Genomic DNA, 70909 nt, shown 5'->3' on the forward strand with positions numbered 1-70909 from the left:
TTTTTTTTTTTAAATTCGTCCAAAATATATATATATATATATATATATATATATATCAAATTTCAAAGGTAACCTGATGTCAGCTACCTGGCGTCATGCTGACGCCAGGTAGCCATTGGAGGGTAAGTGGGTTGGGCTGGAGGGTTGGCTGGTTGACCTGATTTGGGTGTTTTGGCACGTGGGGTCCACAAACCCTTGGCCTAATCCTCGGTTGGAGACGATTTTCGTGTCATTTCGACCTATTTTTAGTCCTATTGTCCTTTGACTGGGTTGGTTGGAGATGGCCTAACATCTTACCCAAGAAAAAGTAGTAGTATTTTTCAAAAATAAAAGAATTACCAAGGTGAAAGCACCTCATGACTTAACTTTAAGGATTGAAGATGGTGTATAATTCAGAAATACACCTAACAATTAGGAAAATAATTGACCAAAAAAAAAAAAAACAACAATTAGGAAAAGAAGCTCAAAACAGTTTAAAGTGTCAAACTCAACTTATGTTGCACTTGACATTAACGGTTAGCAAGTGAGAAATTTTCTTTTGTATTTTGATAATCAAAGTGTTTCTCGCTAACATTAACCACTGTACGGGTACTATCTCGAATTGAGTAAAAAGGGAAAAAGGAATGTAAATCATAGCTTTGTTTAAACAAATGAGCTTGCTTGGGACAAAAGCCTGCCCAATAGAACCAACCGTAAAGGCTCAGTATTGTAGAAAAAAAAAATCCTACCACTTCACTTGAAAGCAACCTAATCACAAGTATCAAACACTATATAAATCCACTCCCTCCCCTCCCTCCCTCACATTCATCCATCTCTTCCTCTCTTTACCTCTCTCATTCTCTCGTCGAAAAAATGGCATTTTCGAAGATTTCCCTTCTCGCCTTCCTTGTGCCTCTCTTTCTCGGTTCTGCTCTGGCTCATGAGTTCTCGATCGTGGGATATTCTCCGGAGGACTTGACCTGCATGGACAAGTTCATCATGCTTTTCGAGAAGTGGATATCGAAGCATGGCAAGATTTATGAAAGCATGGAGGAGAAGCTGCATAGGTTTGAGATTTTCAGAGACAACGTGAAGCACATTGATGAGAGGAATAAGAACCTCGATGTCGATAGCTACTGGCTTGGTGTGAATGAGTTTGCTGACTTGAGCCATGAGGAGTTCAAGAGCAAGTACTTGGGTCTCAAGTCTGAGTTCCCCAGAAGGAGAGAGTCCACCGGAGATTTCAATTACCGGGATTTTGATGTAGAGGCATTGCCCAAATCCGTGGACTGGCGAAAGAAGGGAGCTGTAACCTCCATCAAGAACCAAGGTTCATGTGGTATGTGAAATCTCTCTCTCTCTCTCTCTTCTTTTTTATATGAGCCTAAGAGGATTAGGCGAAATTAGCTCCTCAGTAACAGTCGATGTAGAGTGCCAATTACCCTCTCTCTCTCTCTCTCTCTCTCTCTCTCTCTCTAAAAAAAATGAGTTATGATGATAAAAATGCAGGTAGCTGTTGGGCATTTTCCACTGTTGCTGCAGTTGAGGGCATAAACCAGATAGTCACAGGAAACCTAACATCCCTGTCTGAGCAGCAGCTGATAGATTGCGACAAAGCATTCAACAATGGCTGCAACGGAGGCTTGATGGACTATGCATTTGAGTTCATAATCTCCAACGGTGGGCTCCACAAGGAGGATGATTACCCCTACATTATGGAGGAAGGAACTTGTGAGGGAAAGAAGGTAAAACATATATTTTCAGATCAAAATTTAGCTATCAGCGGATCATCACTGCTCTTAATCTTACGTTTGATTGTGTTATCTTCAGGCGGAGTCAGACGTAGTGACTATCACCGGGTACCAAGATGTGCCGGAAAACAACGAACAGGCTCTCCTCAAGGCACTGGCAAACCAGCCTCTCAGCGTGGGCATTGAGGCCTCTGGCAGAGATTTCCAGTTCTATAGCGGGGTGAGCTAGTGTCCATATACAGTTCTATTAATGCCTAAAATGCATTAATTATTTACTAATCGAAGGACGAACTGTTGGTTTTTCAGGGGGTTTTCAACGGGCGTTGTGGAACCGAGCTAGATCACGGTGTAGCAGCGGTCGGGTATGGAACTCAGAAGGGGTTAGATTACATCATTGTGAAGAACTCATGGGGGCCAAAGTGGGGAGAAAAGGGATACATAAGGATGAAGAGGAACACAGGGAAACCAGAAGGAATCTGTGGTATTAACAAGATGGCTTCATATCCTACCAAAAAGAAATGATATGTTGAATTGGATGTCCCCTGATGACCGAAAACCATTGTTTTTCCTTGTCTTTCCTTCTATGTTCTACTTCCACAAGTGATGAATTTTCAATAAAATGGCAAAGAAATTCATGAGAAAATACTACATTTTCCATTGGCCAGTAGAAAGTAGAAAAACTGGATGCATTCGGCAGAAAAAAGTTAAAAAGTGCTAGTGCGTTGTTTGGCCCAAAAAAAAAAAAAAAAAGCGCTTCTGAGTAACGGAAGAATTTCCACATATTCATAGTGAAAGCACTTCTATCATGTATATTTTACTCTTTCATGTATCAAATTAAACACAAAATGTTATCAGGTCGACTGAATAAGAACAGAAATTTCTTATTTCATATTGAAACTACAGTACAGAGGTTGATTTTGTGTCACCTGGACACAATACCATGTATGGGAGAATAATCGTAACCACGCCTAATAGTCGCTAGGGTTATTCAACAGGAGGGCTGACTTTTAAAGTTCAAACATATAAGCTCTTGCAGTAGCTAAGACCTATTACTTCATGTACTGAATGACTTGGAATAAATTTGGTTACGAGCACAGACAACAACAATCAACATAATCAACTCAACAAAACTTCGTTGTATTTGAATACGCAATCATAAAGCCTTCCTCCTAGAAACTGGGCGACCTCCGAATGTTTCACCTGGAACAAAGAAGAGAAGCAAACAGAAGTTGCATAATATTAGTATACTGCAGAAAGAAATGCTTATTAAGTAGTCATTAGAAGCAAACAACATTTGGAATCGAAGCATTACCATCCCAATCTTTAGGGAATCACACTTAAATTGCGCATAAAGATTTGTCTCTATCCCACGACCCTGTCAAAAGCAATTAAGTTATATTAAAACAATGAAGAGTCAAGCTGCATCATCTCAAAATATTCAACAAATCTAATAGAACTTCCAATTATACGTCATTCATGACTTCATCTACAACGATAAGTAATCAGTTCAACATTTAATTTACGAGCCAATGAAAGTAATAATTCAAGAAAGTTTTTAGATTTTTACCATTCCTTCCAAAATAACAAGGTCTGCATCACTTGCCAAGTAGGCTAGCTCTTGTGGCACTCTTGAAAGATCAATAACCTACAAGGAATTGAGAAGCCAATGAGGCTAATGTTATACAACTATAACAATATTCATAGTCCAGCAACGGACTCATAAATTCAATCTGATGACAAACTAAGAATTTCCACCCCCTTACTGGCAAATCATTGCCTGAATTAGCAATCAGAAGCTTTGAAGTATCAACACCTTTGAGCGTTCCGTTCTTGTCCTTCAACTGGTAAATGCCACTCATAATATCAATTTCAAGTGTCAACCAAGATTTTTTTATTTTTGAAAAAGATGACATGTCAACCAGGTCTGTTACCTTTGATATAATCTCAATCAGTTCAGTGTAAGTTACATCATTGATAGAAGGCAAGTCATTAGCTGCCAACACAACCTGCATAAAAAGAGGTAGTCATGTGAAAATGCTCAGCAAGGCAACTCATTCACAAAGCATTCATAATAAATTTCATGCCTTTTGTTATTTGGCAGGAAGAAACAAGTTCGGAAAATACATGCTAAAGAATGCAACTATTTTTCTAGAGAAAGAGAGGATACTAGAAAAACTTCTGGGGTTTCTACATAAGAACCAGATGCATTGAATATGAACAAGATTTGACAGCAAACCTGTGTCCCACGCCGGAGTAATTCTCTTGCAAATGGTAAAATACCCAAAATAATATCAGCACCAGAATTGTCGACAAATATAACAGCCTGTGAAGTTAAAGAGATAAATGGTTAATACATAAGAAGCATCTACAATGGCATAAATTCTTACAGACTTACAGAAATATTTACTAAAACTTAGAAATGCAACTTGCCTTTTTCCAAGATTTCTTGGTCCATTTTAATTTGAAGGAGTCCAAGTCATCGATAACCCAAGGTCGAGGGACAAGGTTTTGACAACTAGCTAAAAAGGACATCCCATCCTTTGAGAAAACTTCTGCAAGCTTCAGGAACATAAAAAAAAAGATAAATGTCAAGTAGTTTCCAACGAAGTACTATGAAGATTAGCTTTAGCAACAGGAAGGAGTGTTACAAAAACAATGTATCATGCATATCCTTAAGAATTAGTTGACGCATGTTAAGTTTACCGTCACCAAAACCCAAGTAGTCAAATTTCCTATATTTACTAGTTCTACAACAAGAAAATCACATACCTGTGCAGAACCAAGATCGAATATGTTTCCGGCAAATATTCCTCTAACCAGATTCTCTACCCGCTTGACTTCATCTTCAATAGCATCATTAAGATCCACTACATTCTCAAACAGGGATATGGCCTTGGCATTCTCTTCATCCTGATGTGTTTAATCGCAATCGCAATTCCAAATTCCAAGTCAATCAATTATCTACACAGATGGACTAATAAAGCGTCCAATAACAGTTAGAAAGCACCCACCTTGACTTTCTTGAATATGTCTTGGAATCCCAATTCCCTAAGAACTTGCTCACGAAGTCTGCAAAGAAGCTAGATTTCCCAAACAAATCACAAAAAGTTCAATGCTAAGAACACAACGGCGTTATATCATCACTACTACAACACAACAGAAAGTGAAGAATCAAATCAAATCAAAACTTGGAGCTTACAATGCAATCCGGCGGGCCGCCGTGACTTTCAGGATCCTTCTTCAAGTCCTCAAGTATTTCAGTGTACCTTTCAGGCAAAAACACAAACAGATTGCACCGCTTCCAAAAACCCAATTCACTCCATCGCAAAACAATCAATAAAATGTGTACCTTTGAGCAAATTTCTCAGCTCTGGCCGTAGCATCAGGGACCGAAGCGTCGGACTCAGCTCGTTTCCTGCCGAAAACCAGTCAAACCATTAACGAAAACCGAAGAAATAGGGTTTACGATGGAGGTTGCGAGGTTGGGGAGAGGATGAGGATGATTACTTGAAGGAGGGGGTGGAGTTGTAGAAGAGGTCGATCCAGGAGAGCTCAGTCGGCGTGGGCTTGCGGGGGTTGTCGGAGGGGAATCTGTAGGGAATGGTGCAGGCTCTGTAGTTGGATTCGATCGGCGTCATCAGCAGTGGAAATGGCACCATTTCTGATGCGCTCTCCATCTTCTTCTTCTTCTCTTCGAATTTCAACTTCTCGTGATGATTGAAGAGAGCCCCTTTTATGCAAACTGGGCAAAAAGCGACAATTCGTGCGTCGGTGGGGATACGAAGCCAAGGGAAAATAACGCACGAGGATATTATAAGGAATCTCCTACTCTTTTCTCTTTTATTTTTCGAGAAAATTGTAATAATGATCTCTCAATTTTAATTTAATTAGAGTAATAGTTTATCAATTAAAAATTTATGATAATTGGTTTCTTAACTTATCAAAATGTGTAGCTATGATTCTTTTAGTCAACTCTGTCAGAATTCTATCAAAACGAGTCATGTTGAAAGAATCATTGCTCCAATTGTTTTAAAGTTGATAAAGTTGAGAGACTATTTTTCCAATTGTGTTAAAGTTGAGGGACCGTTGCTACAATTTTTCTGATTTGATCTTTCATATTTGCCCCTTGATTCAACTTCACATGCATGACACGTGACTTATTCTGATAAAAATTCTAACAAAGTTGACAAAAAGGACCATAGCTGTGCATTTTTATGAGTTAATAGAACAATAGTCATAAATTTTTAATTGAGAATCATTGCTTCAATTTCTATAAACTTTTTTTTCAAAATATGATTTTCGCTATCATGTTTTTTTTTTACTACACACCTTGATTTATTTTTATACATTTTTATTTTTGATCTATTACGTTCAAATGTAAAAAATAATTGAATACATATGGAAAGAAAAAGGTGCGTAAATAATTTATCTGTTTATTAGTCACTTTACATAATTATTTGTTCATTCAAACCAGCCAACTCAAATTAATTCGAGCCATCTTGTTCGATTTTTACATTGATAAAGTATAATTCCGAATGAAATCGGACACAAGTTGCAACTAGTACGGCTTGATTTGATTTGATTTATTTGAACTCTGTTTGAATCCAACTAAATCATCTATATCTATTTTTTTGTAGTGCATGTTTTAAGAAAATAAAAATAACAACATTAAGAAAGAAAAATTTACAAATAACGTGTGACTTTTTTTTTAAACGGAAAATAGATGTAACGTGGTAAATACAACATTAGGTGTCAAATCGACAATAGAGTGAAAATCAAGCAAAAAATAGGCAAAATACTCGTTTGTTTTTGTCATATTTTTTTGTATAACTTGCTGGTTCTTGTGCCATTGGTGAAATAAAAGTATTTTTGAATAGGATTTTGCTCTCCTAAATGATCCCAAATCTGTTAATATTGCGTGCTTGAAGGATTAGCTTCAGAGGAATATAGTTTCGTCCACAAAGTGGAATATGATTCTGCACTTGCAGATGCAGTACAATTAGTTTTAAATGCAAAATTGGACAATCACTCTCTGAGAATTTGGTATTGAATTGTCGTGCTCTTATGCATTAAAATTGGTCTTGTGAAATTCAATATATTTTACCGTGAAAAGAATTTTGTTATTGATGAATTGACTCGTTTGGGTTTGTCATGCAGTTTATGTTTAGTCTTCTTTTAGCAACCTCCTCCTTCTTGTCATCAATTGCTAATTGCAAATAGCTTGAGTCACGTAGTCTCGTGATATTCTTATGTCATATTTCTTTTTCTTTCAGGCTTAAGGCTCGTTGTCAACAAAAACAAAATGTCTTAATCCGAGCTCACATAATGAAATATGCAATTTGAAGCCTAAGGTTGAACCAAAATGAAACGTACAGATGAACTAATACAAGGCACGCATTTAATCATGTTGATTTCCTCGTGCGAACAACGCAATTAGTGATGTTAAGACATGTGTAATTCACGATTAATATTGTATTTGATTATATAAGATTTTGTTGGTATGCCGTTGACGTGATCATAATGTCGATACTTGATGATATAAAATGTTTGTTTTTTCAACTTGCCAGTCTGTTTCCAATTGAAAAGCTTTTTCTGTTTCTATTTTCCAATTTTATTCAACCAATTCATTGAATTCAAGGAAGCCAATTACATCATCTCATCAAGAATTGCTTCCACAATTGGTGGATGCTTTCATAGCCGTATGCACCTTGAGTGTACCCAAACATTTCCTTTTATCCACAAGTATACTCAAACCGAACAAAGTTAGCTTCACGATGATGTGGTTAGGTTAGTTGACCGGAACAACTGCATCTATAAACTAGACTACTCAAGTCCCTGCATTTATACGTTCACCAAACACGAGACAGGACATAACATCGCATACGCAACACAAGTCCTGTCTCGTGCTTCATGTTCTCATTCTGTCATTCATTATCCGTGAACGAACTTCTAAACAGAATCGTAAATTCTCTTCTTCAATCCGAGACATTTACTAAACATAAACAAAATCACCACGAACGATGAGACCAAAATAGATCCAAACGACGTTTACCAACAAAAACTTGAGCGACGCAATTTGTCTTACACTATCTTAATCCGAAACAATGTAGGTTGCAACATGTTACAATAAATTACAGAAGAAGTAATTAAACAATCATGCAGCTCAGAACTTTCCAAGTTTACTAAATCATCAGATATGGAGATAGTTTTGAGGTTAAGAAGCAGTCATATCAACACTAGCTTGTTTTCAAGAACTGGAACCCTGCTTACTTGGTTAAATCGCAGCAAACGACAAGTCATGGGGAGTTCATTGCAATGAGATGTCAGGATATACAGAATTGGAGCGTTCGTACAAAGAATGAAGTTTGCAAAATGAAGCAAGTAGAAGATCAGATGTAATCGAGGCTATACCGAGCTGCTTCTTTTTTTTTTCTGCACCCTTCAAATGCCTCATTTCTTTGCCTTTGCAAACCTGAGACACCGATACTTTTCACCACTGACAGTGATTTCAAGTGCTCCATCTTGGTTATCCTTGATTCGACGCGGTTCCCATAAGAACGCTCTTCTCTTTCTCAAGGTTTTCTTTCTCTATTTTCAGCCGTGCTTCTTGTCTGGCAATCTCTGCCTGAAACCGAACAACGTTCATGAGGCTAAAACACAAAGCACTGGTAAATCACCTCCATTGAGACTTAAAAGTAAATGTTTGACAGATTAGCAACTACAAATCATACAATTTGGCATAAAGTAGTGATTAAATAGCTCTCCTTAACTAATCACAGAAAAGCTTATGGTCATATGAAAACTGCATAATAAATCAGATATTAACAGGACAAATTGCTGCCCTGCTGCCTCTGCATTTCTGCTGCTAAAAGGGGAAAATTGAACATTACATCCAATTGGGTTCTCAAATCAAACCAACAATATGGGAAATTGATAATATAAACAGAAAAAAGAAACCCATGATATAAAAATTGAATTCAAACGAGAAAATGGAATTGCACTCGAGGTGTTCGACAAAAAGACTGAACTGAAAAAATTGGATTGAAGAGAACAAGAATATACTAGGAATAAGAACCTCGCGGCGAGAGAGCTCGGCCTTCCAAGCAGCTTCGCGCTCGGCGACCTCGCGTTCCCGCTCTTCGATGTAGCTCTGCATCTCCCGCTCCTTCATGATTCTGTCTTGGATATCGGCATCCAGAGCTTCCTTGAGCTCCTGGACGAACTTGTCCACCACCACTTTGATTCTCAGAGACATCCCCAATCTCGAATACGCACGAATCTCTGATTTCTAAAACCCTAACACGCTCACTGAATCATCGACGCGGTCTCTTCCTCGGTTTAGGGACGGAGGACGACGGTCCGGCTGGGCGGCGATTGCCGAAGAAGGAGACAAACAATGATTTGGAATTTCTTTGGCAGTGAGTGACTGAGTCATGAGGCACTCTCCTAGTCTCCTTCCCTTCGCAACTTAAACGGTGCGTTTTTCATAAGGAAAAAATTATTATTATTAGTATTCTAAAAATCTTATTTTGTACTTCGAACTTTGTATAATTAGAAAGAAAAATACACTTGTGTTGAGTGCAGAATGCAATTTTTGAATGCTAATAAAATTTTCAAAAAAATAAAAATAAATATTAAACCTGTTTACTTATCCAGGACATGTTTGAATGCTTCTTCTAGGACATTTTTGACTTGTTCGGGACTATTGGATAGTTCAAGAAATGAACGGTAAAGGTTGATTTTAAGAAATTTTTTTCTTCCGATTTTTACGATTTATTTTTTGGACTGCTTAATAGGAATAAGTCAAGATTGAGTCCTTTTATAGCATGTTTACTTATGCGAGGAGAGCTTTAATTCTTTAATTTTTATGCATTAATATGGGTTGTAATATGAATGTCACATACATGTATTTATTGCTATACACAAGAAAAATCATAAATTAGAGTTAAATACTCATTTCAACATATTCCAAGTAAATAAGCATATCGTTACTTTCGAGTTTGTTCTGAAGTGTTATTGTGTGAATTTTTTGTCTGGTAGCGTTTTATTATAAACATGTAGAAAATCTATGCCGACTCTAGCGCTTTTATCGAGTTCACATATAGAATGATAGAGCTTTAGACAATTTGAGATGGAATGCCAAAAGTTTGTATCTTTCAATACCATGTAAGTTAAACGGCCTGCTTGAATGCCGAGTTCAATCACACATTGAATTGAAGTGGAAGCGTGAAGATACCCTTCAACGGACAAAAAATAACATATATTGGTGGGGCCCGCATATGCCACATCATGACCTAACAGGGTTATTGACGGTCAAACTAACGACAACACCTGAATGAGCAAATTTTATAAAGTCAAAGTTTACATCCAGTATCAAGGATGATACACCAACACATTGTTACATCCAGTATCAAGGCATTTCGTATCTCTCATTATATATTTCAACAACGCAAAAACACTAGGCATCCCTCTGTGAGAAAAGGAATGAAACATACGTGTTGTGGTATTACAACTCATCTCTGGAAACCGCGCTTCTCCCACCATCAACGTAAGATGCATACGCCTTGATAATCGATTCGTAAACATCAATTCCTTTCAAGTATTCGTCTTTGTTTAGAAACTACGATAAGGTGAAAAATTGTGAGGGTCAGACTGCGTAGTTGCAGACTAGCTTATAAACAAAAACCACAGAAAGATAAGATTCATAAACACTTAAGGATGCATATGTAACAGAAACATATCAGCCTGTCCATTTACCTCGTTATGGTCATGAAGAAGAATAGGAGTGTTAGCCATCGGAGAGAATCCAATTGCTGGCAAGCCCAGATTCCGGAAGTAGCGAGCATCTGTTGAAGCAGGAAAAATTTCTGGCTTACCAAGTTTCCCATTAGCTTTTTTGACAGCATCTTCAAGAAGAGCCCACCAGGGGTTTGAACTATCAGTTGCTGTAAGGATTGGCCTCCCCGCCTTATCAAGCACAGAAACCTTCTGCTTGAACTGCCCACGCTATGAAGTTATTTAAGCAATTCATATTTCGCTAAAATACATGTGTGCATGAAAATGCGTGCACAAGCTTTCAAAATTTTAAACATTAGGACTTGCGTAGAGATAGTAGTCCATACTAGGTAAAGGCAGAAGCTTGAACATTTTAAGAGCTTGAGGGCAAGTTTGGCAGGACAACATATCATAAACAGTTCAAAATTCAACTAGGTAAACCAGTAAAGACCACTGACGATTTTTCCTGGCAATGCAAGGAGTGACAACACTGGTACGGTTGTAGCTTTGTACCACATACGTGATTGGAAAGGAGGAAAGCTACATCAATTATTTGATCAACCAACGAGGCTATGAATCACTTATTAGTGAACTGTAACCATTGTATACACTACATCTGTTTCTCAGTACTGCCTATTTATTATTGTATTTAATCGTTAATAGAGGTAGTACTAGTTTGAAGTGTTTATCATACTGATTTATCACATATTACTTAATGTTCTTCAGTATTCAATAATTGTGTATTTCATAAGATAAGATCAATGTGCTAATTACCCTGAATGTCATGTTTCGTGAAGCAGGGGCCCATTCTTCAGCTATCCGTTTCTCCAAAGACTCCTGATCAGCAGTTGGTGGGACCCTAATATCAAAGCCTGCTTCTGCTTCAGATGGCTGCAAATTCATGACAAAACCCTGGACGAGAAAGAGGGAAAGCATTTATCATCAGAAATTTATTATTATTATAATTATTATTATGACTGGATGACAAAGGAAAAGAATAGTCCCAACATGATCCCAAGTTATAACATAGAAGATAATTTCCACTGCCAACTTTTGGAAATGTATGTCAGTGCTTGCCAAATCAAGCTTAACACTTTACATCCTAAATCTTTCAAGTCAAGCGAGACATGTGCTCATTTCATCACACGCTTATGTCTTAAGTGGTAACTTAACACCTCCTACTACTAAAATGTGTCCCGAATGGAACTTCTACAGCCATTTATGTTTCGTCATGTGCATGGTGAATCCACAATGCAGTATTACAATCGTAACATAAATTCCTTTGGTCCCTCCAAAGTCTAAGAATCCAATCTTTAAATGAATATTCACCACTCACGTATAAGATCAAGTTCCCAAACTTAATTTGATTTTTACCAACCAAACATTAAGGGTGTTGTGCTCAACTAACCCAAGTAGCATAGAGCGTGCTCAATACGACTTCAAAAGCGAAAGAGATTGCAACACCTTTACCCACCCGATTTAGTTCCATCGAGAACTCAACCACTTTAATGTCCCACTTGGTTACAAGCCCACGCTTCTAGATTAGGCAAACTTAATTTGATTCATTGTAAAAAAAAAAAAAAAAAAAAAAAAATCAATAAATAAACTCGATTGCACTGATTAAGAGCTTCATGTAAGCATGTAAGTCAACATCAAATAATGAAGAAGCAAGCACCAGAGTGCGTCAACATACTGTTGGAGTTGGAGTGCCAGCTTTCAAAAACACCATATTAACAGAGACGACCTCGCCTTCAGCCTTCAAACCTGCCTTCACCAAATCGAACTGTGAAGCTCGGAACCGCCTCACACTCTCAATGCTTTTCAAGAGATTCTCCATGGCAGTGTTGTCATAGAGCTTAGCCCCATGACCAGGAGCCCCAGTAGCCTTGATCACCAGCCACATGGGACACCTCTCTGCATAGAACGCCCTGTAATTCTCAGTCGGCGAGGCCAACCCTGTTTTTTTTTTTTTTTTTTTTTTTTCCAAGAACACCCATTTACCAAATAGAAAAATCATTAGAAAACAGCAAACCAACACAAATACTTGAAAAGCACTAGTACACCCAATTAACCAAATGAATAACCAGTAACAAATACTTAAAAATCACAGGTAAAATCAGTTGCCCAAATGACATAAACACTAGCAATTAGCAACACAATAACAGATACTGAACAGCACTGATACTGCACAGCACTAGCATGCCCAATTACCGAACCCTATACAATCACTAGAAAATAGCAATCCAGTAACAAAGACTTAAAAAAAAGCAATTGTATTTACAATTACCCATATGATAAAATCACTAGCAAATAGCAATCCAGTTACAAAACCTTTGACAGAACTAATATTTTCAATTACCCAGATAACAAAGCCACTAGCAAATAGCAATTCAATGACAAAAACTTAAAAAGCACTAGTGCTTTCAATTACCCAGATGATAAAATCCCTTGTAAGTACTAAATAGCAATCTAACAACAAAATCTAGAAAAATACGATTACCCAGATGTTAAAATCTCTAGAAAATAGCAATCCAATAATAAAAACCTTCAAAAGCACTAGTATTTTCAATTACCCGGATGATAATATCACTAGCAAATAGCAAGCAAACGACAAATAATTAACAAGAACTAGTAACAGTGAGCAGAGCAGAATGATACGGTCTGATTAGCGCACCTTCATCAAGCACAATTCCTACGTTCAATCCCTTGAAAACATCAGATTCAGCCAGCTTCTCAGCGCCGTCGTGCCCCCCAATCTCCTCATCAGGCACAAACGACAAGTAAACAGACCTTTTGGGCTTAAACCCAGAAGCCTTGAGCCGCCGAATGGCCTCCAGGTACTGAATCCCAACGCACTTCATGTCCTGGGATCCCCTGGCGTAAACGTCGCCGTTCGGATCCAAGTTGGCCGAGAAAGGTGGGTGGACCCACTTGTCGTGCTCGGCCGGGACGACGTCGGTGTGGGAGTTGAGGAGAACGGAGGGCAAAGAAGGGTCGGAGCCTGGCCATTTGAGGAGGACGAGCGGTTTGCCGGGGACGAACTCGAGAGTCTGGGACTGGAGGGAGAGGGACTCGGCCTCGGAGAGAATGAAATCGGCTGCTTCGCGGTACTGGGGATTAGGGTGGGCTGTGTTGATTTGGAGGTATCGTTGAAACCGTGAGATTATCGGGTGGTCGGATTGTATGGCCGTTGATTTTGATGAGAGCAGTAGCAGAGAGATTATGCAGAGACGAAGACGAAGCTCCATTTTTTTTTTTCTTTTGTTTTTGTTCGAATGATTGTTTCAGTGACTCGGAGTGGATGATGGGTGAGAGAGAGATTAGAATTTGTCGATTTTTGATGTGCGAGTAGTAAGAAAAAGAGTGCGTGGATATTACACCTTAAACAATTTTTGGTTGACACGTTTGTTTGATGTTCGCAGGCGCCAAAATGCATGAAGGTGTAGATGGACCAAAAATAAAGTCACAGTAGTACTAGTTTATAGGGAAAATTAGAATCTTTATCACTTTTTTAATCCTCTTTAGATTAAACATTGGTTTTAATACAAAATTTAATTAGGATGCCTAAACAATAATCGTATTTTTATATTTATTTAAATTACAAGTCATTATTGTATTTTTTTAATTTAATATATTAATTATTAAATTTCATATATATTCTTTTATGTAGATATATTTATGTACGTGCTTATTCTTTAAGAAGCCGGTTCTCCCACGCTTTTTTAATTCAATCCCATCTATAAAAGTCTCTTACACGTGAAACAAAACTTGCCATTGGATGTGCTGCCTCATTACATTCGTGAGGAGCAAAACGAAAATCTATTGACCTTGGTAGTGTTAAACATTTGATATCACATACCAAGCCTTCAATCAAACCCTCACGTTCTTTTCTTTTCTTTTCAAAATCAAATCCTCCGAAAAGAGAACTACATTTCTTAGTTGGCCTACTATATATATCGATACTAGCCCAATGGCGTCGTCCATTTCTAGCTTTTAGTCTAATTTCTTTGTATAATCTCGTTTTGATAAGAGCTAATGACCAGTGAGTATAAATTTGCCCCTATGCAATTAACTTTACGTACCAAATGCCTTGAATGATCTAATTTAATATTATATCATGAACCAAACTGATCATTATGAGTTAGTGTAACATTAAGTAACGTACCAAACTCCTGGTACATTACAAACACACTGTATAACGTTTTTTTTTTTTTTTTTTTTTCAGACAAATACGTTTCAAAAATGAAAAAACTTTACGTACCAAATGCCTGGACTGATCTAATTTAATATTATATCATGAACCAAACGATCATTATGAGTCCGTGTAACATTAAGTAATGTACCAAACTCCTGATTACATTACAAACACACTGTACAACGTTTTTCCAGACAAATACATTTCAAAAATTACTGAAACTTTTACGTACCAAATGCCTGGAATGGTCTAATTTAATATTATATCATGAACCAAACGATCGTTATGAGTCAGTGTAAGCATTAAGTAACGTACCAAACTCTTGGTAAATTACAAATACACATTGTATAACGTTTTTCCAGACAGATAAGTTTCAAAAATAAGAAAAACTATACGTACCAAATGCCTTGAATGATCTAATTTAACATTCTATCATGAACCAAATGATAATATAAGTCAGTGTAACATTAAGTAACGTACCAAACTCCTGGTACATTACAAACACACACTGTATAACGTTTTTCCAGACAAATACGTTTCAAAAATAAAAACTTTATGTACCAAACAATTAATATGAGTCAGTATAACATTAAATAATATACCAAACTCTTGGTACATTACAAAGTTGCAGTCCAATAATGTACCAACTTAAAATTGTTAACTGGTACATTACAAAGTTGCAGTCCAATATGAGTCAGCATAACATTAATAATGTACTAATCAGAGCCTTGCTCAGGACCCTCAACTTCTTATACTAGCTACGTACGTTGCAATGTAACTCCTAGCAAGTTGGATGGATCTGAGATCCAATCGAAGCTCCATATGGGATTCTTAATTCGATTAATACTAAAACCCTAATTAACAATTTGGCTAATACACAACATGCATCGACCCCAACGTGTGAATCATGTTTTTTTTTTTTTTTTGAACTCGATAACAGCTTCAGTTATACCTAGATTAATCAAGTTTTCATCTTTTAATTGTTTTTGTTTAATCAAAACCTTCGACTTTGAAAGACAATCAAAATCAATGCACCCAACTGATGATTGAATAAAAATCAGTAACTGGAACTTGAATAGGAAGGTTTCTGAAACTTATGGTACGTTCATAGGAAGGAAGTGCCGCTGGAAAATAAAATTCACTAGAAAAATAACATTATTAATATCCTTAAATTCAAATCCTTCTAATATTGAACAAGTATTCTACTCGGATTAAAACTCTGAGACATAGTAGCAAGAATCTAGGAAACTTGCGTGCATTTTGGGGTGAAGAAACTGGATACGGCAAAGAGATATGTTAAAGGCTATGGCAAAATATGTAATTTAGGTACACTACAATGGGTTAATTAAAATACACATGGCACCAAAATTGTAGGAGAATGTTTAATCAAATTGTTAAATTGAACTGATGTTTAATCTAAGAAACCTAAAAATAAGGGGTCTATATCAAAACCCCCTACTTTATATTCCTCGTTAGTTGTAATTAAAGGACAAACATCTTTCCGAATCAGTTTTATGCGGATCCTGTGCATCAATTAATCGTGGCTGTTGAAATTATATCTTGTAGTCATGAGCAAAACATGATCACTGCCATTTTACTCACTGTTTCACATCCCTAAATTATCTCTTCCCTTCTCGCCTACGATGCTTTCCAGCAACATGACTAGATGATTTTTGTAATGGTTGTGGAGCTTAAAATAATCCCAAATAATTCTAGAGGCGACACATGGACTTTTATTCAAGAAAGATAAGATTGCCCTCAATAAATGGGCAGGCTTCTCAAATGCTCCCATGCGCAGCTCACATCCCTGGAGGTCCCAGCAACTGAATACGATTGCCACTGCTTACCTGCCTTTGGCAAGGAATTAAAGATAAGGATTAATTATCCAAATCCTGTCTTTGATACATTCCCATTTGAAGATTGACTCGAAGAAGCCTCTCGCATTTATTTCTTGAATTTTCTATTATGTTGAATTTCTCACATGTCGTATCAATTAATTTTTCCTAGGAAAGTTTCTTGATCAATCCCTAGATAAAGGATACAATGGTAGGAAATTTAGAAACTACGATGAACGGAACCCCGTACGTGCAAGGATTTGGACCAAAGAATGGACACAAGGATATAGCCCCACGACGGAGATCCTCAAGGCTCAACGCGACGACAGAAGGAGCCCCACCGCGGTGGAGTCGCGCCACTACCACCACCACAGTGACCCAGCAACCATGGCAAAGCCACCAGGCCACGACACCATTTCCATCGCCGCTGCCTTTGCAACGTCGCACCTAACCAAACCCTAAGCAAGAAGCCCAGGTCCATTTCCAAGCCCATGGGCAAGAGGCCCAAGACTTGGTAGCTGCCACAGCAGGCCTAAGGCAGGAGGCCCAGCCCACTGCAACAGCAGGCCCAAACCAGAACCCAGAACGTGGCAGATGCAACCAGCCAAGCCGCTCAACAGGCTTAAGCCTAACTTAGCCAATAGACCATGATGTGGTAGCCCAACGGCCATGTAGGCCTAAGGCGAGCAGGTGCTTGTCTAACTCGCCTCGCGACTCATTTCGATGACCCGGTCCACAACCCAATCCATTTTAAGGCCACCTCTAGCGATTTAGATTCCGACCAACGGTCCTGCGATCGATTTAGGGTTACTTCACCCCATTTTTCTGCAATAATGCTCGCTTTGGGCTCAAGCTTTATACCTGCAGTTCACTATACTTCCACCACATATAGAGACACCAATTTTTCAGGCTCTTCCAATCCAAATAGCGAGCACCACCTGCCCCAGTAGGTTGCCAATTTGACAAACGCCATCGCGCAGCAGACCACTTTAGTAACCCAACTACTCGAGCACATCGAGATGCAGTGCGCCCCAGACGAGGTGTCCCGAAATAGGACAAGGGCAGAAGAATGTGACTCATTCCTGTGACGTCCCGGCAAAGAGTCGCTCAACCCGTCATGAACCGAGCGTTTGGGCAGTGTGCACTCTCGTTTGGGCCCTTGGGGAAACATCTTCTCCCGCCCAGATGCGCAGAGAAACGTTCATACCTGACTCGGCTCACGAGTCAGTGTGCATTCAAGGTTGGGTCCACACTCTAACTAGCACTCATGACATTCTAGGAGAATTGTCCACATGAGGCTAGGCCCAAGGAGATCCTCCTATAAGGTAATGAAGTAGGCAGCTGCGTGATTACCAGAGGAGAGCACGAGAACAATCCAGCTCAAGTTCCACTGCAGCCCCCACCAAGAGTGACGGTGAGCAGCACAGGGCAAACCATGTGCACCGCAACCGCGACATGACGAGCAGGACATGCCGAAGAGCAATATGGACTAGCAGGTCAACATCGAGGACAACTGGAGGCTCCAATGCCCACCAGGCACAAATCCATGAGGAAGTACAAAAGCTTGTGCAGAGTAGTTGAGCAGATTCCAGCGCATTGACACTACCGACGATGCCCTTAAGAAAGACGTGGCCAACCTAAGCAGTTCACATTTTACAGACGAGATCGAGCAGACAGAGCCACCGTGGAAGTTTAGCCTGCCACATTTTACTTTGTTCAAAAGAGATGAAGATTTGGACAGGTATCTGATGCACTACCAAAGTGGCATAACCCTCTACGCCAACGATAACGCTTTCATGTGCAAGATCTTTGCCACGAAGCTCCAAGGCGATGAGCAAGACTGGTTCCACATCCTGCAGCCATGTTTAATCCAGAATTTTAGATAACTTTCCTTGGTTTTCACCAATGAATATTCGTCTTACCGCTCGATCAAAAAGAAGTCTAACTACCTCTTCAAGATGAAGAAGGACACAAATGAGTCACTCCACACTTACGTCAAGAGATTCAAGATAGAGAAGGTGAAGATCGTCGGATGTGATAATAGCATTGCATGCTCAGCTTTCCGAAAGGAGCTCCTAACAGATCACCAACTTTTAGGTGAATTGATCATGGGTGAGAACTTGACCCTGGCAAACTCTTATGCTTTGGCAGAAAAGCATTCCCTCTGGGATGAGGAAAAACGCTCCCAGAAGCTGCCTAAGCAGACGCACAAAGACACATAACCGACTCAGAAAAAGGCGAGCGATAAACCGCTCAATAACAAAAACAAGCCAGGAGACAAACGAATGGACCGATCCCTAGCAAAGGGAAGCACGACACCCAAGACATACACTGAGTTCTCATTCTCGATTAACTAGATCCTTCGCGACCTTAAGGATAAACCGTGGTTCAACCCACCGCAACCTATGAAGGGAGGCACCTCTAAGAAAAACCAATCAAAGTACTACGCATTCTATAGAGGTCATAGACACACAACCAATGACTGCATCATGTGGAAAAGGTACCTTGAATAACTCGTGAAGAAAGCAAGTGTGATCAGTACATCGACAGACTAGTTGCCCGACCAAAGCGAGAAGCAGATGCCGATGCTAAGCCCCAACCAAGACAATCTGAATCAACGAAATCTTTGCCGAATCCTAGCACTTAGGGGCTACTAATAACTCCAAAAAGAGGAAGATCCAGCAGGCGAGATCAGTCTATCAGGTCTAAGCCATAGATGTTGTACTTGGACCAATTGTCAGCTTCACCGAGCAGGACGCTGAGGGAGTAGACTTTCCCCACGACGACGCCTTGGTTATTTATGTACAACTGTCCCACGCAATTGTTGAAAAATTATGGTGGACAACGGCAGCTCAGTCAACATCCTATAACTGTCAATCATCCAAAAGATGGGCATGAAAAGCACGATCGAATGCAAAGCATAGGTCTTGATCGGATTCAATAGACTCATCTTAACTGCCATTAACACTATCACACTTTACGTAACCTGCTCACCGATTGTCTCATCGTAAACCTTCATGATCGTTAGTGATCCATCTCCCCATAATGGGATATTGGGTTGACCTTGGCTAGTGAAGATTGGAGTTGTGACCTTGATCGAGTACCAGAAAATCCGATTTTGCATCACGGGAGAAGCAGTCGGAGAGATCAAAGGTGACCAGGCCATGTTTCGGATATGCATTGTACAAGTTCTTAAGGAGTTGAAGAAAAATTCTTTCGCCCCAACAGTAGAAACTAAAGTGCATAAGGACGACTCTACTTCTGCCAAATAGTAATTACAGCAGACAGGTCAAGAAGATGGCGTCAAGGTCAACAATGCCCTAGAAGATGAATCAGGATGGAAACCCAAGGAAAACGCCTAAAACATCATTCTTGACCTCCACACGTAAAACATCATTCTTGACACGTGGGCATTTGTGGAACCCAACATAGTACTGTCAGATGCTCCCACGCGTAGCTCACATCCCTGGAGGTCCCAGCAGCTGAATATTGCTCACCTTCCATTGGCAAGGTATTAAAATAAGGATTAATTACCCAAATCCTATCTTTAATACATTCCCATTTGAAGATTGACTCCAATCAAGTAAGTAATCCTAATTTAAATAAATAAGGGATAATTACACCATTATCTCAAGATATTGTTTCCTATTTAATATCTTGGGAATATTTAGAGAATATCTCTCTATTAAACACTATGGACGACCCTATCCTTATAAATACCCCATATTCTACCAAGTGCATTTTCGTCAAGACTGAAGATGACGGAAATTTGCATCGATAATGGTGTTCGTCTATCTACTCTGATCTCTACCTTGGTCTTGTCTAAGTCCTCTTCCTCTCTAACTAATAGTTTCATTAATTTCATAATTTTATGTTTTCATGGGAAAATATCAAAACCCAATTTCTTGGCAAGGCCCTTCCCCTCTACCCTGCAATCCCCAACCTCCTCCTTTGTGCTTCAATTTGATCCTAATCCTGGGGGATAGAGACAACACATTATATATTGAAATTAGAGAAGAAGATTTTTCCTCCATCGCCCCCTAAATTGAACCCGTGGTGACCTGATTCCCATCCAACGATAGACACTTGATTCCTGTTCGACGACGGTGACATGTCAACAATCGTGTTGGTCGACCTCTTGAACTTATCTCTTCTCCCGTCCTCCTATAACTCTGCTTCTCTTGCACCCTCCAAGAGTAGAAACCAGATCAGAAGCCGCTGTAATCATCTAAAATCGCTGGAGTTCGGCTTCGATACGGCTCGAAGAAAAAGGTTGGTGATTGCAAATGAAAGGGGAAGAGGAAAGTTTATTTTTAACCGCACGATCTATTAAAGATGGTCAGAATTCGTTGACCCGATGATCCGGATGTAATTGCTCCGGAGATGATCCTAATCCGTAATTAAAAGGTCATATTTTTCGATTCTCGTCTAAAACAAATTTGAACCTTATTATTACTCGTCCATAATGAAATTTGTGCAAATGTGTAATTATGATCAAACTAAAGTGAAAGATCTTATAACTCAAAACATTAATTTTAAAAGAACATTTTTGTTAAAAAAAAAAAAAAAACATTAATTTTAAAAGAACTTTTAGATAAAAAAAAAAAACTAATGAAAATAATTTCAAAACTTCGAGTTTTAACAAAAAATCATCTACTAACTTTATTTAATGATAAGAACAAAAGAAAAAAGAAAAAAAATACATAAAAAAAGCACGCCACTACGCCTCTGTCAGATACGTGATCCTCCACTTACAAAGAAGAACAGTATAAGGAAGCAGATGATTTTTTTTAAACTGTTAGTTGGTAGTCTTTTTCCAATCAAAGGTCCATCTCTCATCAAATCTCTTGGAAATTCAACTTCGTTTCAATCTCCAATTTTCGAACATCCAAACGTACCTCAATAATTATAGGGAACTTTAATGAAAAGCTTCCGTTACTGTTCACTTTAACGAAAAACCACATATTTACGTTAAAAAGTCAATCCTGATACTATTCATTTTACTCTTTATTTTGTCATTATTGTTAAAACTCAAAGTTTTCAAACTTTTTTAATTAGTTTTCTTATAATTACTTTAGTCTAAAGTAGGAGGGGAAATCGCACTATTCATATGAACAGTGTTTTATAGGACATTTCAGTTTATTTACAAGATTGCCACTCGGGTGCTTTTAGCCAACTTTCTGGCTTCGTTTTCACTTTCAAACCCTAGCAGCCACAACACCATCTCTGGAATAGCATCGGCACCTGCTTCCTAAAACCAAAACCACACAAACTCGGCTTCATTTTTGTAACTCGAGAGCTTCGGTGGGATGAAGGAGAAGTGCAGGGAGATGGACTCGAGTCGGCGGGCGGAAGAGATCTTCAGGGATTACAGTGGTCGGAGAACCGAAGCCGTCCACGCTTTAACTAACGGTACTCCTATCTCTCTCTCTCTCTCTCTCTCTCCCCTCCGTTTCTCTCTCTTAATTTCCTTTTGGTTTTGGAAATCTCTGACCTTTTGGGTGATGTGGTTTTCTCATGTGGACAGAGAGAGAGAGAGAGATAGGAGGAGGTGACCTAGAACTCACCGCAGGCCTGTAATGCTTATGCTTCACCGGGGCCTCGATTTGCAAGCTTTGTGGCTTATCAGAGGCTACCGTATTTGGATTTTGCTGGTAAGCATAAAATTATATATATATATATATATTCATTAAGTTTGTATAATTACATGGGTGTTCTTTGAGTGATATGTACATATATTTCCTAAAAGAAACTGATTTCTCACACTATTTTCTTATTCTGCACCTTTGTTGAATTTTTGTCTTTTTATTTTTTTATATTTTTTTATTCAATTCAAATGGCCAAAATAAACACGAGTGTATATGGAGAATAATGAGTATGCGGAAATCAGTATCATTTGCTAAAATGTTTATCTTTATAGCTCATGGTATATACGAGTTTTGTTGTTGTTGCTGCTTTTCTTGCCTTTGCACGTTCTGCTCTGAAATTTATAAATACATAGAATATTGTAATTGAAAGAAAAATTAACTTTGGACCAAATTCTACATACTCAATTTGACAGGAAGAAGGTTTCGAATTGGACGATTGGAAGACAAAAAGGTTATAATTGTTATGACTGGATTGAGCATGGTATGTTTAATTATGCAGATGACCATCTGTTTTACTTTGATTAATTTCGTTGGTCAGTGCATATCATAGATAATGTATTTAATAAATGATGTAGAAACAGTGTCTGGCTTCAATACTACAAGTGTATTATCCGTTAGATTCGACAATTATTAAATCTTTTAGTGTAAATCTTAACCATTTATTTCCCGTATCATTCAATATTATTGAAGTATTTTCTGTAGAAACCTGCTCGAAAAAATTGATGTAGAAACCTGTGAAAAGCTCAATGCAGGCATCTCAACTCAATTACTACAAACCCTATTCAAGGTGAAAGCTATTGTACACTATGGAATTGCAGGAAATGCAGATCGCCAACTCCAAATTGGAGATGTCACCATCCCTCAATTTTGGGCGTATACAGGCCTTTGGAATTGGCAGGTATAAAACACTAATTTTCTTTAGAAAATTGGCTTTTGTTTGGTAATCATTTTTTAATCCCAGTTAATTGAATATCCAATTAATGGAAAAATGTATTTGTGCCAAATGCCATTTCACTTGAATGGTTTGTGTATTTGTTCCAAACAACATTCGAATTGGATGATTGGTTTATTTGTTCCAAACCCCAATATAATAGTATTTGTATTTCTGCCCATTTATGGATGATTGCTGTAGCTGCTATGATTGTCAGATTGTGTATGTTGGCTATTGCTTAACTGAGCAAATAAAGTCAGCAAAAAAGTAGATGCTATGTTAGTGTATGTCAATGGGGAGTGTAGCTATGAAATATATGATTACATTGATCAAGGATGATAAGTATAACAGAGTCCTAACTGAGCAATGTATGTTAGTGACTCAGTGTAGATGGTATGCTTTGAATTTAGTGAGTTCTTTTGGGCAAGGGTTATCAAGTTTTTTTGTTGAATTTCTCTTGCTTCATTTAATTTTTTTAGATGTACAAGATTAGAAACCTTCCGTGCAGAAGCTTTACATCCTCCCTCAACAATTTGTGTGTCTTTCTGTCAAAATTATTCATGTCTTCCTGTATTACGGCTTCAAAAAGGTTTTCCATATTGTCCCCAGTCAATCCGAGGGTTCTATTTGATCTCTAAGAATTGTGGGAAAGAACAGGCAAATGCATCTAGACGGGTGGTTTGGTGGTTAGGAGACTTGGAGGGCCAATGGAGGCAGTCTATTCTTCCCATATTTTCTTTTTTAGGTTAGTATATGAAGCTTTAAGGAAATGACGTTATATCATCGCAATCTCATTGCTTAATTTTATTCAGCGTTGGTTTTGATATGATAGTATCCTGTTAACTATCCTATGGAACAAATTCACAAATTCTCATATTTAGACTCAAATGCTAATTGATTCTGAGTGGTTTTTAATCTTTTGATGATCTGGCATCCGGTTTGTAGATTTCTCTTATGCTGGGTTTTATCTTTCTTATGTTTTTTTTTTTAAATTAAATTTTTTGGAATTTTCAGAATTTTGGGTCGTTGGAGGCAGAAGTTGGTTGCTTTGCTTGGCATGATGAGGTATATAATTATACACCCAATTGACTTTGATCTTTATGTTTTTAATAATTGGGAAAGAGTAGTGTTAATAATTGAGAAATCTGTGTTAGACATGTTTACATGACAACTTTATCTTTGAGATTTGTTTGGTTTTGAAATTCCATCAAAAGCTATGGTTTTTGTGCGATTGATTTTGTGAGGGAGATAAGGCACGACCTTCTAATTTGGTTTTTTCTCCCTCATTTTTCAAATTCCTTCAAAATCTTGCAATTTGCCTTTCTAAATTAGCTTAAGAAATATTTCGTTAATTTGATCATTGAGATTGGTTCTGAAATTCCAATTTGTTTGAGCAATGACAAATTGGGATTGGTTTTTAAATTCCCCATTGAAAAATACATAGCAATTTCAGCTACTGTTTGTTAAGCAAATACATAGCTAATAATTAACGTCTGTTTACTCTCAAAAAACCTTTCCCAAATCCTCAAATACATAGCTAATTCAATTGAACGCACATTTGATTGCTGCAATCATTGTCAGATATTCCTTGGGAATAAGCATTGTTCAATTTTAATTGCAAATGACAGCTGAAATTATCTTATTTATTACCACTATTGATTTGGATCTGTAATACACAATGTTTAGATCATTTGATCGGTACTTCCTTAAGTTTAATGCTGGCAGTTTGGCTGTGATCGAATTGATCCAGTCTCGAATAGTGTGGCATGCGAGATGATAACAGACTAACAGAGGAAAAGGAGTTGATGCATATGTGTTTGATTTATAAATTTTGGCAAATCCTGGCCATTTTTTGGGTTTCCTGGTGATATATATCTATCTTCATAACCAAATAGCGATAACTTCGAGTTTCTAGACGTTTTAGTGTGTTTTGAGTCCTGCATTTTTGTAATGTCCGTGCAAGTTGTCACTAAGATCTTTTGGTTTCTGGCTACTTTAGTTTTTCAGCATTGTATTGTAGTTTTTAATTTATCTTTGTTGGGTAGAGGGCATGTGATGTGGGTTTTGGTGTTTAGCGAATATTCTGAGCTTCATTACTATTTTAATGTTTCCTGTCTGCCCTACAATGAAATGAACAGTACAATAACCAATATAACAATAAAATCAGTCACAGATTCCAAGCATAATGCATCAAAAGTGCGCTGAACATAATTCTAAATAAAACGCAGTTAAGCAAAAACAGGGTAGATAAGCATACTGTGAGATGACCGATTCTAGAACGCATTTTAACAACTTTATCCGGATGGTAATTGAGAACATTATCAAGTATAAATGACTGGTCATCAGCTGGCAGTGCATCCCCATCATTGTACCTGGATAGAATAATTTAAAACCCCATAGTGAGTTAGAGCATTGCCAAGCACCAAGCAAAGATGTCTCAATATGATTCGTTAGTTAATTTTCATGACACAATTTCAATTTCTTTGGAAATTTGTGCGTTTATCTTTGTTTTTTTTGGTTTGCTGATTTTCATGTGCTTTGTATTCATGATTGTTTATTTTGTAAAGGAAATGCGGGATATGATAGAGATGCAAGCAAATTTCTAATCTTTGTCTATCCGGTTTTCACTTTGTTTAATTTGATCTGATTCAGCCTCCTTTTCGTTGCTTTTGAGGAAACCAAATTAAATCTGCCTTTCGATCTTTGTATGTCATGCTTATGTTCTCCTTTATTGGGAGACTGATTTACTGTTTAAAATTGGTTACATTCTCTTATAGTTGCCCTTTTTGTTGGTTCTGAAAAAACAAAGTGACATGTGGATTTCTGTCTTTCTATATCATGCTTATGTTGAAATGTTATACCTGCCAAAACCATATGTTGAAATGTTGGATAGGTAAACGTTTTTTGTTGTTCTGTTTTTAGGACTTCATTAACCGTTTAGAAGCGCAGCCAACGATGCGAGAGCAGAAGGGGAGCAAGCATGTGAGGTAATTTGTTATGTTGAATTAAATGGTTCTGAATTCAGTCGAACATTTGTGTGCAAGTTTGGTTTCTATATCTATCGCGATTCATGTTTCAGTGATATTATTGTAACATCGAATCCTAAAATGTATTGTGTCAAGAACCAATAAAAGGAATGTAATGTGTAAGTGCGTTTGATTATTCAAATGCAAAATTTTTAATTTTTAGAACGAGAGTTGCAATTAAAATTAACGGAGTGCTGAGCAGAAGTTTAATTAATTCAGTTTTGATAAATGATTGAAGGTTGCTCCATTATTCTATTGCTGTTTTGATAATTATAAGTTTAGATAACGAAAGGGATAGAACGAAAATGAAAGCTTAGAATCTGGTGAATAATATGTTGGCATGTGTGTGTGTTCTCTTCAGGAGAATCGGTTGATGTTTTTAGTTGTATAATTTATTTTCCTTGGTCTAAATGCACGTCCGATTGCTTGCCTTCTCATAGATGGGTTAAGTTGGACATCCAGAAGAATTTGTTCACATAGGAACTTTTTTTTTTCTTTTCGCTGTCATCTGTTTTGTTAAAGGTGATGATAAAGAATTATCAATATTGTTTGTTCGGAGTTAGGTGGAAATTGGGGAGTAAATTATGATTCTAAACAGGACCATCGTGTGATATTCTTTTAAACTATGATTTATTTTCTTTGCTATAGTGCGGAAGACTTTGCTGCTTGAACAAGAACGACTGCTGCAGGGCGTTCTACATGTTTTTGGCTTTCAACATTTTTGCTTCAAGACTTAGCTGCTTGAACAAGAACGAAACTCCATCTTAACTGCAAGGCAAAATATGTGTGGACTGCATGTTACTTCTCCTGCATGTTTTTCGCTTTGCACGTTTGTCCTTGAAAACTTAGATGCTAGAATAAGAACGAAACAGTTTTTATGTTGCCTAATCTACATGATATATATTTTGCCACATTGACTACAAGGGCAAGATTTGTGTGAACTGTATGTTACTTCTGTTTATTAGGGAACCAAAACGTTCAGTTTCGTCCTGTTCATGGTACAATGTCTTTTCATGTCAGCTCAGTTGAATGTATATAAAAACGAAGCTGCATATCTTACTAACCTCATTCACTCATCTATCCCTTTCTTCATTTATGATTGTGTTGAATTTGTTCTGGTAAAATGTATCTTATTCATGCAGTTCAAGGTGATACATTCAAGTCCCGCAGCAACGCTCGGGCACATTTTCTAGTTATATCTAAAAAAACTATTTTCAATTACTAAATTAAAATTCCGAACATCAAACTTCCCACTGCCTGTCGATCCGATCACGCATGCCGCCATCCAATCTCCAATAAAGTTATTAGAATAGTATGCTAACTCAATAATTATTGAGGTTCGGTAGTCTTTTTCCGAACATCCAATCTCCAATTTCATGACTTCAGTTTTTCATTTTTTTCTTCTTTATTTTTTATTTCCAAACAATCAAGAATTAGACACTATTTATAAAACTTGACCAATAAATAAATAGACAGTATCTATAAAACTAGACTAATAACTAGACACTATTTATGAAACTGGATAAATAATAGACATTATTTATGAAACTGGACCTAGAATTAGACACTATTTCTAAAACCAAACCAATAAGTAGAAATTATTTATGAAACTATACTATACACTATTTATGAAACTAGACCAAGAATTAGACACTTTTTATGAAACATGACCTAGAACTAGGCACTATTAATGAAACATGACCTAGAACTAGTGTAGTACCGTTCAGTATCACAAATAGTGTTCAGTTTCATAAACAGTGTCTGTGATGGACGCACCGGTCCTACGCGTTTGAAAATTTTTTTTTCATTAAAATTTTGTCATTTTCATGAAAATTTAAGTTCTTTTGTCATTTTTATTAAAATTTAAGGATTTTTCATTAATATTTAATTCTTTTTCATTAAATAAAGTTATAACATGATTTTTTGTTAAAATAAACTTAAGTCTAAATCCTTTTCATCAAAGCTCCTTTAGATAAACCACCATATGTTTTTCAGATATTAATGGATGTTCAACTAAACATCTTTTTATAAATATATTAAATCAATATTAATTTAATGTTGCCACTCAATTTTATCATGTTTTTTTATTGATCAACATTTTTCGGTGATGGATCAACTTTTGTGGAAGACCGATGGATCAAAGGGGATTCTGTGATTGTAACCGTTTATCGTATATTTGACCGCACGATATACGATGAACAATCACTATCACGGAATCTCTCGGATTCCTAAGAAAAGGATCTGGCGAGGATCCTTTTCCAAATTTTTCAATCTCAAGGTCTAACCAACAATGACTTTTCAAAAAAAATGTAGCAAGAAGAATTTTATCATAAATGCTCTAATTTTTTTTTTTCTTAGTTTTATTGTGTATATATGGCATCCCATTTGGAACTTTATTGTAGTTTATTTCTAGAAGCAATGAAATTATCAAAATGCACTTGACAGGCCACTGGATTTTCTACGTGTACATTTGAATTCTTAACTTTTCGTCTTTTTTCTTGCCATATTTAAAATAGTACTCTTCAATAAAATGCGTGGGGTGCAAAAGGGACGTATTTTGACTATAAACATGAATTTCTTGCAACAAATGAGACAAGAACACGTGTACAAAACAATATTTGTATAGATGTAAATGTAGGGTTAATCTCTGTTTACAAAGTTTCCTCTGATTTGATCTTTGAAGATGTGTACATGTATATCATTGATCCGAAGGTCATGATTACTTGATCCTAGATGAACGATTGCCGCAGGGATTTGGCTTGCGGCAATGGAAGAACCGCCACGGGTTGTAATGCTTTATGATTCTTCAAAGGTTTGACGAAGAACGCATAAAGCTTTCCGTATTCTTCTAAGTGTTTGGGAATTTGGATGCTTGAGAGCTTCAAAGTTTCAGAGCTTCAACGTCTAGGCGTGAATGATTTTCTGGACCCTTTCTTTTTCTTGGAGCCTCGTATTTATAGACTCTCCAAGCATTGCGCATGGATGGATTTGGCCTTGATTGTGAGCTTGACTAATTGACGAAAGAAACAGGATTCGATTTTGTGGGCAGATTCGTGATTTAACTCCATCAATTAACATTTGATTTAATTAAATTAAAATCGAATAATTCCTTTTCGCCAAGTGCTGGCGCGTATCCTTCTTGATGACTCATTCGATTTTGATGAGTCACAACATGTGTACAATTTGTGAGACACATGGTGTATGTCATGTATGCCTTGACATGTTGAAATTTTAATGTGTTGGTGAACATTTATTTCACCAAAATTTCGATGTCTACATTGACCTGTAACAAACAAGGTATGCACGTCTCAAGATAGAGGCAAAATTGTAATTTGCGCCTCGGAAATTTGCAATCTATTTCAGAACAACTGTTGGTTTGTGAGCCTCGTTTTAGAATATAGATTGTCCTACTTTCATTTTCCAAGGTGCAAACCGAATATGTTCCAGTGGATCAAATCTGAATAGTTGAAAATTGATCCATTAAAATGAGCTTAGGGTAAATCCGGGTCACAAATGACCTGTCATTAAATAAAAAATAATACCTCGACAACCGTTTTAAATTTTTTCAACTTAAACTCTCCCTCTCCCCGACAATAGTTACCCTTCTTAAATTTGTCGTCTCCTTCGCACAAAACTCCCTTTCTCCCTCAAGCGTTTTCAAACTTCCTTTCCGTTCGAAAACTTCATACATGTTCGAAATCTAGTGAAAGTTGTACAATGCTTGTTGTCTCCGGCCCTCCCTTCTCAACTCACTGCACTTCCGCACGATGGTTTAGAAATCAAACGAATTTAGTTCAAAAATTTTCCAGTCGGTTCCACAATATTCTCTAAAAAAAAAAAAAAAACAAAAAAACACACGCACGCACACACAAACGTAACAGGCGTGACAATCTCCTCCAAACAATTTCCTAAATCAAGGGTCTTTCAAAACGTGTACCATAAATACACATCCATCATTATGGCACAAAATCTCCATAAAGTTCCATACAATTACCATATTCACCAGATCACATCCCACATTTCTCACAACACAAAAATCCAATCTTTAGCCACCTTTTTCTGAGCACCGCTTCGAAATCCCAGATACACCCTCGTACTCTCCTCCTTTCCTCAGTCAGTTACTCCGTAATTTCCTCCAACTTGAGTGGCAAGTCACTACCCCTCTTTCAAATACTCTCCCACCCACACACCACAGGCCCTCACCACGAACCCCTCCAGAACTCTTCCCATTTTCCGAATTCCCCAATCGCCAATCCCTACTTTCAAACTCTCCTCCCTTCTTCCCCCGATTTTTGATCCAAAAATAGAAAAAATTACCCAGAAAAAGCTCCAAGTTTTGCAAAAATGGAGGACTACATGCGCGGCTGCACTCGGAAGCTGGCGCTCTGGTACACTCGGACCTTCAAGCCCATGATGACCCACGACGAGCTCGAGCCGATCATGGCGACCCTCGGGTTCGTGGGGCTTCCCCCGTCTTCGTCGTCGTCGGCTGCGACGAAGGAGTACGTGTTCTCCGCAGCCGGAGGGTGGCGGAGCAAGTGGGCTCCCCCGGCAGAGGCGCCGCTGCCGAGGCCGAGGCTGCCCTACCCGAGAATCGACGGGCTTCACATCTATACGTACCGGGCGTTTATTGACGCCGTTAACTGTTCCCTCGAGATGAGCGACATCTCCGATCTCTTCCATGTAAGGTGAGTGCAGTACCGTTTCTTTTGTTTACTCTTCCCCATTTTTCTATTTTAATTAATTAATTAATTGTATTTTATTTTATTTCTCCTTATTTTTCGCTGGTTTTATTTTTGGTGAGTGAGTTTGTGTAGTGCATGAGTGTTACTTTTTGTTTGTGAGGGTTTTGTGGATGAGTGACGTTGATAGATAGGATTTGGGGTGGTTTGTAATTTTTGAATTGACCAAGTCCCCTAATATAAATAGTTGAAAAATATATACAAAAATTACGGATTCGACGTGAAGAATAAAATACCGGCTTTATCTGGACTTGACCGGTAGCATAAGATAAATTTACGCATGCGGTGATAAGAATAACAAAAAAATTGACCTGGTTAATTGTGATGTTATGCAACTAGGTTAATGTGGTCGTGTTTAATCTTATCGAGTAATGCTGTTTTAGAATCTTAAATGACTATTTGTGTTGTATTACTGCTTTGATACGTATGTGAGTCTCTCTGGTTTCACTCCTATTGAAGACGTGATACATTGTACGATCGGTTGAGATGGTACAAAAAGGTTTCTTTGATAGCTAATAAAAATTATAAAATGTGCGATTTTGGAATGTCTTTAATAAAGAGGAGTGCGAAAATTGCGTGTATTTGATTAATAATCATATTGACCAAATTAATACATGAATAATAGGTTGTGTTACTCGCACGCGTCTTGGTTTTTTTATTTTTTATACAAACGATGTTGTGGAAGGGTTTACAAGTCCTTTCCATATGTATGTACGTTAATTAAAAAGAAAAAAAGTAAATTAAGAATTACTGTGATTTCTAGGTAGGTAGAGACGGAACTGTTTTCTTTTCTAATTGAATAATTTAAGGGAACTTTAACGAAAAACTTTTGGTATTGTTCGCTTTAACGAAAACCATATTTTTACACTAAAAAGTCAATCCTTGTACTATTCACTTTATTCTTTATTTTGTCCTTATCGTTAAAACTCAAAGTTTTCATGTCCCTTTTATTAGTTTTCCTATAATTTAATTATAATGTATGAAATAAACTGCAGATTATGGACTTAATTAATCTTCATGAAGTCTATATTTGATGCATCCATCAGCTTTATATTGCTGCATCTTTGCAGAGTTGTTTGTCATAAAATGCAAGATAATATATTTATTATGTTATCTGAAAAGTATTAACTTATTGAGCTTTTGATTAAACTTGTCTTGTACATTGCAGAGGCATGCCTCTCCATGATCTCCATCGAATTAGCGACAGAAACCGCAAATGGCGCAAAATGGAAGAAGATGACAGTGTGTTTGTTTACAGAGAAGGGACATTGGATCAAGCAACATTCAACCTTTATCACTCTACTAATAAGAACATCAGCAACAGCACCGCCAGTAATAGCGGCAGCAGCGTTACCAGCGATAATTCTATTGTCATTCGGGAGAAAGGGAACAATACCCCTGTCAGCTGCATTGTTCCGTTGAAAGATATCATAGTGTGAGCCTCTTACTCCATCAACATCAAGGTTGTAACTTGGGAAGAACGTAAACACAGAAAACCTCACAGTGATTCATTTTATATAAACCCTAAAGTTTTCCTCTCTAGTCGCTCCTTTTTTGTGCGTTTGCATCCAATTTTTGGCTTTCTCTTTTATTTGGTTTTAAAAGGTTTAAGGTCTATTGAATATCGCCTATTGAAACTGTCGTGTGTAGCAGCGTCTCACAGGGTGAGGCCGACATCCACAAGTCTCGTTCACAATGAGGAGCTGCCATATTCGGCAGCATTGTATACAACATTTCTCTGAAAGACGGAGAGCAGAGGGTCTCGCGAACGAAGAATTGTGTCTGAGTTGGTCGATGGGTAATGGATACCAAACTCAAAAGACAATTCTTTGTTCGTCATGAGCAATGCTTGTGTGTCGAGAGACAGTTCCCGCGTGTCCATAGAATCTTGTCAATGTTTCAGCTCCATTGGACTCCAAAATGATAAACCCTAGAGAATCTTGAATTGGGCTTCCATGCAACGGGCTTATGAAATTGAGGCCTGCAAAATGATATAGTACCCAGTTGGGCAATCATCTTGTGGGTTTGACATGGCTTGATGAAACCATTCATAGTAGCAAGTTAGCAACTAATTCAATCCATGTCAAGGAGAGTAATCTCTATGGTACGGATGCACTGTCATCGTGATCATCCGTGCTAATAACAAAAAATATATTCACTCAAGAATCAGTATTACTCTTGCACGAGAAAGACTTTTGTGAAATATGCTTCTTATAGTGTTTTAGTGTAATAATACAATGTCATATATAAGTTTATATATACATGTCTAATAATACGATGAAAAATAAATTTCTATATGTATTACTTTAGAATCAGACACATGTTTCATATAAATTGTTCTTGTCACATAAACCCTTCATCTGATTTTGAAAAACAAATTAAAAGTATCTTCGATATTTGTTTTTATCTTTATAAAATACTTGTTTTCAAGGCTTTCCGCTGTCTGCCACCAACAGAGAGTGTAGCCAAATGCGGGCGCCAAACTCCCTTTCGAGTCTCAATTCCTCCCAACAGGATCCTCTCCGGATCATTTTGGTGGGGATCTCCGTGAATCGTGTTCGTTCATCGTATATCGTGTGGTTAGTTTTTGTCAAATACTTTTTGTATTTAATTTTAAATAAAAATATTTAAAATAATTTCTAACCGTAGATGTACGATGAATGAACATGATTGACGGATGTCCAAAATCCTGACAAAAAGGATCTGGGTTCCAATTCCTCGGTTAAAAAGCAAGCAAAAGCTTCCATTTTTTTTTCCATGGTTGAGGGTCCAAACCCTATTGACTCATTGACCAACATGCCCATCCATCTTTTTGCCTCGCAAAATGTGCCCCCAATGTGAAATGTGGACGCCATTGTTTGTCCCCAGTCATTTGCTTAATCTCAGCAGGGAGATTCCGGTCATTTTTCACAGTAGAAAAGGAAAGCTTTCTTCTTCTTCCTTCTACAATCCAGTTGCATCAAAAGGAGACAAAAGTAAAAGCAACCCATTTGATTTCAAGTACAAGCCATTGCTTCTGGTAGATTACTAGGCCTCATTTTCTCAAATGGGAGGAACCCTTCAACTTCAAGCTGCTGCATTTCTCCTCTGCGTTTTATTGTGCAGCAACATTGCTGCTGCACGGGATGTAGAAGAATGGAAGACTGCCACTGCAACGTATTCCAAAGAAACTGATGGGTCTATCATTACTGGTATGTCTTCTTGCTTCTGCTGCAAAAGTGTTTCAATCTTTCAAGTTTTGACTGAATAAATATGCTACATGTTAACGAGAAGAAACGTGTCGATGTGGCGGTATGCAGGAAAGTTAAATTGTTTGATTGGCTTGGGATACCGCAAGAATGACATCCCAACTATTGAGTTAAAATAACTTACATTGTTTGCATCATTAATTGTGCTCTTCTTGCTTCTGGAGCAAGAAAGTTGTCAACTTTTGAGTTTTTGACTGCATAAGACACCCAAAAACTGTTTTGTGAAATTGCTTGAGCACCCCTGAAATCCGTTTTTTATTGTGCGTTAATATTGAATGTAAGTTAATCTTACTTTCATAACTGCCGAGGTGCCTGCTGGGAAACTGAACTACTTTACTCCATATTCGCAGTTTTTCTTACTTCTGGTGTGAAAAAAGTTCCAAACTTTACACGTTTTTGACTGGATAATTCCACTCCATGTTTATGAAAAGAACTTCCCTGCAACCGGAATGCCAGTATAGCATGTAAACTAACTTTCCGTAGTGCTTGATTGACGTGAAATCACCACAATGGCGTCCCAGTTATAGGTAAGTTTTTGTTTCTCTCCATATTTACAGTTTGTCAAGGTCTGTTTTTTTATTTTGTTGCAGAAGGTGCTTGTGGTTATGGGGACCTTCACAGGATCAGCTATGGGAAGCACAGTGCTGGTCTGAGTGGAATTTTGTTCAACAGAGGGAGCACCTGTGGGGCTTGTTATGAGCTGAGATGTGTTGATCACATCTTGTGGTGTCTGCAAGGGAGCCCCTCCGTTATTCTCACTGCTACAGATTTCTGTCCTCCGAATTTCGGGCTCTCAGCAGACTATGGTGGCTGGTGCAATTTCCCCAAAGAACACTTTGAGATGTCTGAGGCAGCATTTGGTGAAATTGCAAAGAAAAAAGCTGATATTGTGCCAGTTCAATATAGAAGGTAATGGAGAAGGTTGGTCAGAAATTTTCAAAGAACTGTTATTGGTACTCCAAAAAGCGCATCTATGATCCAACTGCACTTATAAAACATAAGCGAAAATTGCACTTTGAGGAGTGCAAGACGTCTTTTTTGGAGTGCCGATAATACCACTTTTTTTTCCCTTGGATCTGATTGTGATACCTGCACTAAGCAAGAAGCTCTGTGACTTTTTGTGTGCAGGGTGAAGTGTGAGAGAAATGGAGGGATAAGATTCATGGTGGGTGGGAGTTCTCACTTCTACCAGGTCCTAATCACCAATGTAGGTTTAGATGGGGAGGTTCTTGCTGTGAAAGTGAAGGGTTCAAGAACCGGGTGGATACCGCTGGCCAGGAACTGGGGGCAGAACTGGCAAAGCAATGTCAATCTTAAAGGGCAGCCTCTTTCGTTCGAGGTAACTGTAAGTAGCGGAAGAACACTCACATCTTACAATGTTGCTCCAGCAAACTGGCAGTTTGGCCAGACATTTGAAGGGAAACAGTTCTGAAACAGAACATACATTACCTCGTGGTCATGTGTCTCTTTGTCACTTCAGTTTTTCTGCTATCCTATATAAAGTTTAGGTTAGTAGTCAAAAGAAGAGGGAAAATGGTAGGAGAAAGTTGAAAAAATGGGAATATTAGGCCCCAGTTTTGTCTTTAGGGATATGATGATTAGAAAGTGTAGTACTTGATGGAACATGTAACTATTTAAAAGTAAAGTTATGCCCCTCGATTCTTCGCTATAATCCGACTTTAATGGTTATATTTGCTTTGTGTGTTAGTTGTTTTCAGAGATGGTTTGCCAATTATCATGTGAGAATGCAGAGCATTAGAAAGAGAAGGAAAATAAGCAGTAAAAGTAAAACGAAAGAAAATATGAGAAGGGTTGAGAAAATATTAGAGACAACAGAGGAGTTTGGAGAAAATTCTATATTCAATCAAGTTTTTTGTAGACTGATCTACACAATGCTAACACTTACAGACATTAGTAACAGCAGGCACTTCCGTCGCCTTAGCCATGGTCTTCAATACGCTTGAACGATCTTCCAGTTCTCTAATTCTCAGTTCGAGCATCCGACTGTTGCACCCTTACTTTTAGTTTGTCTAGCACTTGCTCTGCTAGTGTTATCAAATCCGTCCAGCTAACCAAACTGTGCAACACAAGTCTTATGTTCTTGCTCGGGAAAGTACTTTAATTTGGGAATACCCCGACATAGGGAACTAAAGCAATCACACCATTTCTAGCATGCAAACCATTTACTAAGAAGTGTTAATGCAATCCATTATACCTACCGATCACAAAGCTGAAAAGTAGGGAGAAAGAATGAATTCTGGAATGATTATGTTCCAAGGTATATACTATTCTGTCTACCGAATTGCAACTCAGAGGGAAAAATGACTGAGTACATGCAAGCAATTGCTTGCTTCTCCAAACAAAGTCCTACAAAGAACTAACTTGATCTCAACTGTAATCACATGAAAGATGATATCAAATTCTTTTTTTTTTTTTTTATCCACAACGGTTAGAGTTTCTTACATGTTTCCTTACATCAGATATCATATGATCTATCCAACACTCACTGATGGCTCACTTCCATTTCTTCATTCTCCTCTAGAAACTCCAGAGATTCCCTGTAAATCTTTTGAGCATCCTGCCTTACAATACCCGAACGACCTGTCTCTCCCATCGACTCTAGACCATTAACAAGTATTCTAAAGGATGACCTATCAGGTTCACACCCCACCTCTTTCATCAAGTAATAACAGTCGATTGCAAGTTTAGGGAGGTTAAAACTTATCAATGTTGTCATTAGAGCATTAAATGCCTCAATTTCAGGCTGTAAATTAGTTTCCTTTTTCAAGCACAAGCAAAGAAGTTCAACTTGTTCAAACAATCCATTGCTAGCCATTACTCTAATTATATCGGAATACAATGAAACCTGTGGCCTGTACCAATGTTCCTTTCGAATGTCTTCAAAGACCTGCAACAAGCAATGAAGCCTATCAAATCAATCACAAGAGTAACAAATTGAAAACCTGAATCCTTCTTCTAGGAAAATGCAAAACAAAACCCAAAACGAAAAGGGTAATGATCAAAACAAGAAACACAATCAATCATCATGAGCCATGTAAATTAGCAGCAGATGATTCTCTGTGCAAGAAGTTGGTTCTTTCTAAAGTACAAAACGCATTGATAAAACCTCATGTCTACTCAATTTTCTTCAACCTTAATCCCATTTATTGACAATGTTGATTATTTTGAGTATGGAATGGTCCTCTAGAGCTTCAATTTCGGTTTTAAGAATCAAGCTTTGGGTTTAAAACCTAAAACGAAGCAATTAACCAACCGACAACATAGGTCTAAGCTCGAATCAACGATTCCACATCCTAAAACAATAACCATGTCAATAAATGGGATCAAAGTTGAAGAAAATTGAGAAGAACTGAGGCCTTCTCAACGTGTAGACAGGACATGGAACACAAAGTCGGACTGGTTTATTGGGATTCTATGTAAATATGATCAAATTAAAGAAAACAAAAACAAAAAGATAGCTTTTTTGCATCAAAATTATTTAACTGGTTGAAATTGAAGACTACCCAATTCGACATTCAAGGTAAATTCATGGAAAAACGAATCGAAAACAAACATGAACTGAAAATAAGACTGCAAGAGCAAACCTTGAGGGCCAAGATGCACTCGTTCTGGCGGAGGAGGTCGCGGAGGACAGCCATCATATCGAGCTTCAACAACCGCCGGAACTTGGAATCGAAAACTTGGCTCAAAATGCTCTGATCTTTCTGCGCCCTCTTCAATGCCTGCACGGTCTGGATGGCTTCGATGCTGAGGAACCTCCCCTTCTGCAACGGCCGTGGGTTGTTGCTTCTGTCTCTCATTGTAATGGTGGATTTCAGTCTCTTGGGATTTGAGAGTTGCAGGGATGAAGAGTGGGACTCTGGGGAGAGGATTAGGGTTTTGGGGAGGGAGGTGAAAAGAGTGAGGGATTGAGTTGTGGAAGAAGGTCCCATTTTGTTGGTGTTTTTGGTGGCAAAAACCAGTCTGTTTTGGGAAGACGATGGACAGAGTACCAGTGACTAGTGAAGGATAAATGCTAGTGCGCATTGACCGTGCATTCGGCAACAATAGTATGAACGACGACATGTCTTCTCTTCGCTTTTATTGTTATCTAAACATCATATTTGTAAAAATATTATTTAGTCATCTATACGCGTTAAGCTAATAAATAGTTTAGGAAGTAAGTAACATCTTCATCATAAGCCGTTCATTTGTTTGATACATATGAATGGCTAAACGATTTCCAAGTTGATGATTTCATGCCTTTTTTGAGCCTTTGAAACTTTGTGCATATAGTCGTCTTATTAAAAAAATAAGAAAATGTTATTAGCATTAAAAAAAAATCTCATATACACTTCTTAAAAATGCATTTTTCTTTCTAATCATATAAAGATTAAAGTGCAAAATGAGATTTTTTCAAGAACAATAACAATTTTCAAGAACTATTATTATTATATTATTCCTTTCCTTACGTAGGTCAATCCCACAAATCAGAGAAATATTATTATGATTATATCATACCTTTCCTACCATACAGGTCAATCCCACAAATTCGAGATCATGGCTTGTGTGCCATTAGATTTTACAATGTCTTATATGATCCGTTAACTTGATATAAAATATTACAAAATTAACAAGTTCAGATCGACATATTAACGAATTGTATTATTATCGGGTAATCCAAAAAGTACTTGTTAAGATAATAGGTTGGTCTAAATATAAATGCGGATAACTCGTTATATGATAAGAAAAATACTAATTTAAGAATTTTAAACTGCTAAAAACACATACTATAAAATGTATTTATGTGACAATATGGTATGTGCAAATTCTATAAAATATATTTTTACTAACGGGCATTCGATGATGCTTGGTTTTCAAATTTTTTAGACCAAACATCAAAAGCTTTTAGAGATTTGATCAAACTACTTTCCTACAGTTTTAATTAATTTACTAATTAATTTCAAATTACATAAATTGTTGTTATAATTAATTTACTAATTAAATCGAAAATAACAAATTCCTACAATCATGTAAAAGAAGATATTGTTAATTTATGTCACATTAATCTAATATATTTATAAAAAAAAAATATTCTATAATAACAAAAAAAAATAAAAAATAAAAAAATTTGAAGAGTGGGTGCAAAAAAGACGATAATTTTTTTAATAAAAGAAAACCAAACAGTGATATTTTAAACGTACCTATATACTCCAAATGATATTACATACATGATATACACACACACGCCCATATGTATTAAAAAATAGTGTACCAGTAATTTTGTACATTATTGGTACGTTATGTAATCCAAATTTGTGTACAAATTAGTATTTTGATATGTTATTTATTTTTTCTTTAGATAAGTACTAAATTACTGATACGTTTATATTATCATAGTTTTAGTATGTAAAAAGCTAACGGCAAGTTATGTGCAACCCTAAAATCTATTGGTACGTTTCAAGCCAATATGGATACGTTTCAATTCGCAAGAGTACATTGCAATTTAGTAATCCGGTATGAATACATTTTTAAATTAGCATAAGTACGTTTCAATTTGAGAATAAATTGTGGTAGTACATGTCAATGTTTCTTTTTAAAGAACAATGATACATTCCAATTCAATCATACCTGAATTTTTAGAGATGAAAATAAAGAATGAGAAATAAACAACAATAATTACAACAATGAAGAACAAAGTATGACACAACCCGTTAATTTTTAATTTTAATCTTCTATTTACTTAATAGGTTGGGTCATTTTACCTGTTAATTTTAATGGGTAAAATGACACAACCGGTTAAGATAACAGATGTGACAACCCGTCCCTAATTTTCTATGTAATTCCTCCTCATGTATGTGAATTGACTATTATGCCCGTGTAGGCAAGTGGCGTGGACGTGTTTATATCGCTTTTGTTTTATTCCTCGCTATCGCTTTTAATTGTACACATTGTTGCGAGAGTACGAGAATTTTTATCAGTGTGAAAACACTATTTCGGATAGATTTTCGATTCTCTTTTCTGTACAAAATCTACACCCTATCCTTAGTTTTCTTTAAAGCCAACCCGTGCACTCCCCATTATTTCACTCCCTCACGAATCAACTCCCTCAAATCTCTCACCAATCTCATCCATTCCCTCCTCACGACATCCAATCAGAAAAGCAAAAGAAAAAAAAAAAGCTTTATAACGTGATTCTACTCTTTATAAGCTTCAAATCCATATAAAGTAGGTCGAAAATGGTTGGGAAATGAAGAAGTTATGTAAGTTTGAAATTTTTCCAGAAACCGGCGAGATTCGAGTTGCAGAAGGTGGCATATGTGGCAGAGGACGACGGCGGACGACGGAGCTCACTGGAGAAGACAAGGAATATTCCGTCAAAGTCGACGGAATATTCTAACAACGTTAGGTAACGCCGTTAATCTCTGTTAAGGTTTTAACGGAACATTCCTAACGGCGTCAGTCACACTGATGACACATGCCTGCGCGTGGGGGCGTGTGCGGGGTCCAAAAATTTATCTGAAAATTTATGTAGGTTTGTGACGTCGAGTAGATCAATTTCATGTATTTAAACCCTAGGTTTGAGCAAACTATGGGGGTTTTATTTAAGTTTCTATATATGTGCTTTAATTAATTCTATTATAGTTATTTCACATATGGGGGAAACGTATCCTGAAGATGTACTGGGCTAGGCCAGACTCGGGGGCTACGACCCTGCGACGTACTTGTGAGTGGGCAGTTTATTTTATACTTATTTATAGTTTCCCTAAATGCGTAGTTACTTCACTTTTACGCTTATATTACCAAGTATTTGTTATTGTGATATTAAATGTGATAAATGCTGCTATATGGTTGGGATATTAATGTCATGACATTCATACATATTTGTACATGCTCATCTTGCTGCACCGGTGTTAGTACTCACCTTAAATTCAGGGCCAGTCCTTCACGTGTATGTTCACATCGCATCGTTCGCTCGCCTTGGATCCAAGTTAGGTGCCAGTCCTGTATGGCAGATTGCATTAGGCAATCCAACTTGTATGTGACTATGCTTCTGCACCAGCCTTCACGTGATCGTAGTACTAGAGTGTATTGATTACACCCAGTCCTATTCGAAGAGATTATCTGTTCTAACTCGTGTGTCAACTTAGATGGATGAGCACTTAGCTATACTTGATCATCACATGATTTTTGTTACTATGGCATTGATATATCATGACTTGGCATATTTTTTTGGTTATATTGTTGTTTACATACCTACGAAGTATGTTTTAAGGAAACTATACTTGTTTTACGGCGATGGGTTACTATATTCGAAAATAAAGGTTTTCGTATAAGCATGGTTTTGCTAACCCACTCAACTTTGTTTTTCGCCTCTCCAGGACCTAGATAGCTCTACTCTTTGTGGCATTCGAGGAATCTTGGCAATGCTAACATTCTCTTTGGTTAGAAGTATGAACTTATCCACCGTTGTGTAATAAGTGTACTTAGCTACTTTGACTATTCTACGGTAGTCGTACTATCTATTATGCTCTGAATAATTGTAGTGGGTTATTCCCACGATTTCGCACTCTTTCACTATTTAGTATAATTAGTTCTAATTAGTTTTAAATTTATCCACTTTTTCACATCACTTACCCTTATGGTTACGTCACCTCACGGTGATGGCCAGCATGGTTTGACCTTCCTAGGTCGGGGTGTGTCAACATGTATGACACGACACGATTCATTCAGATAACAGATACTATAAGAACATGACAAACACCATGCGTTTGCTAGGCCTATATGCCATGATTGTAGATATGTATTGATTGTGAAATATTGTGTATAACATCTTGTATGAGGAATAATTAGTCAACTGAAGAATTATATTCAAAGCAACTATGTCTCCTACTTCTTTACATGATATACAGAGCATAATCCCGGTACTTGAGTTCCTAGCCTCCAAACAACATGATAGGACACGATTAAACACCACCAAAAAATTCCCAAATCCTATTAACAAGCACCACAGTAGAAAATCAAACACCAACAAAACTTTCAAGCGGCAACAATATCAACCTCGGTATGGATCCATTAAATCCTTACACCGCCCTATCACTCAGATCACCCTGGCCATATGCTAGTTCTTGAAAATTTGAACGGCTCCAACAATCCATCTTGGAGTAAATCATGATTCATGCTCTCACCGCAAAAAAACAAGATCGACTTTATTGATGGCTCCATCGAGCCCCCCATCAGAGATAACGAAGCTAAAAGAATATGCACTCTGGAAATAGTGCAACAACATGATTTTATCATGGCTTGCACACTTCGTGGAGAGCAGCCTATCCAAAGGTGTCGTTCACGCCAAAAGTGCTCACCAAGTGTGGGAAAATTTCAAAGATTTATTCTCACAAAAGAATGTACCGCCAATCTATCAACTCCAAAATCTGTTGCCTTCTTTCACAAGTCACCACGATAGTTTTAACCAATTAAACACAACTTAAGAGCCTCTCGGATGAATTGGACACTTATTGCACTCCTTCCACTTGAAACCAAATGAAGTAACACAATGAACAAACAGAAGAAAACCGAATGATGCAGTTTCTCATGGACTCAACGATACCAATAGTGGAGTTCCAGCAATATCCTCATGATGACACTGCTACCATATGTCAGTCAAGCATACTTGCTCGTTGCTCAAGAAGAGACACAACGCTATATGACATCGAGAACAACTAACAATTTTTCCATTGTCGCTGCAGTTCAAAATCGACAGAATGACTTTCACAATAAGTAGCACCGTGCTCACAGAGACAAAGACGAACATTTGATTGAAAATTGCCGAACACTATAATACCACTGCAACTATTGTGACCAAAATGGGCACACTGAAGAAAGATGTTGAATTAAAAATGGCACCAAAATTTTTTAGGGAAATACCCAAAATGGGACAATTTCTTAATCTTGGGACAAAAATAGGACAAACCAGCCATGCACACCATGCACAAAACCGAAATTATTAAAATGCCCACATATAAATACTAAAATCCCTAAGCTTATTTCATTATTTCTGTCATTTGGAAGAGAGGTATGTCGAGAGAGTTATGTGAGCTCAGGGTTTCTAGGTTGAATTTAGATCTTAGAGCTCTGATTTCCAAGAGAGGGAAGTCGAGAGTGAAGGTTCGAAGTGAGGGTTTCTCGTTTGTATTAGTGTTCCATCCTTAAAGAAATGATTTTTGTACCAGATTTGCGTTTTGGCTAGAAAGTTCCATTCTTTCCGACTAGTGAAGCTTCGGCAGCCATATTTCCATTGTCATCGTATTCGTTTCTCTCTCTCTCTCTCTCTCTCATCTTTTTCTCTCCCTCTCTCTCTCTAACTCGTTCATTGTCTCCATTTCCACAACTAATTACTTGTTTGTTCAATTAGATTTTTCGGATTTGTAGAGATGGGACGTCGAACAAAAGAGGGATGGGGAAGAGAGGGCTCAAAATGTGTTCTGGAAATCTTTATTTGTTTATGGGTTTTGTTATTTTAGATTTTTGAGTTTCAATCTTAGAGTTTTGCATTTTAATTTTTGTTTAGGGTATTGAAGATTCATGGAGTTGTGTTAGTGAATTTGGCTTAATGGGTTTGTTACAGAATGCTCAATATTTGTTAATTTTGTTATGAACTTGCAAATTTTTGTGAATTCAATCTGGGATCGGTGTTTGTTTGAAAATGTTTTGTGAACTACAAGTCTTGGTTCAATATTAAAGAAATTGTACACGATATGTAGATGACATACACATAACATTCACATTTGTCATCTCCATATGATTTGCTATATGTTTGTATATTGTTATCAGTATATACAAGGTGTTGGATTCTGGGTTCCAAAAGGTCCTTCAAATGATGAGTTCAAACCATAACAATGGGTTTAGGAAAAAAAAGAAAAAGAAAGTAAAAGATGTAAAAACCTCCAAGTTTCAAACCCATGTCTTGTTGAACAAAATAGTTAGATATGCCTGGACCAACCCATGCACAGCATGATGTAGGGGGGGGTGAGATTTGATAACACATTAACCTTTATGTTGGAAAAGAAGTAACAACATTTGGAAGCATTGTTCAAGTTGGGGACAAAAAAGTAGTGGTGGGGATTCTTACAACTTTTGAAGGTCACATGCATCACATCCTCACCACATAAACACCTTCAACACATTCCCTTTTTTACCCAATTGATTTCATCCTCATCATGGTAGACTTGTGTATAAATATGCTTCTCACACACAGTTGCAATAACCATTAACCCCCTAAAGAATTAGACTTCTCAGATAGCTAAAACAATTGAGAACACAAACATGTCTAAGTTCCCACACCAAACTAAGGGCTTTAACGCAGAGTTCCTCAGGTGCTACAACATGGAACCTTCTCTACTTCTGCGGTCGCTGAAGGTAAATTCTATGTCATCGTTTAGCTTTGTGGACACAGAGATGTCGCTAAAAAGTATAGATTAGGTTCGCGAGAGACTCGACTATAAGATGGGCGTCACCAAGTATTAGAACCACAAGCTAATGAAGGCAGAAAAAGAGCTTGTGGACCTCAACGATGAAGCCAATGAACCGTTCTACCATGCAAGCAAGCAGAAAACGAAGGCTGACACGTCTGGAGAAAGGATCACATTCATAAATTTTGATTTGTTCCAGAAGCATTGGGGTCATATTGAGTCATACGAGCGCTCTCGGGAGTGAAAGACAGAAATAGAGGAGGAACACAATAAGGGCTTTGAGGATTCTCGTTGACTAGCGAAAGGAAAGGAACCGCGTAAACCATAATGGGATTATATGACATTTTATTGTTGTGCAATGTATTAGCTAAGTATTTTATGATAATAAACATGAGTACTATGTATCCTTGTTATATGCACATACCATGCACATAGAATGCACATAATATGCCATGCGCAAGAAATGCACACCTTATGTATGCAACCTGCACAACATATGCACATATCGGGAAAATTTTGTGAAATTTCTGTAATTGAACTGAAACAGAAGTTGGAACATACCCACTATTGTACCACATCAAAAATCTTTTTTTTTTCCACATTACTGTAAACCTAGTCGGCATTAGCATGTTGGCCTTGTGAGTCTCTTCAAGACTAGGCACCAAAAGGGATGCGACTTACCCCATTATTTTAGGGTTTCATATCTTTGAAAATGCACCACCCTTATATTAGTGAAATCCCAAACAATAAAGTGCAAATTGGATAGTAAATTTTGCTTTCCATGCTTTGTTTCTAAATGGATTGGTTGACAAACTAGTTAGCAAATTGACTAGACAAGGTAGATGAGGTGTAGATGTGGTGTACATGACCCTCATGTCTTGTCCTAACCTACTTGAGGTGTGCATTGCATTCAATACGTGTAAGATGTATTTTTTTTTCTCATGTCAACTCATAAATTTCCCAATAGTGGGTTTTAATTAATGTTTTGTTTGGGTACTTAATTTGACTCAAAAGGGTTTTGGAAAATTTTAATTTTTCCAATTCCAGATTATATATTTTTAGTATTCAAGACGTAACATGCAGTGTGCATATCATGACTGTAACGACCCAAAATATTCGAAGCTAATTACGGTGATAGGCCAAACATACAACCATGGTTAACCTTTACGCTATTAACCACAATAAATTTTCTTATTCGACAATTATTGATAAAAAAATTTTCGATTACTTTATGGCTACATCTAACCTTCTTGTTAGATTGTCTACGTACGCTCAAACGGGATCAAGCCATTCATAGTTCCCATTTTGTTAAACTCTGAACTTTTCTCAACACACTTCTTAGCATAAAAGATAGAGTACCACACGTCATTTTGTCATTTACATACATAACCTGCTTTCCAACACCATTCTACAATCACGTCAATTAATCGATTCAACGAATCAAAGATGCACGATATTAGCATTTAACTATGTTAATAAATCAACAAGATCACATATCATTTGTTATCAATCATAAGTTTAATAATTGAAAACGGAATATATATCCATAAGCATCGTTATTACAGTGGAATAGAATTCATTCATCATGACAATGCTTAATTTGCATTCACAAGTTTTGAACGTATATACAGAAGAAAAATGATTCAATAGCTATCTGGACATACATGTAATAATGCCAGCATATATGAATGTTGCCAACAAGGCTACACTACACCCAACCCAGTTTAATTCCATTCAAGATACACACACACACACACACACACACACAAGCCTATTCTTCATGTACATAGTGATAAAATGAGCATATGGCCTCAAACAATACAAAGGAGCTAATGTAAGTTCTCTATTAAAGATGCAAACCCATGCTTCGTAGAATTCAGTTATCTTTCCCTTGTCAATTAACGTAGGATGAGCCAAATAAAGTAATCACATTTCAACATTCATATAAAAATAGGCAAATCGAATTATTAGGGAGCGTCCAAAACATTCTGCGGCATAATCAATATGCTTAAATATTTTGACTACAATCTGTAAGAAAAAAATATGAGAATTCTTCACCATCCACCTTACCAATTTAACCACCCAAGTAATTGTCTTGCCTTTATGATTACAGATTTAGGGTTAGGAAAATTTCTCAAATCAAGCAACAACTCCATCCAGACAACTAAAGCAATCAAAAGAAGAGAATCAAAGAAACTCGTAAGCACCAAGCCAAAATCCATTTTTCCAAGGAAAAAACAGATAAAATTGATAAATGTTGTAAATATTGGATGTCCACTATGTAGTAGCCATAATGGTCTTTTCAAGGCTTAGCTAGATTGAAGGATTTTAGGCATTTGGCTTGATTCGTGGGGACTTGGGCCTCAGAGACGGAAGAGGCACACTACGCAGCTCGCCCTTTGGATAGCTATCCACTAAGATGGACCTTAGTTGAGCATCCTTGATTTGACCAGCTGTTAGCAACCATCGGCTAAGCATTATGTATGTGACCAACTAGTGATCTTTATTTTACGAAATAGGATTCCCTCTACCCGTTAGAAAAACATCCTTTTTTAGCATCCGCAATGTGACCAGCTAGCATTTGCAGATGAGCATCCATGGTGCCATACATAGGTGATCTTTACGAGGATACAGAATTCTAGCTTCGGTTACATGCATAGGGTTCACGCGATTGAGCATCCTTGATGTTACCAGCTAGCATAAGTAGCTGAACATCTTGTACGTGACCAACTTGTGATCTTTGCTTATCCTTGGAAACCTAAAACCGCTACCAATTCAATAAGTAGCCTACGGTTTTTGGAAGATCCCTGGAAACCTAAAGCCGCTGGCTATTCAACAAACAGCATACAGTTTTTGGAAGACTGCCTACGGTACACCCTTCAAGCAATTAGCCGCCTAAACCTATAGCACCGTACAAATCTTGTGAAAAGGTTAATAGGTTAGTGCGCATATGCACTGCGTAGCGTAGAACAACCCTTTGGGTTCACACTGATTCCTAAAATGTTATGCTACTTGCTACACAGCCTACAGAATTGGTTACATAAAGTGCAAAACGTTCTTTCGAACCACTGCCCACGAAATTCCATGGAACCATGCACTTTTGATGCGAAAGGGTAGCGAATTTCGTGTCCCATCAATCTTTAGAATGTTGTGATGCAGGCCATGTAGCTCAAAGGATTGGAGAAATGACGAATAGCTAAGTAGCCTATGGTCAATGGGCAACAACGTGAGATAATGCTCAGTAGTTCAACGCTAAAGAAGATCAAACTTAACAATCGAGCAGTCATGCAGACTTGTCTGCTTCTGTAAGTAAGGTGTTTGGCTACTAACTCTCTGGTTAACAACTTTGTAGAGGTCCTAAGCCTAGATCTGTAGTCACATAGGTCATGCAAGCCCATTTACTTATTTAAAAATAGCATGCTTCGCTAACAAACTTGTGATTAAAGATCTAGTGGACCACCAATACGAAACATGCAACTACAAAAGTCATTCGGCCTAGCAAGTTAGAAGTTTCAAAAGATGCCTCAAACAAATGAAGATTCGCACCAGACAACCCGAAGTTGGTGCCTAAAGTAATTAAGATGGGCTTGACTACTTTGTTCAAAGCAACCTGCTCAATTGATCATTCTACGGCATAAGCTTGAAGCATGGCAAAAAGACAAGGATGAAGTAAAGTGAAGAAAAACAGTTTATGAATTTCTAGAAAATTGGTAAACTAGCACAAAGGCCAACAGAGTTTAAGCAAAGGAAAAGGCAAAGTAGGAAAGGAAAAGAAAGTAAATCCTAAAGCCTATCTATAAAGACTACTCTTCAGTAGCTTAGACATCTTCATCAGATATATCACTCCTAGCAGTTTCAACCTCCTGCCCCATCCTGGGTAGCACTGTTGCAAGCCGCCCCTACCTGGGCAGCACCACTTTTAGCTGTACCTACATAAGCAGCCTGATCCTTAGTTGTTCCACTATTAGTGCTTTTAAATGAAAACTTAAGTAAATTCTTAGAAGAAATAGCAAAATGCTCGAGGTCCTTATCAGATAAGGCGCAGTCAAATGACATACCAAAGAAATTATCTATATAACCAAGCTTATAGAAGTCAGCTTGACCTTGGGCAAGGACAACCTCCAGATTGGACTTCTCATTCTTCAGTTGCTTATTCTCCTCAATCAGGTCAGTACGAGCATTCTGCAACTCATCTAGTTTTTTCTTCAGGTTCTCGCTGGCAGACAATGCTCATTGTAGCTCCACTTCCTTAGAGTCAAGTCTACTGATAGCCTTCTTGAGTCAAACAACGTCATTATGCATGATGAGTAGCTCTACATCCTTGGTATCACTGGTGGACCAAAATTCTGAGATGGCACATTCAAGGTCATGCACTAACAATGTTTGGACTTTAATTTCCTTTTTTGCAACGCTATGCTTCCCCCCAATCGCATCACACTAAGTCTTCAAGTCACTGATCTCTTGGAGAACAGTCTTAAGCGGCTGAGCAGTGGGGGGCAGAGATATCAGATCCCTTTAAAAAGGCAAGTTCAGACTTCAACTCTTTAATTTTCTCAGTAGCCGAGCAAGCTTCTGCTATTATGGCTGCCGCTATCTCCCTAGTAGCCTTAACGTTATCCTACTCCATACATGTGTACTCAGCGACCAAGATCATAGATTTCTGCATCATAGCAAACAGGTAACCCCTCCGTGAGTGAGCATCACGCTTCGCGAAGAAACTGGATTCAACAACCTTGCTTACGCCATCAACAAACTTGGCACATGCTTCTGTGTCCTCAAGCAAATCGGGTTTCAATAGTGCATAGATCTCAAAAATTTCCCTAAAGACTAGTTTAGTAAGTTGTTCACGACTACTCATACGGGTAGATGCTTCATTTTCAGTAGGAGGGGCTGGCCTTAAGATCGCATTGGCAGTATAATCGCCATCTTCGCTCTTCGTCGTAGCACGCACCTCTGAAATCTGATTGGATTTTGACACGAAAGGCTGTATTGGAATAAAACTAGGGATAGGAGGCAAGGCAGAATTCCTCCGCTGCGTAATCCTGTTGGCAACTATTCTAGCAACCCTTGAAGTAGCAGATTTCGCAGGTTCAGATTCAACAACCTCTTTATTCCTATTGGAAGAAGTTGAGTTAATCACGAGCCTCATAACAGTGGACACACCCTCACAAACAGCAGAGAAAGTCTTTAACTTTTTTCTCCATTGACAACTCTCGACCATGCGACGAAGATCTCTTTCTCCTGCCTCTACTAGTAACAGGTTCCACGGTAGCAATTAGATAAGCGAACGCCTTACCCTTGATCATTCGAATCTCCTCCTACAGGAGCAGCCCACCTTTCTCCCCACGAAGATAGCTAAGCAGCCAACGCCATTCGCAATATTCAACAGGGATTCCCAAAGCAATGTGCACCTTCTTCATGTCTGGAGAAGTCTTTGGAGTTAAACCAAATTTCAAATCTACATAAATAAAGGATGGCAAATTAGAAGGCAGCTCAGCAAAAGTATAAAGTAACTTAGAGACTAAGCAGCTTACTTACCATCGATGAAAGTAGTCGGAACATGCAGCCCAGGTGAGAAGTCAGATTCCCACTTTCTGCTGATCTTTAAGGTCTCTCTGGCCTAGTCATGATCCTTTTTGCTTGAGTGATCAAAGAGTTTATGGCGGGTCCTCAACTGCCCAACACCATCAATGTGACCTATGTCAAAGAAATACCAAAACTCATTGGCAGTCAGGTCCAAATTAAAGAACCTGCTCAAGTTGTGGAACCCCACCATCATACAAACCGCATTTAGAGAGCATTGAGCAGGAGCACACTTCATGGAGCAGATCACATCTTGGAAGAATCAAGGCATGGGAAAGGTGAACCCCAACACAAGTGGTAGGGGTGAAACTTGATAGCTTTCCTAGACCTACATGGTTTACAGCTGCTATAATCCTTGACCCACTTCACGCGAACCCCATATGGAATTGCATGCTTAAACACCTCAATAAAGTATTTGAAATGCTCATCGAAACTACCTTGACGTGAGCAGCCCTAAAGTAGCCTAGCTTACTTGCAAATTCTCCCTAACGATACAATGGTAGAATAAATTCATCATTCTTGTGGCTCGAGGAAAACATGTTCGAAAATCCTATAATGGTGCAAGGAAATATTATTAGAAGACTGCTTGAAGAAGAAATAAAAAAAAAAAGGAAAAATTTGCATAGAGCAGCGCGCCAAGCCGCAGCCCAGCTGGCTAACCCACGGACCCAAAGCACGGGTCTAGCACACCAGGCCTTACCTCTCAGCCCAAAAGCCTTACCTCTCTCCTGCATTCTCTCACGCTGCACGGGCCCAAGTCCAACATCCCCTTTAGCCATAAGGGCTTGCACTTAGTGGCCCATCTCGAGCAGCCCAGGATCGGTGCCCCAGTGCCCAAGTCCACGCACACTTGGCCCCAGCCAACCAAGCCGAGTCACACCAACCATCGGCTCATCGCTAAGCTGACTACCTAGAAGCAGAGCCATGTTGCTTCTACAACAGGAACCGTGGCATTCCAGCCACATTTTTTCCAAGTCCTTGACCCTTGTCGAGCCAAAAATTCAAGCCTTGAGGCTTCGTAAAATCAAGAAGAAAGATAATTAATTTTTTCTTGCCTTGGAAAAGAAGAAAAGCAACATATCACAATTCTTTTCACGGGCAAGTGAAAAAGATTGATAGGGGAAGGGGAACAAATATCCTCTAGCTTTCTCTCATTTTTGCAGGGTTTTAATTGCACTCCAAATTTATTTAACCTTCTACTCGACGTAGACTTAAATAGGTTTTAGTGGCAATTACATTCCCTTTCCTAGAAGAATTTAAATTCCAAGTCAAAGAGGGAATCTACATCAAATTGGGACACAAACTCCATTGCAGCTTTGGATTCCTACACCTCCTGCCCTTTCCTGCTAGTAGCCCAGCAGGTGTAGGGGCATTTGTGGAGCCAAAAGTAATCCCAATCATAGAGCTGACACGTGGATTATTCCCCAAGAAAGACAAGACTACCTTTATTAAATGAGCAGGGAGTAGGCAAAGATCAATGATTGAGGTAGAGCAGAGATCAACGACTGCTCAAGGCACCCTTGCCCGTAGGAAAAGTCAAATGTATTTATGATAGAATAATCCCTTATTCTTATCATAAATATATTCCATATCAGAGAATACCTCTTTCAAGTAAGTAATCCTAATTCTATTTATTTAGGATATTTACCTAATTATTCCAAGATGTTTATTTACATATCATGGAATATTCCCATTTAAATTCCACCCTAAGGCTGGCCACCCCTAATTCCATTTATTTAGGATATCCTCTCCTATAAATACTCACTTTATCTCTAAAATGCAGGAGACTTTTTGCTACCCATAAACACTCAAACACATTCTTCTTAGAATTCTAACTTTGGCATCTGATATTCTTTGGCCAAAGCACACCCCCCCCCGCCCCGCCCCTCAAATTCATCTTGGGCGGTTGAGGCTTTTGGCCTTAATCTTAGGTGTTATTCTTTTGCAGGTGTAATTCGTCGATCAAAGGAAGGTGGAAATTTGCATCCACATAAGCCAGCCCCAAAAAAAGAACAATGGATTCCCCCCCCCCCCCCCCCCCCCCCCCCCCCCCCCCCCAAAAACAAACAAATAAACAAACCATGAAATCCACTTTTAAAATGAAGGGAATTAATAAAAATGTCCCCAACTTCGTTAATTAATTTCTCTTTCATTACAACCTCGATTCGCCAACAGTCTTTGCCTATGCTCTCGTAGGATCGATCTCTATCCAAATATGCCAAGAAAAACGATGAAACATATAAGGATATAATACGTTCTCATATAATTATGTTTAGCCCACTAAGGGCATTTTCATCATTTTAACTTATCAAAAAATTAAACGCCGTAAATATAAATACGTCGTAACTCTAAATATGACACATACTACTTAATTTAATAATAAAATCCTAGAACAGAATTTCACATTTCCCTTCACTTGGATTTCATAATCATCAATTAATTTGAATTTCATAAGTAAATAAAAATAATCAGGGCATTACAATGACTATATGAGATCATTCAGCGTGCTTAGTATGTGGATATAGTGCGTATGAGTTGTATACGGAGGGCAGTTATCTTTAATTTACTTCTGTAATGGTATAGGGTGGTTTTGTTTTTGAATTATTGCGTACATAAGAAGTTAAAATGTTTTTCATGGGAAGTTGCACCGTTTGAATGACCCTTTTTGTGATAGGAAGTTGCACCATTTGAATTACCCTTATTCTCCATCCATTTAAGTTGTCTTGTGGGTTTGTGTTTCATTACAAAACCACAAGTTCAATTTACATTCCCAAAAAAAATTCTAGAATTTGAAAATAATGAAGAAAGGCTGCACCACCTCTTCCTCTATGCAATTTGTTATTTTTTTTTTAAAAAAAGGCGGCTTTTTTGCACCGATATATGAATAGGAGGGCTTAAGGTAGAGAGATAGAGATATGGGGGCGTAATCTTTTTGCGCTGAAACCTTACCCTTATGAAGGCGACCACTTATGTTACATCAATCTATTCTTGTCTTGACCTATGTATTCTCCATTCTTCTCAAAATTCTCATCATCATTGTTTTCCGCTCGTTAAAGGACCTTTTTTTGGTGAAGATGGTCTCGAAGAAGTTCAAGGAAATAGTCGAAGACCCTCGCATTTACCAACACATCAATATTACAGACTTTGGGACCGTCAACTCGCTTAGATCATTAGGCGTGTCTAACAAAGTCTCAACCTTCATCAATCGCTGCATCCAGTACCGCAACCCCAAGGCCCTCTACATGGTGGGGATGCGATACTTCTTCCGAGACAATAAGGAAGAAGTCGGAATTCAGCGGCTTAAAAGTGCAATCTCGGAGGACCATCAAGTAGCAACGTACGTGTACGAAGCGATCTTGGTGTGCCACGGGTGGGATTCCAAGCATGAAGGGCTCAAACTTTTCTATTCTCTCAATTATCATAACTAGAGATGGTTGAGTGTAATGGAATGACGAGAGAGGTTTCGGCTATGTTTGTTGGGTTTTTGGGTGCATAGGGAAGTAAGGGACAACGTTGCCATCAAACTTTGTGGCGACTGTGAAAGTCCACGGGGTCCAGCCACACCCCGAACATATTGGGATGTATGTGATAATGAAAAATTCACTGCCTGTAATGCCTGTAGATGGCATCAAGAAGTTAAGATATTTTGTGATATATTATGTGGTAGAGATAGGTACTAAGTTTTTTTTGTTTGATTAATTTTGTTGTAATCGTAGCGTTTAAATTCCAACTTTTAATTTTGTTGTCTCTAATGTACTTCTAAATTCATAATTCTATGGACTTTGAACTTTTAAATTTTTCTTTGTATAGATATACAAACAACAAGCTTTAAAAACTAGGCATAATTACAAATTTCAAATCTCCGAATGCTGATGTGTTCAAAAATGCAGTCATGTTGGGTGAGTTGGTTGAACTTCTGGAGAACCCAACCACAAACCAAACCTATGAGACCAGTCATTGACTATTATTTGTACTTTTTGGGTTCGTTTAGGGGACATGAAGATGTCGTGTGCATATACTGTGCATTTCTTGTGTAGTACATGTGCATTTTCTTTGCATGTCAGTCATTTATGCACAATATCCAAAGAAAATAATAAAAAGATAAATAAGCATTGATGAGTGGGAAAAAATGGCGGCAAGTTAGATCGATGACATGGTAATGATGACACCTTGGGCTAGTTAAAGGTCAACCCACTGACTTCACGGAGGAGACATGAAGAAGTGTACAAGTTCTTAGAACGGTGCATGGAGTGCAATAATCCCGAGGCCTTGTACACCCAAGGGATGTGATAGTACTTCCAATACAATAATTCCAAACTAGAAATTAAGTCTCTGAAGACTGTGATCTCCAAGGGTCATCAAGCATCAACGTATGCCTACGATGCAATCTTGGTGTACCGAGGGGATGAAAAAGAGAAAGGCCTCAACCTTCTACATTCTCCCAAGCATCAGAAATTGATGAGCGTATAGATCTAGAGAAAGAGCTCGGCAGTTTTATTGGTCAATTCAGGGTGGACAGGGAAGTTAGCGGTAGAATAATAAAACTTCACAATGACAGTGCTGCCGTCAAAGCATGCATCGATTGTGGAAATGCACAAGGTCCTTTCATAATCCGACCCCATTGGGGTTTTTGGTGCCATGACAAATTTAGTAGCTATAATTCGTGTATATGGTATCAGGAAATGAACATTTTTTGTAATATGTTAAATGGTTTTAATAGGGACTAGACTTGTTTCTTTTCCTTTACTTTTCTTCAAATTTAGTTGTCATGTACTTTTTGTTAGTAAATGGAAAAGGGATAAGTTTTTGTTATCATTAAAAATGTTTGCTTTCTTAAATGAAAAGGTGCACAACACAAAGCATGAACAAAGCATGCTTAAGTTTCCAAAACACAATGTCCTAGGTTCGAATCATATAGGACGTGATTCTGTGTCGTCGTTCATCGCGTTACGTCAAAATTAGACTACAATAATTTAGCACAAACCCAAATTTGACCTCCTTTATGCATCTCGTGTGCATATAGTGTATAGTTTTCTGGAAAAATTGAAGCCAAAGCCAAGAAATATTTGACCCCAGCCATAGAACCCATGAACTCACAAAATATAGGTAAAGCCAAGAAACCCAGCAGCCATAAAACATATGAACCTAGAAATTAATACTCATAAATATTGCACATTGAAATCAAAACCTATAAACAAACCTTTAAATAATCAAAAAAATTATTCCCCAAATATTGTAAAGAAACCTGCATCACTTGTACTGGGCTTTGGCTCATGTTGATTCATCCAATCCTACATGTGACCTTCATGAGAGCTTTGGTGGATGAATTATCATCTATTACACACCAAGCTTTTGGTTTTGTGAGTTAGGAATTGTACTGCCACCCAAAAGTTAAATGTGATCTGAATCTAGGGTCACTAGTTCGAAAACAGAGTAGATAGGGGACTAGTGAAAGGGTGGCCATCGATGAGAGAGAAAGGGTTGCCGCCAGTGAGGTGGGTTGTTAAGGGGTGAATGCATCGTTAGGGTTCTTCGACAAGAGATAGAGTAGAGAGAGAAATAAAAAATGGGAGGAAATAACCCATTTATATACTAGGGCAATTAGGTCATTTCAAGGTGTAAGAAAATCCTATTTCTGTCCAGCGAATGTGCATGAAGTGTGCATGCTCTGTGCATATTCAAAAAATCCTATGTCTGTCGTAAGATTAAGAAAATATCTCATTTTAGGGTATTTCTCAAATTTTAATGGCCAACAGCACGACAAGAGACAGTAGGTGCGCGTAACACAAGGGACAGCAAGGTGTGTGACCCCTTCATCAAAGCTGCTGAGAGATAGCAAGCTGATAACATGCCCATGTTTCCAATTGGGCCACATGCTGCTGACATATCTTCAGTCCACATTTCCAACTGGGCCACATCCTCATCTTCATCTAATCCATTGCATGGCCTTTCTCATGAACAGCTACAACAACTTGCCTATGTTGTGTCCTTGATCAATTCAAACTATGCTTCCGGTAATAAAAATGCTTCTATTCCTTTAAAAAATTCGGTATTTACAAAGCCTTGGATTTTGGATGGCGGAGCTACAAATCACATCACTTTTGATTCCACACTTTTCACTAAAACAAATTTATCCCCTACATCCGTAGTCAATTTATCCATGGGTTCTACCACCCCCAATCACTTCTCCAAACACCATACAATTTAATTCTAATATCACCTTATATAATGTTTTATGTGTCCTGACTCCCATCATTCTGTTTAAACCTCATGTCTGTCAGCAAAGTCAGTGATTCTCTAAATTGTTGTGTCATACTATTTCCCACCTTTTGTCTTGTAGGACTTAGCTACGGGGAAAATGATTAGCTCGATAAATAGTGTGGTGGTCTCTATTACATGTCCCATATGCAGAGGACACTGGTTTCTTGCCAAGTTTCACAACCCTCCAACTTATGCCACATGCGTCTTGGCCATCCTTCTCCTTCTTGTCTTAAATTAGTATCTCCATTATTGTCTTTGAATAATCTATCTTTCAATTGTGGTGTTTGTCTCATGTCCAAACAAACCAAACTTCCTTTTCCTCTAAGTTCAATTTCAACTCATGCTACTTTCAATTTATTACATTGTGATATTTGGGGGCCACATAAAACTCCCTCGCATTCGGGGAATAGATTCTTTCCTACCATTGTGGATGATTTTACTAGATGCACGTGGATATTTCTTATGTAATTTAAATCTGTAACTCAACAAATTTTGCAAACCTTCATATTCTTTGTCCACACACTGTTTCATGCCAACATTAAGGCCATCAGGGTTGATAATGCATTAGAATTCTTATCCATGAAATCATTTTCCCAAACTAATGGCATTGAATATCAACACACATGTGTTTACACTCCCCAACAAAATAAAGTTGCCGAACACAAACATCGTCCCATTCTCATTGTAGTTCATACCTTCCGCTTCCAATCCTACTTACCTCTCGAGATGGCAACGGATCGGTTTGGGGACGGAAATGCTATATCCATCCCCATAACCACGAAAATTAACCATATCCATAACCACAAATTAACCATCGGCTATTATCCATAACCATACCCACCGGATAACGGATTCCCCATTGATTAACAGTTATATCCATCTTCGTTAATGCAAAAAATATACCTGCCCAATTGTCGGATGATAATTTAGGAAATATTAATTTTGTCATTAAATATTTGATGTATAAAATGATTTAATTAATGGATCTTGTGGAGCATAAAAATTTAAGCTAAACATTGATAATGTTGGTTGATCTTTAATATCTCCCATAAAACCATTAAATTCTCATAGATTTTGATTCATATCAAAACTTTTGAACTTTGCCACAAAAAATCAACTCATACAATGCAATTTTGTATTCTCATGGTAATGGATTAGGTGAATAATGAATACACACACACACACACACACACATATATATATATATATATATATATTATAATACTTTAATATTATATATAATTATATTATATATTATTTGGTTCGGAGTACGGATATGGATTGAAGACCCCTATGACCATATCCAATACCATAACCGAATAATATTCACGATTTTTTCCCATACCCAAAATATACCCGAATTTTCATACCCAAATCCAATTCATTGGGATGCTTATCCACAATTATCGGATGTAATGATTAAAATTGTCATCCCTATTTACCTCCCTTCACCTTTGGAGTGACTCTGTTTTGAAAGCTGTATATCACATTAACCGTCTACCATCACCATTACTCTCCAATAGATCTCCTTCTGAACTTTTGTACAACCGACCACCATCACTCGCTCACTTGAGCGTTTTTTGTTACCTTTATTATGGTACTGTTGTCTATCCCAGACACAAGTTTGACACCCGTGCCAAATGTTGCATTTTTGTTGGCTACTCTCATGGCCGAAAAGGTTACAAACTTTATGATTTGGACATCCATACATTCTTTATTAGCCGTGCTATGCAATTTCACGAAACCGCCTTCCCTTATGTCCAAATTCCACTCCATCTAATTAACCACCTCCTACCAACCCACCAGGCGTCACAAACCCATTATCCATGCCTTTATTACACCCTGCCAACCCACCAGGCGCAGCATCTTTTGCCCTTCTAACGACCCAATCGACCTAGGCCCACTACCCCCGACCCCACCACACTCAGGGCAAGTGCCTGGCATACGCCTACCCACTCTCAACCCCAACCTCCCCCGCCCTCCAACACCACACGACTGATAGGAGCATATTTATGCGACTTAATTGGCTTGTTCTCATGCATTTACGTTGTGTTTCTTTAGTTATTTTAATCCTTTATGCCATTTTCGTGTGTTTCTAGGTTCATATGGCTAAGGAAGCAAAAAGGTGCATTTTGGAGCAAAATTGGGCTTGGAATGGATAGCATATGTTTGGAGCAAAAGGATTGGACGAAATTGAAGGGCCTTGTATGCATTTAGGACATAAAACAAAGGGCTTAGCCCAATCAAACAATCCTTTGAGCCATGCAAAACCTCTAGCCCAATCAAACAATCCATCAAAGCCATGCAAAACCACCATTCACACACACTTCACACAAACAACACCCATTGCCGTGCATCCCCTTACATTTTCAGCATTCCACTTCATCATTACACAACATTCTCCCTCTTTAATCCACATGCATTCATCATCATTCACTCTAGTTTTAATTCACATGCAAACACATGCATTTCCAACCCCAAACACACCTTGCCGTGCATCCCATTCCATTTTCCAGCTTTTCTCCTTCTCTTTGCAGCCACACTTCCACATGCATTCCATCTTTTCCTAGCTGTTTTTTCCATCATTATTTCATCCACATGCACTCTCAATCATAACAGCCACATTCACTCTTAAACAATCATCCACATATTCTCCCATTCCCCCTATAAAAACCCATGCATTCATACACAAAAACACACCTCAAACCAACACAAAAACACATCCATTCATCCATTGCCGTGCACTTCACTTCTATTTCCAGCAACTTCTCTTCTATTTCCACCACTCCCCAACCCTCCAAAACACTATCCAACCATTCCTCCATACAAACACCAACCCAAAACCTATCCATAGATCTTGTGCGACAACAAAGAGGAGGAGAAGAGTGCCTAAACGTTCATACAATTCAAGTTTGAGTTGTTGGAATTTTTAGGTGTTTCTTTTCCTCGATTTCAATGGTTAAATTTACTTATCTTTGTTTTGTACGTATGAGGAACTAAACCCCCCCTTGGCTAGGGGGGATTCGAAATACATGTTTATGCTTGCAATATGATTTGATTACTTCCAATTGCGTTTCATAAGTTGTGGATTCAATTTGTTTGACTATTTGATTGATAACCTATTTATGTATGTTTATTGAGAGTGCACGCTTAATTTTCATGCATGAATATGACGCTAGAATATAAGTAAGTTTCACCTAATAGTTATGAACTTATATTCACAAGTAGTGGAGGTTGCTTATAAACAATCGCGTTAAGTAAATTCTTGGCATAAGTTTCATGCAATTCATAGTAACGAATGCCTCGTCAACACTTATGGTTTTCAAAGAACTTAATGATTCTTGCTTGTATCTCTATTATGCAATTCATGTAGGGAACTTGTGGGGAATGCTTTGGGTTGTCGTATGCAATCATCCAATTCATTAACTTAAGGAAAACTTGACGGTTAATTTAAGCGGACCTAATTAACCCGGGGTGTTGAGAATTCATGGTTTATTGAAAAGCAATTAGAAATCATTTTGTGTGCAAGTATAACATGTGTGGAGATGAACCCCTTAGCTAGCTTCCCATCCATTCAATTCCATCAAATTCGTATTTATAATTTGTTTTCTTTACAATCTATCCATTTTAGTTTAAATTCGTCCAAATCCAATCCCCCTTTACTTTGTTGAGTCATAGTAGTTAGAAATCATTTTAGTTTGTGTTTTTAGAATATGGTTTAGTTTGGTGTCTTATATTGTGTTTTTACGTTTTTGAGTCAAATCCAAGTGATTTTGCAATCCCTCCTAATCCCCGGCTTAGAACGATCCCTACTTACATACTTACTACAAATGATAAAAAGAGGGTTAATTTGTGTGCGTATAATTCTCGCATCAAATTTTGGCGCCGTTGCCGGGGATTAGCAAAGTTGCTAATCCCTTGTCTTGAGTCTTGTTTAAATTGTTTGGTTTCTGTTTTGTTTTAAATTTTTGCACCGTGTGTATGTGTTTTGTTTTTGTGCCGTGTGTGGCAACTTATTTTCTTACTTGTGCTGAGTCTATTAAGTTGGTTACTTTTCTTGTTTGCTCTTGTGTGTAGGTACTAGTTTATGACCCGTAGCTCACAACCTGTTCGTGAGCATATCTCCGACTTTGACGGCGATTTCGAGAGGACTTTGAGAAGGAAAAAGAAATTGCAAGAGTCTAATCCTCCTAGTCCTGAACCTGAAGTAGAAAAGCAAGAAGTTGAGGTTGAAGAGGAGGCCACGGCAAAGTTTGAAGAGGAAGTACCAACCATGGCAGCGGACAATCGAACCATCAAGGAGCTTTCTGCCTCGAGTTTGGCCAATGCCGCACCATTATGCATTCAATACCCCGTGGCTGCCCAAGGCAAGACTGATGAATTCGAGTTGAAGTCAAGCTTGTTGCACCACATTCCGAAATATCATGGGCTTTCCATGGAAGATCCCAACAAGCATCTCAAGGAGTTCGAGGTTGTTTGTTCGAGCATGACACCCATAAATGTCGACGGGAACATTCTGATGATGAAGGCTTTTCCATTCTCACTTTTGGAAAAGGCGAAGGATTGGCTGTACGAGTTAGCACCCGGAACGGTTACATCTTGGGATAGTATGAAAAGAGCTTTCTTGGAGAAGTTTTTCCCAACGTCAAGAGTCATTCTCTTGAGGAAACGGATTAGTGGCATCCAACAAAATGAAGGTGAGACTTTTCCTACGTATTATGAACGTTTTAAATCTCTTGTTGCTTTTTGTCCACAGCATCAAATGAAGGAGAAGCTGCTCATTCAATACTTCTACGAAGGACTCCTTCCCATGGAACGCTAAATGCTTGATGCCTCGGCGGGAGGTGCGTTGGTGGATAAAACTCCGGGGGCTGCAAAAGTTCTAATTGCCAACCGAGCACATAATGCACAACAATACGAAGGTGTTGGACAAAGAGACCCCCCACGGCCACAAGTGAATGAGGTAAGTTCTATGCCCGAAATTCAATCCCAATTAGCTAACCTTACTTCTATTGTTTCTCAGTTGGCCGAGGGAATGAAGATTCATGGACCAAAGGTATGCGGGGTGTGTTCTATCCAAGGACATGCTTTTAAGACGTGCCCACAACTTATCGAGAATGGAGGATGGGAAAGCGCCAATGCCATAGGTTATCAAGGCCAAAATCAGCAAAGAAATGATCCATACTCAAATACATACAATCCGGGTTGGAGAGACCAACCAAATTTCAGATGGAGAGATGCACAACAACCTGCCCAACAAAGTGGATTCCGACAACCCCCGGGTTTCTATCAAAAGCCGTTGGCACCACCACAAGCCCAAGCACAACCTGCCCAAAGCAATGTAGGTAATTCAAGTAATAATGATAAGATTTTTCAATTACTTACTGCTTTGACGGAGGAAGTCCAAACTCAAAACAAAGAGAGGCAAATCCAAGACAAGAGGGTGGACAACTTGGAGAAGCAAGTGGGACAAATTGCCGAGTTCATGGGGCAATTTCGTGAGCAAGGAAGGTTGCCTAGCTCAACGGTGGTCAATCCAAAGGGTGGCTTTGAAACCGCTAATGCAATCACCTTAAGAAGTGGCAAGGAAGTTGGAACCACCTCACAACCACCAAAATCAAGCTAAGACGAGGAGGAAAAGCTGTTGAAAGAGGAAGAAAGGAAGGGCAAAGCCACGGCAAGGGTGGACCAACCCTTACCGCAACCACTTCAAGCTCCTAGGCCGTCCAACAAATGTAAGGTAGGTCCAAACTCAAATGTTTCTAATGTGATTCCACCAAATGTGCCCTTTCCTAGCAGGTTTATGCAAGCCAAGAAAGAGGAGGATGAAAAAGACATTCTGGAGACATTTAGGAAGGTGCATGTCAATATCCCGCTCCTTGATGCAATAAAGCAAATTCCGAAGTATGTGAAGTTTTTGAAGAAGATTTGTACAACAAGGAAACGGATTCGGGAAAAAGAGGTGGTACATGTAAGTGAGAATGTCTCTGCCATATTGCAAAGAAAGCTGCCACCTAAATGCAAAGATCCAGGTAGTTTCACTATCCCTTGTGTAATTGGTAATACAAAGTTCGAACATGCTATGCTAGATTTAGGTGCATCAATTAATGTCATGCCATACTCTGTTTATGCATCTATGAATCTAGGAGAGCTTAAAAATGATGGGGTTATTATACAATTAGCTGATCGATCTAATGCATACCCGAGAGGAGTTTTGGAAGATGTCTTGGTGCAGGTAGACCACTTGATTTTTCCTGCAGATTTCTATGTGCTTGACATGGACGATTCAACCCACTCTCCACCATCGCCACTCTTACTTGGACGACCTTTCATGAAAACAGCCCACACCAAGATTGATGTGGCCAAGGGAGCCTTAACTATGGAGTTTGGTGGTGATACGATTAACTTCAAAGTTTCTGAATCTATTAAGAATACTAATGATGTTCATTCTTGTTTTGTCATAGATATGCATAAGGACATAGGGCCGAAAGGATCCGCACAAATCAAGAAGGAAGCATCTAGAATCACCACCGAAGAAGGAATTGGATTGGAGCACAACGAGCATGCCACTACCCGAAGAACATCCAATATGGCCGTGCCGTGTGCTAAAATTGGCGAGAAGGTGGCTACCCTTAGGGCATTGCCACAACATCCTAGTAAGTCTCCAATCCCAATTCCGATTCCCATTTCAACTAATAGGTTGTTACCTGCTTTGGTGCAGGTACCCAATCAATTTCAAGGTGGTGGGATCAGTTACAGGTACTTTAGGAATCCAAACGCCAGAATCAGGGAGGATCACTATCCCCTTCCATCCAATTGAGCCTAAGAAGAATGTTCGTCCGGCTGCAAGACGTAAAAGAAAGCGTTACTTGGGAGGCAACCCAATGCACTGAATAAAACAAAGCATGTTCATTGATTTTCGAGAAATTACAAGTGAAAAAAAAAAAATGTATCTAACAAAGAAAGATGGAGCCTTCACAAAGGTTGTTTACGTGAAACCCCACTACGTGGCAACACTCTAGGAGCGGGAGGCATCGGAGCAGGAGGCATCGGAGCGAGAGGCATAGGAGCAGGAGGCACCGAAGATAGATCATTCGAGGCCCCAATACTTGGTGGAACGCTAGATGATGCAGGAAAAAGGTGCCTCTGGAAGAAAGACGCAAGCCTTTGACGGTCACTTTGCATTCGACCTTGAGATTCTTGCATCTCATCAAGCTTCCTCTTCATGCCTGTCGAATAATTATTGGCAAGCACGTGCAAACTTCTATTCTCGTGCTTAAGCTGTTTGATCTCTTGCTTGAGATTTTCCACCTCTGCCATCAATGATTCAACCTGATGGGAGCGAGCAAGTAGGCGTTGGCCCATGTTGGACACAGAGCTCGCGCACTGAACACTGAGAGCTAGGGACTCTTGAACGGCCAACTCATCGGACCGTCCTGAAAGCAGCCTGCTATCTTTAGGAGTGAGGAGGTTCCTAGCTACTATCGTAGTTGTTGTTGCATCCGTCATCATGGAGTCTTCACCTGTAAGAGGGCCATTAGGAGATAAGAAAGACGGGCACCATACATTACCTTGACGCGGCGCGGCCGGATCACTGCTGAGACTCAAATCTAAGCAAATATTAGATGGGTTAGATGAGTTAGCCATTTTCAAGAAGTTAAAAGAGAAGGGTTGGATGAAGTAAAATCTCAAAGGGTCGGAGACAATTTTCACGGATGGGCAATATGCAAAGTGTGCACGTTAGAGGTGATCGATCACCTATATAAAGGGAGATGCGACACAACCATCGATTCAAATTGAAGAGACACCACTCTTCAAAGCCGGATTTTCCTGCGTAAAGTTCGCCAGCTCTTCAGACGCAATCCCGGCTTTTCAGATAAAGCGTGCAACTTTGTCAAAAGATTTCTGACAAAGTTGAAGACGCGTGGAGGCCGAGAAAGTAGCTACACACTTTTGCCGACAAGCGTGGGTGACAAAGCCGAAATCCCGGCTTTTCAGAAAACGCGTGCCACTTTGTCAAAAGCTCTCTGACAAAGCTGAAGACGCGTGGAGGACATTGCCGCATCCACACTACTACTTGCCATTACAATTCCTATATACATCAACATTCATGGCAAGGCATACATCCAAAAACGCATGACTTTCCTTCTCGGCCCAGAATGTAGCTGCAACCAAACCTCTCAAACATGCTCAGTTTTCTTCTTCCCTTGAGAACACCTATTCAACCAGTGATGTACCTCCAAAGAAGACACCAGATGCCTGTAGTACCGATGAGGCAGGAGGAAAAGGTAGATCGAAGCATGTGGAGACAAGCGCAACAAATATATGTGCTGATTCATTCGCTGCTTCTTCAAAAGCAAAAGTATCTCATATCATCAAGGGCGAAAGCAAAGGTATCTCATATCATGCTCTTTCCCTGTCTTTTCCTTTGTCTTTGTTATTACTCGCATGGCAAAGTGAAAAGAGCAGTCAGCCGGCACTTGGAGTCAGTCTTCCGATCTACCCTCTTCAATACGAATTGGAAAGATTGAACAAAGAAACAGGTCATCACCTCCACCTCGTGCTTGCCTGCCATGTGTCAGAATCCTCCAGCCCAGTTCAAGATTAGCCTGTGGAAAAACTCACGATCAAGCCTCAATGCAATCACCAAGGAGAAGATGGAATTTACACTCCATAACCAGATTTGCATCCCTAAACTCTTCTCTTTGTTAGATACATTCTGCCATGTTTAGTATGTTTAGTTGCTGTTTATGTGTTTACTTTTGTTTAGTGTGGTTTTAAGCTTAAAACATTGAGGACAATGTTTGATTGAAGTGTGGGGGGGGGGGGGGGTAACTAAGTATGTTGATGCAAATTCGTTGGATTTTATCACCCATAACTTCAAGTGTTGTTCCTTGCTGTTTTAAAATGTTTTTAAGCTGATTTAGAGTGTTTTAGTGTGTTTTGTTTTATAACTCCGAAAATCACATAAAAATTTGAAAAACATGTTTTGAAAAGCCTAAAAAGAGTGTTTTGAGTCGTTTTTGTGTGTTTGTGTCGTAGGTCACCTTCCAACACAATGATGAGGATTTGGTTTTTAATTGCATGACTGTTAAAAAGAGTTATAAACATGGAGAAAAGTTTGATTTACTCTTGGTATATGCTTGGTTATGGTTATAATGTATGACTTCACATGCAATCATAAAAGAAAAATTGGTTTTTGTAACATGCTTGAAGGAAGGAACTCAAACAAACGCTACAACCTTGTGAGACTTGAGCCTAAACGTTATTTGGAGAGTTAAAATCTATGCATTATTGTTTTCCAAAGTCGTTGCATGATCTCATTATTCTTTGCTTGGTTACTACTTAGAAGGCGTTTCATCATATAGTTCCAAATGCTAGAACTCATGCCCATTTCATTCAAAGCATGTTATTGATTTGCATAACACATATTCAAGAAGAAGTTGTGTAGTGACCACCACCAAAGCCAAATTGCCATATTTCCCTATTTCATTTGTTTTGTAGGATTTAACCCCGTTGAGCCTTGTGTAGCCTACTTTCTTTGTTAACCCACAATTATCCTCACCTAGCCTAGAGTAGGACCACCCATACCTTTGTTCTTGAAGCATAGTAAAAGCATAACTCAAGATGAATTCCTTTTGATCATTGCATTGCAGAAAACAAGTGTGGGGGAAGGATTCTTGATTTATGGGTGTGCCAAAAGTCTTGAATGAGGCACGACAAAGAAAAGAAAGAAAAGAAAAAGAAAAAAAAAAGATGTGAAAAAGTATTCTCAAGTGTTGTTTGTTGAAGGAAGGGTCCAAAACGTTGAATTCGGCCCTAATTGATTGCTTGAACCTTCCCTTTGAGATTAAAAGTTGATTTCTGCATTCCAAGGGGAATTCTAAGTTCAATTTCATTATGTTGCTTACTATTGCTTTAAAGAACGTTTGTTTTCCCTATCCCTTCTTTGTTATCCACACGCCCCAAGCCCCATTACAACCCGTGACTTCAATCTTGAGTGTTATGTGTTTCAATTTGTGGAGTTTGAACTTGGTATGAGCATATGGTGTCACTGGTTCTCGCGTCTAAGTAGTAGCATTCCATTCATGAGATCAGATCTAAACATGCTTATTAACTCCAGAAATTGCTTTCTTTGTGATACATATATGTGAGTGTTCGTTTTCATGTTTACATCAATCTTCTCACATATGACTAGATTAGGGTGTGTAGTTAGAAAATCTGAGTGAAAATTGAGTGCATATCTTGTAAGGAATTGAGCAATTTCTCTAAAGCATGTTACTACATTCAAAACGTGGTTTTAAATGCTTAATTGTGAACTAGTATGTGGTGACTATGATTAAGAATGTACTTAAGTGTGAAGATGACTAAAATCTGTGGAGATAATGAATTTTTAACATGTCATGTGCATTGGAAATCCCTGAGGCAACGTTGGAAGGTTTAGATTGTCTTTTGTTTTGTTTCGTTTTGTTTTGTTTTTCTGTTTTGCTCGAGGACTAGCAAAAGCTAAGTGTGGGGGAATTTGATAGGAGCATATTTATGCGACTTAATTGGCTTGTTCTCATGCATTTACGTTGTGTTTCTTTAGTTATTTTAATCCTTTATGCCATTTTCGTGTGTTTCTAGGTTCATATGGCTAAGGAAGCAAAAAGGTGCATTTTGGAGCAAAATTGGGCTTGGAATGGATAGCATATGTTTGGAGCAAAAGGATTAGACGAAATTGAAGGGCCTTGTATGCATTTAGGACATAAAACAAAGGGCCTAGCCCAATCAAACAATCCTTTGAGCCATGCAAAACCTCTAGCCCAATCAAACAATCCATCAAAGCCATGCAAAACCACCATTCACACACACTTCACACAAACAACACCCATTGCCGTGCATCCCCTTACATTTTCAGCATTCCACTTCATCATTACACCACATTCTCCCTCTTTAATCCACATGCATTCATCATCATTCACACTAGTTTTAATTCACATGCAAACACATGCATTTCCAACCCCAAACACACCTTGCCGTGCATCCCATTCCATTTTCCAGCTTTTCTCCTTCTCTTTGCAGCCACACTTCCACATGCATTCCCTCTTTTCCTAGTTGTTTTTCCATCATTATTTCATCCACATGCACTCTCAATCATAACAGCCACATTCACTCTTAAACAATCATCCACATATTCTCCCATTCCCCCTATAAAAACCCATGCATTTATACACAAAAACACACCTCAAACCAACACAAAAACACATCCATTCATCCATTGCCGTGCACTTCACTTCTATTTCCAGCAACTTCTCTTTTATTTCCACCACTCCCCAACCCTCCAAAACACTATCCAACCATTCCTCCATACAAACACCAACCCAAAACCTATCCATAGATCTTGTGCGACAACAAAGAGGAGGATAAGAGTGCCTAAACGTTCATACAATTCAAGTTTGAGTTGTTGGAATTTTTAGGTGTTTCTTTTCCTCGATTTCAATGGTTAAATTTACTTATCTTTGTTTTGTACGTATGAGGAACTAAACCCCCCCTTGGCTAGGGGGGGATTCGAAATACATGTTTATGCTTGCAATATGATTTGATTACTTCTAATTGCGTTTCATAAGTTGTGGATTCAATTTGTTTGACTATTTGATTGATAACCTATTTATGTATGTTTATTGAGAGTGCACGCTTAATTTTCATGAATGAATATGACGCTAGAATATAAGTAAGTTTCACCTAATAGTTATGAACTTATATTCACAAGTAGTGGAGGTTGCTTATAAACAATCGCGTTAAGTAAATTCTTGGCATAAGTTTCATGCAATTCATAGTAACGAATGCCTCGTCAACACTTATGGTTTTCAAAGAACTTAATGATTCTTGCTTGTATCTCTATTATGCAATTCATGTAGGGAACTTGTGGGGAATGCTTTGGGTTGTCGTATGCAATCATCCAATTCATTAACTTAAGGAAAACTTGACGATTAATTTAAGCGGACCTAATTAACCCGGGGTGTTGAGAATCCATGGTTTATTGAAAAGCAATTAGAAATCATTTTGTGTGCAAGTATAACATGTGTGGAGATGAACCCCTTAGCTAGCTTCCCATCCATTCAATTCCATCAAATTCGTATTTACAATTTGTTTTCTTTACAATCTATCCATTTTAGTTTAAATTCGTTCAAATCCAATCCCCCTTTACTTTGTTGAGTCATAGTAGTTAGAAATCATTTTAGTTTGTGTTTTTAGAATATGGTTTAGTTTGGTGTCTTATATTGTGTTTTTACGTTTTTGAGTCAAATCCAAGTGATTTTGCAATCCCTCCTAATCCCCGGCTTAGAACGATCCCTACTTACATACTTACTACAAATGATAAAAAGAGGGTTAATTTGTGTGCGTATAATTCTCGCATCAACGACCTCATCCTTCACCTATTTCCGTTAGCCCATCACCACATGCCAGCCCACCTTCCCCTACTGCCAGCCCATCTCTTAATAATAACAACCGACCTTCTTCTAAAACCAGCACGCCCACTCCTGATACCAACCCACCTTCTCCTGATGCTAGCCCGATAACACCCCTCTCTTCGGAGCCAACCATGGCATCTACTACGCGACATTCACCCATCCTACTCACCTTCCAGCATGGCATAAAGACTACCACATGTCCAACCACATCAGTACATCAACTTCGGCGCCTCGTCCTTCAGGTACTTGTTATTCCCTTTCTGATTTTCTTTCATATTCTCGTTTCTCTCCTACTTATTCCGCTTTTCTAACTAACATCACAGGTCTTACTGAGCCTGCTTCATATGCTCAAGCTATCTAAGATCCTAATTGGCAATATGCCATACATGCCGAATTAAAAGCTCTGCAACAAATCACACATGGACTATGGTAGTATGGTTCCCATGCCTTTTGGTCATAAACTCATTGGCTGCAAGTGGGTATACAAAGTCAAATATAAGTTCGACAATACCATGAAGCGATACGAATCTCGTCTTGTTGCCAAGTGTTATACTCAGGTTGATAGCGTTGACAATCAAGAAACCTTTTTTCTGGTCGCCAAACTCACCACCATCCGACGTTTTTTTTTTTACTGTTGCATCAACCTATCATTGGTATATTCACCAATTAGATGTGCAAAATATCTTCCTTCATAGTCACTTACATGAATTGGTTTGAAGCCTCCTCCTAGTCTTCGCCGACAGGTTAAGAACATTATATGTCGGCTGAACAAATCTCTCTATAGACTCAAAAAGGCTTCTAGAAATTGGGTTTCTACCTTTTTAGATACCATTCAAAAAGCTGGTTACAATCAATCAAAGGTTGATTATCCTCTCTTCACCAAGGCACAAGGTACTTCCTTTACTGTAGTCCTTATATACATTGATGATGTACTCCTTATGGCAAAGATCTTTAGATTATTCCTTTCTTAACATAGGTAAAATCCCACAAATCAGGAAAATATTATCATGATTGTATAATACCTTTTCTAGCCAAGGTCAATCCCACAAATTGGGGATTGCGATTTGCATGCCATGATTGTAGATATGTATTGATTGTGGTTTGTATAAAACATCTTGCATGAGGAATAGTTGTAAACACGAAAATTCCTGAAACAAGAACACGTGTACAAAATATATTTTGTATTAATTTTAGGGTTACAATCTCTTTTACAATTTGATCATCTGATACTATTTTCGGAAATGTAGATCTGTGATGGGCTGTTGATCCAAAGGGTCGTCGGGGCTTGGTCTAAGGATGAATAGTTATGCGGATTTGTTGATGTTGTTGATCTAAAGGCTCGTCGAGGCTTGATCTTAGGATGAACAGATCTTCAAGGGCCTTTGGGGCTTGATCTTGATGAACAGTTGATGAATGGATCTTCAAGGGCTTTTGGGCTTGATCTTGAAGAACGGGCATGTGGATTTGTTAATGTTTTTTATCTAAAGGGCCGTTAGGGCTTGATCTTAGGATGAACGGATGATAACGATGAATACTTTCTTCAAGGGCTGTTGGGGGCTTGATCTTGAAGGTTGAGGGAAGTTTCTTTAAGGGCCGTCGGGGCTTGATCTTGAAGGAGGATTTGACGAAGAACGAAGAGGGTCTTGATCCTTTGGGATTTGCTTGAGAGCTTTAGAGTTTCAAAGCTTCAAGGTTTTGGTGTGATGTGAATTGGTCAAGTGAAATGAATGAAATTGGCTTCTATTTACAGAAATTTTCAAGGCCTAATTTTGAATATAATATTCAGATGAAATAAATCATTTCTGCCAGTTGTTGACACATGTCCTATTTGATGACTTTTCTGATTTATTTCGATTTTTCGTTGAGTCACACACTATCTGTAAAATTTATGTGACATGTGAGCGTTGAAATTTTAATTATTGGTTAATATTCATTTCACCGAAATTTCGATGTCTACAAATGCCCCCACTTCAAGTTGTGTCGCATACATGTGTTTGTCACGTGTAGGAGA

At 38.3% G+C, this 70909-nt stretch overlaps 6 protein-coding genes, 2 long non-coding RNA genes and 1 pseudogene across 9 annotated transcripts; 5 read left to right on the top strand and 4 right to left on the bottom strand.

Annotated features, from left to right (window-relative positions):
* Nucleotides 1-792: 792 nt before the first annotated feature.
* Nucleotides 793-2373, top strand: LOC103932865 (cysteine protease XCP1). Its single transcript, XM_009342513.3, has 4 exons — nucleotides 793-1318; nucleotides 1489-1724; nucleotides 1810-1950; nucleotides 2037-2373. The coding sequence occupies exons 1-4, from the start codon at nucleotides 853-855 to the stop codon at nucleotides 2250-2252; spliced, it is 1059 nt and encodes a 352-aa protein (XP_009340788.2). The 5' UTR covers nucleotides 793-852; the 3' UTR covers nucleotides 2253-2373.
* Nucleotides 2374-2591: 218 nt separating this feature from the next.
* On the bottom strand, nucleotides 2592-5429 carry LOC103932866 (damage-control phosphatase At2g17340). The gene is made up of 12 exons (XM_009342514.3): nucleotides 5238-5429; nucleotides 5080-5145; nucleotides 4930-4996; nucleotides 4742-4810; nucleotides 4500-4640; nucleotides 4161-4289; nucleotides 3967-4053; nucleotides 3662-3736; nucleotides 3494-3571; nucleotides 3298-3375; nucleotides 3043-3105; nucleotides 2592-2930 (listed from the first exon to the last, which is right to left on the bottom strand). Exons 1-12 carry the CDS (start codon nucleotides 5405-5407, stop codon nucleotides 2847-2849), a joined length of 1107 nt encoding a protein of 368 aa, XP_009340789.2. The 5' UTR covers nucleotides 5408-5429; the 3' UTR covers nucleotides 2592-2846.
* A 2363-nt stretch (nucleotides 5430-7792) lies between these two features.
* Nucleotides 7793-9193, bottom strand: LOC103932869 (annotated as a pseudogene).
* An 856-nt stretch (nucleotides 9194-10049) lies between these two features.
* LOC103932870 (aminoacylase-1) lies at nucleotides 10050-13842 on the bottom strand. 2 transcript variants are annotated; one of them, XM_009342516.3, is made up of 5 exons: nucleotides 13180-13842; nucleotides 12199-12461; nucleotides 11280-11417; nucleotides 10488-10736; nucleotides 10050-10350 (listed from the first exon to the last, which is right to left on the bottom strand). In XM_009342516.3, exons 1-5 carry the CDS (start codon nucleotides 13751-13753, stop codon nucleotides 10237-10239), a joined length of 1338 nt encoding a protein of 445 aa, XP_009340791.1. In that variant the 5' UTR covers nucleotides 13754-13842; the 3' UTR covers nucleotides 10050-10236. The 2 variants fall into 2 exon arrangements, with proteins under 2 accessions (XP_009340791.1, XP_009340792.1); XM_009342517.3 differs by having other exon boundaries at nucleotides 10488-10727; nucleotides 13180-13840.
* Nucleotides 13843-21726: 7884 nt separating this feature from the next.
* On the top strand, nucleotides 21727-23013 carry LOC125472400. Its single transcript, XR_007254354.1, has 4 exons — nucleotides 21727-21947; nucleotides 22067-22189; nucleotides 22597-22664; nucleotides 22926-23013. It is a non-coding gene; the product is annotated as an uncharacterized LOC125472400 (long non-coding RNA).
* On the top strand, nucleotides 23012-27212 carry LOC108865798. Its single transcript, XR_007254353.1, has 4 exons — nucleotides 23012-23081; nucleotides 24129-24179; nucleotides 26037-26101; nucleotides 26789-27212. It is a non-coding gene; the product is annotated as an uncharacterized LOC108865798 (long non-coding RNA).
* A 2434-nt stretch (nucleotides 27213-29646) lies between these two features.
* LOC103942009 lies at nucleotides 29647-32441 on the top strand. The gene is made up of 2 exons (XM_009352211.3): nucleotides 29647-30828; nucleotides 32051-32441. The coding sequence occupies exons 1-2, from the start codon at nucleotides 30485-30487 to the stop codon at nucleotides 32319-32321; spliced, it is 615 nt and encodes a 204-aa protein (XP_009350486.2). The 5' UTR covers nucleotides 29647-30484; the 3' UTR covers nucleotides 32322-32441.
* A 1174-nt stretch (nucleotides 32442-33615) lies between these two features.
* On the top strand, nucleotides 33616-36394 carry LOC103942008 (expansin-A20-like). Its single transcript, XM_009352210.3, has 3 exons — nucleotides 33616-34073; nucleotides 34721-35039; nucleotides 35259-36394. Exons 1-3 carry the CDS (start codon nucleotides 33929-33931, stop codon nucleotides 35560-35562), a joined length of 768 nt encoding a protein of 255 aa, XP_009350485.1. The 5' UTR covers nucleotides 33616-33928; the 3' UTR covers nucleotides 35563-36394.
* Nucleotides 36395-36540: 146 nt separating this feature from the next.
* LOC103942007 (protein THYLAKOID ASSEMBLY 8-like, chloroplastic) lies at nucleotides 36541-38206 on the bottom strand. Its single transcript, XM_009352209.2, has 2 exons — nucleotides 37736-38206; nucleotides 36541-37038 (listed from the first exon to the last, which is right to left on the bottom strand). Exons 1-2 carry the CDS (start codon nucleotides 38081-38083, stop codon nucleotides 36634-36636), a joined length of 753 nt encoding a protein of 250 aa, XP_009350484.2. The 5' UTR covers nucleotides 38084-38206; the 3' UTR covers nucleotides 36541-36633.
* Nucleotides 38207-70909: the final 32703 nt, after the last annotated feature.

This window comes from the organism of the source record quoted next, unplaced genomic scaffold, assembly GCF_019419815.1.
Source record: "Pyrus x bretschneideri cultivar Hongxiangsu unplaced genomic scaffold, Pyrus_bretschneideri_v1 Contig7, whole genome shotgun sequence".
NCBI lineage: Eukaryota > Viridiplantae > Streptophyta > Magnoliopsida > Rosales > Rosaceae > Pyrus > Pyrus x bretschneideri.

Excerpts from the sequence above, each read along its gene's own strand:
- LOC103942009 (XM_009352211.3), top strand. The coding sequence starts at position 30,485 with ATGGAGGACTACATGCGCGGCTGCACTCGGAAGCTGGCGCTCTGGTAC. Across the intron at positions 30,829-32,050 it reads TCCGATCTCTTCCATGTAAG|AGGCATGCCTCTCCATGATC; the intron begins GTGAGTGCAGTA and ends TGTACATTGCAG.
- LOC103932870 (XM_009342516.3), bottom strand. The coding sequence starts at position 13,753 with ATGGAGCTTCGTCTTCGTCTCTGCATAATCTCTCTGCTACTGCTCTCA. Across the intron at positions 12,462-13,179 it reads AGGAATTGTGCTTGATGAAG|GGTTGGCCTCGCCGACTGAG; the intron begins GTGCGCTAATCA and ends AAAAAAAAACAG. Across the intron at positions 11,418-12,198 it reads CTGGCACTCCAACTCCAACA|GGTTTTGTCATGAATTTGCA; the intron begins GTATGTTGACGC and ends TTTCTCGTCCAG.
- LOC103932865 (XM_009342513.3), top strand. The coding sequence starts at position 853 with ATGGCATTTTCGAAGATTTCCCTTCTCGCCTTCCTTGTGCCTCTCTTT. Across the intron at positions 1,725-1,809 it reads GAACTTGTGAGGGAAAGAAG|GCGGAGTCAGACGTAGTGAC; the intron begins GTAAAACATATA and ends TGTTATCTTCAG. Across the intron at positions 1,951-2,036 it reads ATTTCCAGTTCTATAGCGGG|GGGGTTTTCAACGGGCGTTG; the intron begins GTGAGCTAGTGT and ends TTGGTTTTTCAG.
- LOC103942008 (XM_009352210.3), top strand. The coding sequence starts at position 33,929 with ATGGGAGGAACCCTTCAACTTCAAGCTGCTGCATTTCTCCTCTGCGTT. Across the intron at positions 34,074-34,720 it reads TGATGGGTCTATCATTACTG|AAGGTGCTTGTGGTTATGGG; the intron begins GTATGTCTTCTT and ends ATTTTGTTGCAG. Across the intron at positions 35,040-35,258 it reads GTGCCAGTTCAATATAGAAG|GGTGAAGTGTGAGAGAAATG; the intron begins GTAATGGAGAAG and ends TTTTGTGTGCAG.
- LOC103932866 (XM_009342514.3), bottom strand. The coding sequence starts at position 5,407 with ATGGAGAGCGCATCAGAAATGGTGCCATTTCCACTGCTGATGACGCCG. Across the intron at positions 5,146-5,237 it reads AACTCCACCCCCTCCTTCAA|GAAACGAGCTGAGTCCGACG; the intron begins GTAATCATCCTC and ends GGTTTTCGGCAG. Across the intron at positions 3,376-3,493 it reads ATTCAGGCAATGATTTGCCA|GTTATTGATCTTTCAAGAGT; the intron begins GTAAGGGGGTGG and ends AATTCCTTGTAG.
- LOC103942007 (XM_009352209.2), bottom strand. The coding sequence starts at position 38,083 with ATGGGACCTTCTTCCACAACTCAATCCCTCACTCTTTTCACCTCCCTC. Across the intron at positions 37,039-37,735 it reads AGTGCATCTTGGCCCTCAAG|GTCTTTGAAGACATTCGAAA; the intron begins GTTTGCTCTTGC and ends TGCTTGTTGCAG.